The following is a 58531-nucleotide window of genomic DNA, read 5'->3' as shown; positions in this document are numbered from 1 at the left end:
GAGCAGTGTTTTGTCCGGGGCTGAGATTCCTCACTGCTGAGGCCAAACCCGTCAGTGTTTCCTACTTGATGGCCTGTTCCAGGACGGAGGGTAACCCCAGTCTCCGTTTCTTCTGACTAGAAGCAAAATTATGGACTCATTAACTTCCATTAAGTTTAAAATAATGAGAACCTAACCGGCTGTTGACAGCATCACAGGCAGAGCCTGGCCCGGCTTATCGTGCAGGAGCTCCTGCTCGGCTCTGCGGTGGACGCTGGTCTCTGGTGCAGGCAGGTGGGCTCCCGAGCCCAGTTCTGCTCCCACAACGTGGGCAGAGTTCACGTTACGCCGCTTCATTTTGATGAGGGTACAAACTCCGTGCGATTTAAATATTTTGAAGTTTCCTGAGATGTACTCTGTAGCCGAGGGTGTAGTCTATTTTGTTAACTGCTTCTTGTGCACTTGAAAGAGCAATTAAGTCAATTTGGTAAATGGGGTTCAAATTTTCTACATAATTATGTTTCTTTTCCTGCTGGCTCTATTGATTACCCAGAGAACTGTGTTAAAATCTCCACCTGTAGTTGCTGATTTGTTTATATCTCCTTTTAATTGTCAGTGCTTGTGAAATACACTTTACGCTGTGTCATCAGGTTCCTATACTCTGGGACTCTCTTGTCTTCCAGTGGAACGGAGCCGTCGGTGGTCGTGCGAGGGGATCCCCTCGTCTCTATGTTCATCAGTGGACGTCCTCATGGTCATGTTTGCATGTTGTGTATATGTCCCATTTAAAAATTTTTCAATAGGATTTTAAACAGCAGTATAGTTAGTTTTCTAAAAAAATTCAGTCTAGTAACTTACTAAGTTTTTTAGTCTCTATTTGGTGAAATTACTAGGATGGTTGGATTGAAATTTACTATGGGCTACTCATTTTCTGTGATGCCTGTCCTTTGTTGCTTTTTCTCACTTTCCTGCTTACTTTGGATACATTTTTTATTCTATTTTATTTTATTATTTTTTTAAAGATTTCATTTATTCATGAGAGAGAGAGAGAGAGAATGAGAGAGAGAGAGACAGGCAGAGCTCCAAGCAGGCTCCATGCAGGGAGCCCAATGTGGGACCGGATTCCTGGACTCTAGGATCACACCCTGAGCTGAAGGCAGATGGTCAATCGCTGAGCTACCCAGGCATCCCACTTTGGATAAATTATTACCTAAAAAATATCATATTTTGTTTCTTGTATTGGCTGCTTATTTCGATGTTGTGTTTTCTGTGGGGGGCTTTCTGCACCTGTCAGAGTCTCCTTCACATCCCCCGGACCTTGTGCAGAGCATCTCCATGTGTACGGTTCTCTGTTCCATGATGATGTTTCCTTTTTCTCTGGCTGCTTATAGGGCCGTCTCTTTAGAAGTGGCTCTCAGAGTTTGTGTTTTTATAATGTGCCTTGCCGTCTCTTCGTTATGGTTAATTTGCTTGTGGCTTATTGAGTTCTTGGATGTCTGAGTTTATAGATTTGTCCTGACCTTACCCTTTCTGGGGCCTGGTCATGTGTGAGGGACACAGAATCTCTCCTCCGGTCAAGTCTCCTTCCGGCCTGGGTTTCACCGGGACCACACACGGCCGTTTCCTTGTGGACACATTCCTCGAAGCGCCTGGTCTCTGGAGCCTGGTCTGGGGCAGGACGCACGGGCTGGAGGTCAGCCGCCTCTGCTTCCAGCCAGCCCAGCGCGTGCTGGAGGATGCTGGTTCCCGGGGCGCTGGAGGGGGGTGTGAGCTGAGGCTCACAGGTCACCACCGCAGGAGTGCCCCAGGCCGGGGGGTCACCCTGGGTCCCCCCTCGACAGAAGCAGGTCGGGGACGCAGCCCCCCGGGCGGTGCCGATCCCCGGGTGTTGGGATGATTATGCTGGATCCTCCCTCACCGAGGGGGGATGTGTCCTCGTTTTCATTTGCTCCTTCTAGAAATGGACTTGTCTCCCCTGCCCTCGGCAACTCTGCCAGCACCATCTGCAGACTTAATGAGGGGTTCCTTCCCCGCTGCCCGTCGTGCATGACACTGCGAAGGGCCGTGACAGGCATGCGCTGGAGTCGGCCGCTCTTAGCGAGCTCCCCCGGCCCCGGGGCGGCACCTGCGCGCGCGGCGTGTCCGAGGGTGGTGCCCGCTGCGGCAGGCTGGGCTTTGAGCTGTGCACCAACACGTGCGGGAGGTCCCACAGCGCAGCACACGTCTGACACGGGCTGGCTCTGCTGACACCCGGTAGTTACTGCCGGGCGGCCGGTGCTGCTGTCTTTAAAACGTTCCCTGGCTTCCGGGCGGTCCCTCCTCCGCAGGACACATCTCCCTGTCTGTTGAGCCCAGCTGCCCGCGGTCCCCTCGCTGAACCGGGAGCAGGGCTGCTGTTATTTCCGTGGACCCTCAGCCCCTAGCACGCGGTGTCACCACCCTCCCGGGGGGGGGGGAGGGCTGAGCTCTGGGGGCAGCGCCAAGAGGATGCCCTGGGTGGCGCGGCGAGGACCTGCCCCAGGTCGGCCTGCTGCCCCTGCATCTGAGCAACTCCCCCTCCTCATCAGGAGCCCATTTCTGCTTCTCTATGAAGCTTCGGGTTTTCCCACATTAAGTCATGACTCCCAAGGGTGGACCCTACCCATGTGGGGACACAACTGGCCCCTTGTTCTGAAGCCCTGATGGTCAGCGGCTATTTGGGACTGCCCCTGCTGCTGACCCACAGGACGTGGAGAGAAGGCGGGAAACAATGCTGTTCTCTTTGGAGCCTGGTGAGTCCCCCGGGCACTCCGTCACTAAGGTTGTGGCTCATAAAGGTCCAGACTCCTCGGAACGAAAATCCTCCACTAGGTGCAGAGCCCTCAGATCCCAGGGCCTGGCTGGAGCTGTGGACACCTGCAGCGGGGGACAGGGAGGGAAGTTGTACGGGTCCCAGGCCCATAGGCAGGTGTAAGGGGAGGCTGGTGACATGCATGGGATGGCTTCCTGGCTTGTGCATGTGGCGTCTGCACACGAGAGTGCACACATCAGCTGTCGACTGTTCACCCGCCTGCCCGCATCTTGCCTCCCCCTCATCCTGTGCAGGAATACCAGCAGGGGCCAGTGGTGACTGTGGCTTACTCTCCACGTTGGAGAACAGTCAGCAGGGTGTGTGGCCGTAGTGGCATTAACTCTGTCCAGGATGGATGCGAAGATCCATGGGACAGCATGTTCTTGGGGAGAGGGTGAAGCACATGTTTGGAGCAGGGTGGGAACCAGAGGGGATGGGCGGTGCCCTCGCTTGTCTGGGGCCCTGCTCAAGAGCCAAGGGTTAGGGACACGCTCCTACTGGGGCTCCTGGGTTGGATGAGCACAGGCAAGGGTGCAGCAGGGCCTGGTTGGGGGGGGGGGCGGTGGGCAGGGATGCCTCTTCCGCCTCCAGCCTCTGAGGGAATCCCAGGAGCACCTGGGGGGCCCTCCTCCTCCTCCCTGCACGTGTCCTATGCATGCCTGTTCCCACCCGGATGCAGGGGAGCTGAGCAGGCCCAGAAGCCACCGCCGCGGGCGTGGTAGGCACGTACCTCATACCTCGTTACTGCACAGTGTGGCTGCAGTCCCCACACCGCCCCAAGCCCGTGGCGGCCGCCACCGCCTCCAGCCCCACTGGGAAGCAGGTCCAGCTCTGAATGTCCCTGCGACCCCTGCAGAGGCGATGTCCATTTAGGGCATCAAACAGCCAATACAAGCACAAAGCAAGAAGTAAAAAACCGCTGTGACGGTGGAACGTCCTTTGGGGGGCACCCTCCTCTCCGAGCGGCCTCTGCTCTCCCCGTGCTCCCCGACCAGCCAGTGGTGCTCCATCCTTGGAGGGAGCAGCTATGTCACTGCTTTGTTTCCTTTAGTTTGGGGGATTGTAATACTTCAACTCTATTTCTTCTAATTCTGGGCCTTTTACTGTCCTGTTGAGAGAAGTGCATGCAAGATCCTGTCTCATCTCTGCTTCACAAAGTGTGTTAAGGTGTTTGATAGAGAAATTCTAGAAATCAGCCCACCAGGCAGGCAAACAGCCACACACGTCTGAGCTCCTTAATGTCAGCCACTGTCCTGATAATGCGGAACTGCTCTAGACCTTCCCTGAGATCAAGGAAGCCTTTTTTTTTTTTTAAGGAAGCCTTTTCTATAGAATTACAATTATTGTGTTTCCCAGACAAGCTGGACAAGTGCTGAAAACCGAATATATTTTTTTAAGATTTTATTTATTAATAAGAGACACAGAGAGAGGCAGAGACACAGGCAGAGGGAGAAGCAGGCTCCCTGTGGAGAGCCCGATGTTGGACTCGATCCCAGGACCTGGGATCATGACCTGTGCCGAAGGCAGACTGCTCAACCCCTGAGCCACCAGGGGCCCCCAAGAAACTCCATCCTGACTGGTTCTGTGTCACGGCCTAAGAGAGGTCTGCTGCGGTCTTCTTTCCTTTTCTTTTTGATTTTATTTGTATTTATTTTATTATTTACTTTGTATATTTATATTTTTTAAGGCCCCAACATGCGGCTGAACTCATGACCCTGAGATCTCAAGATTGGAGCTGAGACTGAGTCAGGTGCTTACCCGATTGAACCTCCCAGACGCGCTTGCTGTTGTCGTTCTAATAAAAAGCCACACGTAACAGAACACGCGTGTGAGACGGTAAGGTGTGTAAGACTATGTTTTATTCATTCCACTGAAAATCCAAAGCTGTTTCATGACGTGCAGCCTGGACCCTCAGTCCCCGTGGGGCCCTCCCGTCCCACCTCACACAAAGGGGACTGAACTCTAAGTCTATGTACATTCACAGTTCTGAGTGCCGCTGATGCTACGTCACGATGCAGAGAAGAGGGTCAGGAGGAACAAACATCCATTCCAAGTCTGCTTATCAGAGATTTTTTTTCCTGAAAATGCACAGCAGCATTTCATTCAAAAAGCCCTTCATCCACAGACACAGAGGGCGGGAGCCGTGTGCCCAGGACCCCTCCCTCAGAATATCTTAGTTTATTTACCTCCTTCATTGGTCACTTGTACGTTTTCTCTTTTAAATGAATCTTTAAAAAATGAATCTTTACGCATTCTGCAGTGAAGAGCCGATCACGGTGAGCTACAAGGCTGCGTCTGGGCTGCACGTCTGCCAACCCCGAGCCGAGAGGCCATTGGAATGGAGGCCATTGGAATGGAGGCCGGGGCTGGCCTTTACTACCGGCCATCGGCGGAGACGCACAGCAAGAACACCAGGAAGTCAGTAAACATTTTTTTCCCTGGACTTCTGGCCCTGGCGGTCACCTTTTATGGAGATGCCCAAGTATAAAATCAAATTCATTTCGAAATTCCCAGGAATTTCTTTCCCAAGCAAACCCGGAGGCCTTGCTTCAGGATGCATGAGAGCCTGTGCTTGTTGTGCTTTAGCAGCAGACAGACCTCTAACCATGTGGCAAGGACGCACTGATGCAGGCTGAGCTCGGGCCAGGGGGCAACAGCACAGTGTCCCTTTCCTGGGCTCGGAGGCCTGGATGCCTTCCCGGATGCCAGGCGGGTGCCATGCTTGTGCTGGAGCGCGGGGAGGCCACAGGGCCGGCGGGGGTCCACACACGTGGCCCCGGAGCCCTTCGCAGCCGTTCCCCGCTGTCTGCATGTGGGTCCGGGCTACCTGGTCCCGCGCCCCGCAGGTGCAGGTCAGAGAAGGGCTATGCCTGCCTCTCTGGGTGTCCGCCTCCTGGAGGCTCAGCACACCAGCCAGGGCCTCCCTGCTTCGAGCTCCTGCCTGACTTACCCACCTCACCTACACTCAGCGCTTCGGCTGGAGTTTGCGCTGCAGGGAAGGAGATCACGTCACGTTAAACAAATACCAAGCCGGTAACGTTTATAAAAGAGGGGGATTTGAAAAGGATTAATGAAGCAGAAAAGGCGCTCTGGGCCGGGTGCGTGTGGCGGACCCAGACGGAGGAATGTACCTGGTAGAGAGAGGCCGGGAAGAGATGTCGCTCAAAGCCCCAGACAGCCTCGGATTCTATCAAAAAAGGGCCTGTAAATAAATATCCTCTGGCCCTCAAAGGAAAGATGAAGTAGAAAAGAATTTTTTGTTTTTTTTAAAAAATGCTGAATGCTTCCTGGAGTATCTAAATGAAGTTTATAAAATACTCATGAGTTCCCACAAATATAGAAATGTTTAAAAATCAGACAGCGCTCTATCACGCCGTGACTCCACAGAGGTCAGCAGAGAATTTGTGCTGGAAATCAGAACACCCGTGACACATCTCAGTCTCACGCGTGTGTGGTGTGTGTGCGTGTGGAGGCTGGTCCACCGTGCGAGCCGCCGAGAGCAGACCCACAGAAGGGGACTCGGGGAAAGACCACGGGGGAAAGTGAGCCCAGGGCAGTGCAGGTGGCCCTGGCCCGAGCGCCATGGGAGGAACAGCCCCCACCCCCTGGCCATGCGGTGTGGGTGCAAGCGTCACCCCCCCCTACACACACACACACTGGGCTCTCCACAAAGGAACAGAGTGAAATGACCCCGGGTGTTCAGGACTCGGCCTGAGGCCGGTGCATGCACAGCACACGCAGGAGCGAGGCCCAGGAGCGCCACAGCAAACAGGCTCGCAGCCCCGTGGAGGTGGGTGGCAGCAAGGCCACAGGGAGGCTGCGTCTCTCCCGCACCGCCTGTCCTAGTCCAGTTTCTTACGAAACGGTTTCCTTCCAATGTCCGAGTTTTCAGGGCTGAAGTCGGCACAGAAGCCGTTGGGGGTCGGGGCAGGCGGCGTCTGTGCGCAGGTGTCCGGGTGTGTCTGCTTGGGGTACAGATACTCCTCTGCGAAGTTGGGGAACGCTTCTGCAAACCTGCAGAAGTCAGCTGGAAAGACAGAGGCACCTGGGTCACCAGGGGGCAGATGTCTGGAATGTGGGGGCTCCTGTCCCTGGGCCTGTGTGGGGGACCCTGGATACCACCTGGACAGAGGGAAGGAGAGGAGAGGAGAGGGGGAGGGGAGAAGGAAGAGAGAGGGATGGGAAGGGAGAGGTGGGGAGGAGGGGAGATGGGAAGGTGGCAGGGGGAGGGCAGAGAGGAGGGAGGGGAGGGGAGGGGGGAGAGAAGAGGGCAGCAGGGAGGAGGGGGAGAGGAGAGGGGGAGGGGAGAAGGAGGGAGGAGGGGAGAGTGATGGGGAGGAGGAGGGGAAGGGAAGGAGAAGGGAGAGTGAGCCTGGAGGGGAGAGAGAGAAGGGGGAGGGGAGGAAGGGGGAGGGGAGAGCTAGCCTGGAGGGCTGATGGGAGGGTGGTAGGGGGAGGTGGAAGGGAGAGGAGGAGGGGGAAGGGGAGAGTGACTTGGGAGGGTGAGAGGAGAGGGAGGAGGGATGAGGAGAGGGGGAGAGAAGGATGGGAGGGTGAGAGGTGGGGGCGGGCGAGGGGAGGAGGAAGGAGTAGGGGGAGGGGACAGTGAGCTTGGAGAAGAGATGGGAGGGGGAAGGGAGAGGCGGAGGGGAGAGGGTGGCAGGGGACAGGGGCCACCCTCCTGTGTTCTCTCTTGTGCATAAACCACTCGGCGGCGCACAAAGCTGAGCCTTCTCAGCTATCCTTGTTTTGGGGAAATCTACGGAAAACAGGATTCTGAATTCAGTGGTGCACTCTGGGTACACATCGTGTGGGAAGGAGATGCTGTTCATCAGGGGTCAAAGCCCCAGACAGCTTCGGATTCTGGTTTGGGGACGGGACAGAGTGTCCAGGTGGGGACCTGATGTCAGCCAGGCAGGTGCTGTCCAGGGATGCGCCCACGCTCTGGAGAGACCAGGTGTGCACACGGGAGGCAGGGCCACCCTCCGACTGGTCACAGGCCCTGAGTGGCTGCGAGCCCTGCATCTCCCAATGGCCCTGCGACCAGGTCCTGGGGTGGAGAGCGCCCTCCAAAAGCCCGGCAGCACCTATGGGCCGGGGTGCAGGAGGCCATGCTCCTCTGCGGTACACAGAGCAACCATGTGTGCAGCTGGTCCCTGCTCACCGTGAGCATCCCCGCCCTCCTGGACGCACAGTCTCCTCTGAGCGTGGGCGGACACACACACACACACATACACTAAACCAACACACACACTCGTGTCTGACATTTGGATGCAATTTTAAAAATACATCCAAACAAGACATGAACAATGACCTTTCCTGAGCAAATGTCTACTGTTTTTTAGCGATAATACATTCATTTCCCGATGTGCCCGCTGGCTGGCCCGCCGAGGGGGTTGGCCGTCCTGGGATCCCACTGCCCCAACCCCCTCACCTCAGCCTGCAGGGGCTGCAGGTCCGAGTCCCTGAGCATCGGGGCTGTCCCACACTGCCTGGAGGTGAGGAGCCACCCCCACCCTGCACCCCCAGGAGGACACACCCACGGAGGCCGGCCCTGGTGGGGCAGGTTTCACGTTTCCAGGGGCACCTGAATCATGGACCCCATGGAGTCCTGTCCAGCTGCAGCACACACTGCCCGCAGCCCCGGGGGACAGCGCTGAACTGGGGCTCCAAGGTCGGCTTGGGAACTGGCTTGACAAATTAATTCCCTGTTCAAATCAGGTTCAAAATCCCGTAACCTGTCCCTGCCCAGCCTGGGAAAGAATCTTCCTCCCGAGAACTTCATATTGTAGGAGACAACAGGGTGCCCTGGGGGTCATGGATGGCAGGGCTCCTGCTGGAGTCCCCGTGCCCATCTCCTGGGCACATCCCTGCTCACCGGGGCCCTCCATCCCCCTGCCCCAAGGCCACTCACCAAACGTGATCCTCCCTGTCCCCTCCTGGTCAATGGCCTGGAAGAGGCTGGTCACACTGAGCTCGGTCACCCCCAAGGCAGTCTTGAGGATGCTGGACAGGGTTCCCTCGTGGATGTAGCCGTCGTGTGACCCATACATCTGCAAGCAGAGGCCGGTGTCACCCCATGACCCCCTGGCTGTGCAGCCGTCCCCTCTCCTGCTCACCGGGTCCCGGGCGTCTGAGCATGCCCTGACCCCTCCGGTTTAGGACGGCCAGATCTCAGCTCACAAACCGACCCCTGAGGCCTACTGAAGTCTGAGCGCACACCCTGCTCTCCCACGGGAGGGGCTCCAGGCAGCAGAAGTGTGTCCCTACAACGTCAGGGAGGGAGCCCTTATCCTGGGCCTTGCCTGGCACATGGGGGTGCATCAATGAAACGATGAGCCACCACCTTGCTCGACCTTCAGGAGGTGGCTGACCCACTGACCCTCTTCCTAACAGCTTATGCTTAGGTTCTGGCAAGTGACTGAGTCACTGAAGAGTTGGTGAGTGCTGTTACCCTGTTATGTGGTGTGAGTCCACGTAAGGCACTGTGCACCAACAGGGGTTCCCATGGTTGCTATGGAGAGGGTCTGCTGGGGTCATAAACAAGAAAAGGGAGATTCTCCAAGCAGTGAGAGAAAAGCAGCTGACTGGCTTATCCATCACGTTCTCATGAGTCCAGCCAATGTGAGTTGCACCTGCAGGAAGGACCCCTCCTGAGACCCTGACAAAACTGTGTTTCTAGGTGAATAGAGCCAGCCCGGCTCTATCCTAGCTGAAATGTCATAGTGAGGCCGGCCAGGTGAATCTGCAGGTGAGTGAGGGTCCTATTATGGGCACCCTGGACCTCACAACGACCCTACTCTGTGCCCTTGTGAGTGTGGATCTGAACTACAGGCAGAAAGTGGTCCAAGGAGGTTCTGGAGCATTTATACAAATGATAGCTGATAGAAGCTTGTGAGGAGATAGGCACAAAGGAAGTCTGACCATATGATAATGTCCGACAGGCCTGATGTGACCCCATGCCTCCTGGATCCTACAGATTAAACTCCTGTAAATGCCACACTTGCCTTGAACGCCAGCTGGATGGTATCCAGAGTCTGGGACGGCCGGCAGACAACAGACAGGGCGACCACATACTCCCGAGGGTCCATCTTGCCGTCTCCACCCTGGGAAAGAGACAAGCCCTCAGGGGACTGCTCAGCCCCACAGACGGCAATGGGAGCTGGCTTTTAACGCCAATCGCTGGGTGGCATCTGCCTCCATGAAATGAGTATCGTAAAAGAACACTTGTAACCAACTGGCTTATGCAAGGGGACCACGCCACACCCCTTTGTAGGCCATTACGACCAATTTTCAAAGTCAACGAGAGCAGCGCAGCACAACACTTCTCAAGAAAGTTCATGCCCCGCGAGGGTGGTCACCGGCTACGGCCTTACTTCGAGAAAACCCCTGGCAAACGGCAAGGTTCACATTGTGCTGAGAACCTAGTCGGCCTGTGGCAGAGCAGCGTGCTCAGCACGGAGGTGCGTCCTGAGCTCCCATGTGGTGGGCACGCACGCCCAGCCCACTGCACCCTCCCCGCGGCATCTCCTCAGGGGTGCTGGGGTTCGCCACGGGGCAGGCTGCTGCTTCCAGCGAGCCGGGCACCACAGTGAGCGGGACAAGCCAGGGGGCCGACTGGGAGACGGGGAGATTTCTGGCACAGGGGGCGCCTGGGCATCGTCTGAGAGCAAGTGACAGGTGTCCCGCAGTTGTGCCTAGCCGGCCGTCGAGGTGTCCAGTGCACATGGTGGTTGGTCTCTGGAGGGAGGGTGAGCGCTGGGCAGGTGGGTTCTCATCAGGCCCCTGCACCTACGTGCTCCTGGCTCTGGGAGGGTGTGTGGCCTCGGGGTCCAAGGCTGTGTGTCTGAACGGGGAGTGTCTGCCTCATGTACTTAAAGTGGTAAACCGACCCTAACGACCCACGTGCGGCAGTGAGAGGTCTGGTGCCCGTGAGTACTGCCTGGTTATGCCCAGGCCATGCTCGCTGCTCCCCATCTCACACATGACACTTGTCAAAACACCTGTGTGAAGACACAGCGGCGCCAGGGCTCTGACAACAGGACCGTGCGGCCTAGACACAGGCTCAAGCAGCCTCTACAAAGGGCTTGTCTCCCGGTCAGCCCACCCGGTTTGAGCGGGAAGCACACGTGTCACTTGCGGAACACAAGATCCATGAGTCCACAAACGCACAGTCTCTCGTGTGTCTCAGTCACTTGGTTCTCCCTGGTTCTCCCACTCGCCAGACCACGACTACCCTGTTGCCACACACAACACGCCACACTGTCACAGGAAACATGAACATGCTATGTTCACGCACAACATTCATGTCTGACAGAGCCCTTTGAGCCGCAGCCTGCCAGGTGCACACAGGCGTCCACGCTGCTGCATGAACATCCAGGGAACGGCAGGTATGGCAGGTATGGCGCACAGTCTCCTGCCTCCCACGCCCCCCATAGGGCCGTCCATTTCCAGGCTGCCCAGGAGCAAACATGACCCCTTGTCCCGCCGTGGCGGGTGACCGATTCTAACGCATGGTTGGCGCTGCACGGGGAGAAGGCTGGTGGTGACCCTGCATGCCGACCGTCAGGAAAGAGGCCCCGGGTCAGGAATTCTGGATTTCACTGGTATCACTAGGCTCTTTAGTGATCCCATTTTAAAACCCTAAACTACAGCTACGTTTATTAGCAAATGTTAACTTAAATGTCAAATTTCTATGTGCATTTGAAAGCACGGGAGAAGGCACCCAAGAGATGAGGGGGGCGGGTTGGGGCTGTTTTCTGTCTCTCCTTCCCAAATCCCCAAACGATGCTTTTAATGAGAATATACACTGAAAAGCTGGAGGTTCTGCTGAGGAGGCCACACCTCATCAAACAGGGAGAACATGTCCTCCAGCGTGTCCGAGACGGGGACACCCAGGTACTCCGCGAACTCTGGGAGGCCCATCCTTCCTCCCCTCTGCATCCTGGCGCTCTCGGAGTACTTATCCAGATCTTTCTCAAGTGTTTCTGGCTTTAACCTACACAAAAAGAGGAAAAGATATTTTTCATTAAAATTACAGAAGGCTAGAAACCGGGTACCTGCTGTTTTAAGACTCAAGTTACTTACATAACATAACAAGGAGCAAGTTCATTTTCAAAAAAAGGTGTTCTAATAATTTGAAGGCACGCCATGTACTTTGCCTGAGCACCTACACAGGAGGAACGCGCTGTGTGCCCCTTGGGCTGGACCGACCCCTGGGGTGGCACCTACAGAGACTGCAGTGCTGAGCACTGAGGGTCATGAGACAGAGAACTGTGGACTCAGGCTGATACTTGCAAAAGTCTCAGAAAAACCTAAGAACAAGCACTCTGATTGGCCAGATAGCCCCCACTGGCCCTCGGCACCCATTGCCATCTCCAGCTTGGTCACTGACAACTGCGGGGGTGGGGGCCCTGGGAGGGCCTGACGGAAGTTTCCAGAAGCTCCCTATTTTAGAAGCAGCATCTCAGCAGTGCTCTTCGGAATTCCCTGTTCCTGAGCAGACCATTGGACTGCGAGAGGCCCCAGGAAGAAGCCTGGAACTCACCCCAGTGCCCTCACCAGCCTGGCAAATTCTAGAAGGCAGGTATCTGCGGGGAGGCGGAGCTGTCCTTCTGCCAGGGCCAGCTGGCAGTCCTCAAACGTATAGTCGGTGACAGAGATGCCCAAGGCCCTGCAAAGAGAGGAGGGTACCAGGTCAGTGTCCCTGGGGCAGCAGAGCGAGGAGGACGGCTCAGGATAACCAGGGAACGGCGAGGCCCCCTCACCCAGCCCCGCCCCTCGGAGTCCTGACCTGGCCCACACAGTGGTGGCACCAGCCCACCTACCCGCCCACGTCCCATGGAGACCCCATGCATCTGGGGGTTACAGGGGCCGTGTGCATGGTGACATGCACTGTGGTCGGCAAACCCCACCCCCACTGCCACCTCCGGGGTCCACAAGGCTCATCTCAAGTCATGCTGTTGCTGATGTGTCTGCATGTTCATTCTGTGCCCCCCGTAAAACGCATTTTAGTTAAAGAGGAAGAAGAAATCACTATGAATACAGGGGTGTCCAAGACAGAGGATGGCCGGCGGCAAAGTGGGACAGCCCCAGGGTGTGGCCAGAGCTCCAGGAAGCAAGGTGGACCGGACAGCACCAAGGGAACCCAATATTTAAAACCTTTAAAACTGGATGAAAGCCCATGAATCTGGGACAGGGTCTGCAGAGGAGACCCTTTTCGAGCCGGCGTTCAGGGGCTTGTCAGGAGATGCGGCCTGTCCCTTCGGCTCCCGTGGGCACAGCAAGGCCACCCCATCCATTCCAGCAGAGACAGCACCAGGTGATGGTACAGGCCCGCGCCGCAGCCCGTGTTCTGGGACGTGAAGCCAGGGAAGGCCCCGTGGGACAGACACGCTGAGAACATTGGTGTAAACCTGACTCCAAACTTCCCCTGGGTCCCAACATGAGGAGGACGGGCTTCATCTCCCCAGGCTGCCTACAGACAGGAAAAGCCCCGTCCACTCCCACGTGTCCCTCCTGCGTGGCCCGTGCAGGACAGAATGACTGCCAGGGACCCGGAGAATGGCGGGGGAGGCGATGGGGGTGGAAGCAGGGGTGGGGTGGCCCTTGCCCCGGGTGCTTGCCCAGCACCCTCCCACAAGCCCATAGGCACCCTGCTGCACAGAAGCCCGGAACCACAGCCACTGGATGGTGAGGCCTCTGAATGCAGATGTGCAGAGGAAGGCGACGTTTCAGATCCACTCTGGCACCAAACAGAAAGGCTTCCTAGTGGACCCCAAATCCCAGTGATGTGTAACCTGGGCTGCCCCAAGCTGGGCAGTTAGCTGAGCATTACAGAGGTTTGCAACCTGCGAGGATGTGAGGACGCAGCCTTGAGAACACCGCCTCACCGGGTGCCTCATCCACAAGCTCAACTTGTCCTACGGGGCCAGGGTGGCTTTCGTCAGGGTGGGCAGCGCCCTCGGATCCCACGGTCAGAGCTCAGCCGTGATGCAGAGCTGCATCACATTTCATGTAGGGTGACCTTCTTCTATTAAAGGAAACTCACATGTGACGGGCTGAGCACTGGCTGTTATACTACATGATGGACAACTGAATTTAAATTTAAAGAATGTAAAAAAAAAAAATAAGGAAACTTGGTAGAATTTGCCATATATTTCAAAGGAAGCCCTCTCCCCTCCCCACCCCCCATAACTGAAGGGAATTCCTTGTTGCCACGACGACATAGCATGCAAAGGTGGACAGGAAACAGGGGCTTCCGAGTCTGTCTCCCACAGCGATGACAATCCCCATGGCAAACATGGGCACAGTCGTGTGGGGACAGAGCGAGGCTGTCCCAGGAGTGCCCAGGGTTACCCCACAGGGAGGCGGGAGGAGGCGTGCTCAGGGGCGTGGGTGACACTCTCCGTGGGTCCAAGGACCCACGTCCACGGTTCTGGGCTCTCCTGTGGCTGCTGGGGCAGGGGCTGCCCAAGGATCTATCTGTCGTTTTCTGTTTGGGGTGTGATGCTTCTCCTCCACTAACAGGAAGTTCACAATATGTATGTTCTTAAATGTTATTAGCTAATTTATTTGACCGTGCACTAAAAAAACCCCTTACACCTAACCTGTTAAGCCCTTGATTCTGTGATTGTTCTGTATGGAAAGGTTGAACAAGGAGTCACTGAACACCTCGACTTCCCCAAAATTAGGAGTCAGCCACGTCCTGATGGCCGAGTGCGGGATGCCGAGGGCAAGCAGGTGCCCTAGGAGGTGGCAGTGACCCACTGGACTGTGTCCCTAGTGCCTCCTTGCCTAAGGGCCATGTGTGCACGGTGTGAACACCTTGCAGGCTTCTAACTGACGTACTGAGGTTATGGTTTTGCTTAGTTTGGTCTCCCAGAGGACACGAATGTGGGGGGTCTGATCCGCCATGGCCAGGGGATGGGGTCTGTGTCACATCTTGGTCATGTGAGCCCTGCCACAGCGCCTGGGAAAACCGCTCCGAAGCCACACGAGCTGCCCACAGGGGGTGCCTCAGAGCCACAGGGCTGCCCAGACCCCTCCCACCACAGCAGCCACAGCCCCTGCTGCCTGGGAGCAGAAGACAGGAGAGAAGACGGGACACAGCGGGTGAGGGCACGGGCTGACATCACCGCATCCAAGACAGCCGACACACCACCCAAGTGCTCCCATGCTTGTCATGGAGTCGTGCCCATTATCTTAGAAGATCAGGTGTGTGGTTCCCACAGTGAACTGGAAAGAGGACAGAAACGCTAGCAAACACCACACAAGCACTCAAACAGGGTGAGGAAGATGAGCAAATGGTCCGCTAGCTGGATCCCATGGGTGGCCCGGCACAGCTGCCCCACCAGTGGCCCACGTCCCACACCGTGGTTACTGGTTCCTACCTACACGTGGGCGATGTATAAAGTGAAGCAGTGATGAAGCAGGTCCAGAAGTACGACCCAATAGAGACAGCGCATGCAGAGCACGTGGCCACACACAATCCTGCCCACATGCTGTCAACACTTACTCATCACTTCCACAAAGCCCTGTTTCCTGAATGCTGGTGACTATGTTTTGTGTGATGCTAAGAAGGAACCAGCAGGTGCACAGGAGCCCTGAGTAACACTCGCGGGATCACAGAGGGTCGGGAGTCCCAGCAGATGCCTCTGACTCCCTTATGGCAAGACGAAGGGTACTCACTCTGCCATGACGCGCCGTACGTTGCTGGCGTACAACGCAGGGTCCTTCTTCTCCTCTTCCGAAGGGCTGTACACGGGGAGGAACTGAGAGTAGAGAAAGAGCTGCGTTACTTCCACATATATTACCAGGCCCCATAGTGACAGCGACACGTCTGACACAATTAACAACTGTCAGAGCACTTTCCGTTAGAACCACCTTCGATGTCGCAGCACACATGCACACGCACATACACGTCCGTGTGTGACTAGAACCCACGATGCCCGGCGAGAATAACCACTCCCCTGACACAGAGCTCCTGCTGCAAGTGCATCGTATTTCCCACAGACGCTTACTCTTTGGATACTTCCCTTTCTAAAGGTCTCAGCCTGCATTGGGGATAATACATCACTTCCACATGACGGAAAGGCTGCTAGATGTGACACTCACTGCTGTGAGATCATAAGTTGTCCTGTGACCGTGTGTCTTTGCATGTGCGACACTTATGCAGCATTTTAAGTCCTGCAAGTCCCACACCCTGCTGCCAACTTGGCTGTGCAGACGAGGTAAAGACCGCTGAGCTTTCTCTCAGTACAGACACGTAATACACAGGCACACCCTGGAGCCGTATGAGTGCCCATCATGTGCTTTCACTCACCCACTACCCTATTCTGAACACTACGGAAACCACAGTGACGGTTTACTCTACCACCGGCACCTGTTGGCACAGCACATGCAAAGACGTTCCGAGTGACTTCAAAAAGTCAGGGTTTCTTTTCAACCCTTACAATGGGGAACGAGGCCCGAGATAGAGCAGTGCAGCCTGGAGGCGTCCTCCTCCTAAGCCCCACTGCACAACTGCTTCCTGGCTGCCCGCAGGCGAGCCACATGCAACATTGTGCGTGGACAGCCTGCCACCCTTGGACCCCGGCCAGGGACCTCTTGGCTCAGTGTGTTGTAATTAAGCAGCTTATGTTCTACTGAAGTGAAAAACCTGGAACCTGGCTGATGGCCAGGCTCATTTGTAAATTCAGTGCAACTCGGCAACTTTCATCGGAAGGTAGCGAATTGCCTCATTAAACGCTTTGTATGTTGTGTCTGGGCTCACTCTACTTTTCAGGTGCCGGACCAGCCAATGATTCCCTTTTTTAAGGAAAGAAACTCTATTCCTCGTCCACTTGGATAAAATGTACACGCTGCACGAATGTGGATGATCCAGCTGAGAGAATGGGTGTCCTGACTTTGACACGTCCAGGGGGCCAAGCTGGAGGCCGGTTATGTGATCTGACCACAGATTAAACAGAAAGTCAGGATGACAGATCTGCCATCCAATTTCAGCAGCACTGGTACCATGGAAAGATGCCAAAAACGAATTCACTGCATAGGTGCCAATTATAAATGCCTTTAAGCTACGCTGACCCTAATAAAAGAAAGGTTTAACTTCCCTGTAGATTTCTAAAAACCCATCTGAATCTTGCAAAATCACTCAAGACACGCATGCCTGGTGAAAAACCATGGGGAGGAACCTCTAAAGAGCAGAGGAGGAGAAAAGACTTCAAAGCAAGGCAGATGACCTATTGTATCTGCAGACACCAATGTGACATTGTACGACAGGTGCCTGCGGACAGCAGCGTGACACTGTGGAGGTCATGTGTGCAGATACCAACATGGCATCTCTATGGACACCAACTACCTAACGACGCACCTGCAGACACCAGTACCATATCATGTCTGCACAGATAACATCATGCTGCACTCATACAGTGCATCCTGGGGACAAGGCAACACCGCATCCTGCTTGGTGTAGACACCAGCACAATATCCTATAACGTGTCTGTGCAGACCCCAGGGAAGGCAGCCTAACACTGTGCTGCTCAGTCCATAACACACTAGGTCACATCATATCTACAGAGACCCCTATATGACCTGCATCACACTGAAACCCCCAGATGACCTGCATCACACTGAGACCCCTGATGACCTGCATCACACCGAGACCCCTGATGACCTGCATCACACTGAAACCCCCAGATGACCTGCATCACACTGAGACCCCGGATGACCTGCATCACACTGAAACCCCCAGATGACCTGCATCACACTGAGACCCCTGATGACCTGCATCACACTGAGACCCCTGATGACCTGCATCACACTGAAACCCCCAGATGACCTGCATCACACTGAGACCCCTGATGACCTGCATCACACTGAGACCCCTGATGACCTGCATCACACCGAGACCCCTGATGACCTGAATCACACCGAGACCCCTGATGACCTGCAATGACCTGCATCACACTGAGACCCCTGATGACCTGCATCACACGGAGACCCCCAGTGACCTGCATCACACCAAGACCCCCGATGACCTGCATCACACTGAGACCCCCAGTGACCTGCATCACACCGAGACCCCCAGTGACCTGCATCACATCGACCCCCATATGACCTGCATCACATTGAGACCCCTGGATGACCTGCATCACACCGAGACCCCTGATGACCTGCATCACGAGACCCCATATGACCTGCATCACATCAAGACCCCAGTAGGACTCCGCAGCACGTGGCATCTATGCACTCACACCACACCCGCACACTCGGATAGGACACTGTAACGCTGCATCCATACAAACCTCAATTTCCACTCGGTTGTGAAACTGACACAGCGTGAGCCACAAAATTTTCAACCTTAAAAACGAAAAAAACCGAACAGATTTAAAACATTTAGGTTAAAAGATTCTCAATGTCTTTAATTAAATGACTTCTAATTTGGGAGCCAACACTGCAGACGCCCTTCCCCTGCAGAGGGCACTACAGGCAGTTATTTCTCACGGGGATGCTGTGCCTCCCTCAACCTACAGCGGAACCCAACACCACAGTGATGAGGACAGGGCTACCTTTACCACATGGGGTTCTTCACTGTCCCTCCCCTGCTCCCACAGCCTTCCTCTGTCCTGTGGGTGCCCCTACTTCCTCATTGTATCCTCCACGCCGGAAACCTCACCCACGGGACACTGCCTGTGACCCAGCCGTCCCCAGTGATGCAGACTCAACAGACCCTAAGTCATGCCAACCCCAAGGCCGGCCCCAGCACTCCTGACCTCAGAACCAGCATCACCACCCTTCTATTTACAGAAGTTGGAGATAGGGTGCCACCTAGAGTCCCTGGTCCTTGGTCCATCGCTCCTCTCGGCCAGGGATAACTGCCTGCTTAACTGTATACTGAACACTGCTTAACTGTACCTGGCTTCTGCTCCGTGACAGCCACCCCGAGCCTAGCCACCATGCCCTACAGGCTCCAGCCTCCGCCACGCTAACACCACACCCACACATGCTGCCCTCAGGGCCCCTCCCCAGCATCCACTCCCTATGCCTGGCCCAGGGGCCTTGGGAAGGCCGTCCAGCCCCACCAGCCACCCTCTGCTGTGAACGCCAGGTGCCCGGAGCCCCCGAGCCATCCCCACAGCCCTTTCTCTCCCGGGAGCTGTGGCTGCGGATGTGACAGTGGTCACTGAGCTGGCAACAGCTCCAGGTCACCCTCCCACTGGAGCTGACGATAACTGACTTAGTCCTGGAATCCGGGAGCATGAGAACAGGCTGGGTTTGTACACGCGGTTCTCAAAGGGGGTGGAACTTGACTATGGGAGGAATCAGTGTGTAGGGCAGTCACCCAAGTGGCCCCTGAGCTTTCCAGGAGGATGGGACACACAAGACAGCGCAGTGTATGACTTACGCCCCTGGTCCTTGCCATGTCCATGTGATAGTGTCCTGGGGACAGAAAAGGAGCAAAATGAGTCACAACCAGATGTGGGGCGTCCTTCCCTCCACAGCTGTGCCCACCCTCAGGCTGGCCCTGGACCTGGTCCACCTCCGACCCCAGACATGCCAGTACCACCCCAAGTCCACTGTGGGACAAGGAGGCAGGTGGGTGCCTGCTGCCTACAGGCCATCCAGACACACTCACCCCCTCCCTCTGCTCCAAGTCAGCAATTCTGGCACTGCCTGAGAGGACACCCCAGGCCCATTTCCTGCCCCACCTCCACCCCCAACCCCATTCAAGGGGCCACTGGCAACTTCAGTCTACAACACAGGAGCCTGCTCAGTGCAGGCGTTGTGAGCAGTCCCGTGACACCAGCCCTGCTGTCAGCATCACTTGCACGTGAGGCTTGTCCCCACCCATATCCGCCTGCACCCCTGGGGCTCTGGCCTCAACGCCTGGCCACAGATGCCCAGCAGATGAGCCCAGGCTAGGGAGGGGGCAGCAGGACCCCTGGAGGCCGTGTGTGTGCCCCGAGCCCTGAGCGCAGGGGACGCTCCCGTTCGCAGTTCTGGCAGCTGCGTCAGCCCCCCAGGTGTGGACGCCAGAGGACACATGACCTGTTTCTGCCCTGAGCCGGTCCCCCGAGGGAGTTTCTTTCTTCTGTACCCACCTGCTCGCTTCCCACGGGCCCCTGGGAGCCCCCCCCCACCTGGCCCCACCCACTCCTCCTCCGCACAGGCCTGCACGCGGAGCCGTCAGTGGCAGTTCTTCCTGGAACGAGGCAGCCGACGGCTGCAACAGACCCGGGAAGAGAGCCCAGAGCAGCCGCTCTGCTTCTCTGACAATGAAGCTGAACGCTTCTGGAACCCACTAAGGGCAACTTGATCAAGGTAAGTTGACGAGTCAAATTTAAAAAATGGAGAAGCTAGAATGCCACAGATGACAGACTCTCTCATCCCCAGACACTGGCTAACGAACGCACGTCTTCAGATGGACTTATGTGCTGAGAGGATAATTCCACCCGTCAGTTTGTGTGGCTACTGGTTCTGACTGACGTTCGTTTCCTGACTGTCCTGAGGGGTCTGCACCTGTAGGTACCGGGTCCGGTGTGTGGGCCCGGCCCAGAAACGGGGCCAGCCCCTCAGGACCACAGACATCACACAGAATCTGCTGCGTCTATATGAGCAACTCCAGACCCACTGTGTGTGACCATGGAGCTTCTGTCTTGCCGTCACAGACACACTGTGACAGGGAGAAAACTCAGCGCAACGAGCAAATCCAACCCGTGTCCTGACCAAGGAACAGTGCGGTGCACCCAGTGCCCACGGACACGAGTGCCTGGACCAGTCTCGGCTGCGCAAGCCCAACACCCGTCAAGGTGCAAGGACATCCACCCCAGGTGGCTTCCAGCAGAAATGAGATGCAGCCGGCACCGAAGAGCACCCATGGGAGCTTGGTGTGGCCCCGAGGAAGGCGGCCGACCACGGCTGCTTCTACAGACACATATGCAGAGGCCACAGCAGGGCTCCGACCAGACCCCGCAGTGTCTTCATCCGGGCTTCCTGCCTCTCCCGCACGGGGGTCTGTCAAGATCGCCCAGGTGCTCGGGCCCCAAATGCCCTTCCCTACTTTGCTTGGTTACCACAGGTGAAGAGCCCTGCGCAGAGCAGGTGTACAGTGAAGGCACATTAAACACAGTCACCCAATACCTCTCACTGCCTCCAGCCTCAGACCCTCAACACTCTTGACATCTCCCAGGTAGATGGGTGGCTGAGGACACGGGGGACGTCTCGCGTCGACACGTCAGGACTGATCGGCCAGGAAGAAGGGCCGATGCTCCATGACCCATGATGATGGGACTTTGTGCACAAACACTGAGCTGTTCTGAACAGTGGGACTGACCAGAAGCTGCCCGCTGAAACAAGTGGAAATCCTCATGCCCAGGCAATTCGCAGAATCCCAGGAAAACACTCTTACCAGTTTATTTGGGTATCGTAAAACCACAGGCTGGACGGGAACCCCGGGGATGAAGGCGCCTGCACGGAAAGGGGCATCAGGTTATTTTAGGGCCACGGGTCATCCACTGGCAGTTCCCACACTGGCCCTAGGGCAGGACAAGCTTTCCTGCCATGCCCTCCAGGCCCAGGGTCACTGGGTACCTGGGAGGCTTCCTCACATGGATGCTGGCTGTACCATCTCAGGGAAACCACAGGCCCCGCCTGCCCCGCAGTAGACAGACCAGGACCATCTCTAGCCTGAGTGGCACTTGTGTGGGAATCCGGCCTTGCCACTGGAGCAATGGTCTCCACCGCTTGCTCATGGAGAAAAAACAAAGAATTTAAGAAAAGCACATACCGGGCTTGAAGGTAATTAGGCAGGTCCTGTTGGTACATGTTCCTTCTGGAAAAATCATCATCTTGGAATGAAAAGAAAAAAAAAAGTTAGCCTTAAACAAACGAAATCCTGAATAAGTCTATTTTCTGCACTGCTGACGTGCTTAAAATGCTTTAATGACATTCAATTGAAACAGTTACGGTGCCTGATGGAAGCATGAACAGATTTCCTCTCTAACTACAGGTTCTATCAAATTCTGGAAGCAACGCAAAGATGCAAACAGCACGCATCTCAGAGAGTGCAAGGGGTGCCCACGGCCCCACAAGGCCAGCCACAGCTGCATGGGCGCAGCATTAGCTCAGGGCAGCCACCACGGGGGCAGAGTGGAGGGGACAGTGGATGCCCCTCACTGAAGGCATCGGGACCAGGGCTAGAGCCTGGCACAGATGCGCCAGCAGCCAGAAACACCACAGGACCTGTGGAGAAATGCTCCCCTGGAACTTCCAAACTGCTCTGACTCACACTGACCTCCAGCAACATAATGTAAAATGAACATTCCCTCACGTGTTGGAAAATACAGCCCACGCTTTTGCTCCCAGCTGTGGGGCAGCAGCCAGGGTACTGTAGACGTCCCAGCTGCCAAGGGGCTGCCCACAGGCAGGGTGCCTGGGACTCAGGCCTTACACTGTCCCTGAACCAGAACGGATGGTCCATGGGTCTCCTCTTTTCAATGTTGCCTCAAAAGAAACAGAGCTGACGTTGGCTGAGGGGTCCTGGCAATCCCTCAGGAGCTAGACAGTCGTGGGCGATGCCCATCCAGGGCTCTCAGGAGCAAATGGCTACACTGTAGGCACTGGCATGCGATTCAGGTGGGACACTGTGCCAACCCCAAGGGCAGCTTAGCCAACTTCTGCCCGGGGAGAACTCGAGATACATAGGAGGATACTTTCCTCATCTCTTTCCATTTTAGAACTTTAGGGCCAGATGTACCTGACACTTAGTGTAATCCTGAATTCATGCTCATCATAGAATGAAGGAAAAGGACCCAGCCCTCAGGGAAGGAAAGCCAGCTCTGGCCCCATGGGTCCCTGCGGCCCGGCCCCCACCTCTAGGTCCCCACCACGGCTCCCGGCATCAGTCTGCTCAGAGTGCAAGCAGGACTGCATTACCTGTGGCCACTTCCCATTTGACTGTGCCCGCCTTCTGATCTGCTCCACGGTCTTCCTGCGGGAATCCTGGTCCGACCGCGACACAAACACTGGCCGTATGTACTTTATCAGCGCTGGAAAGGAAGGAGAGGCATTTGCGTGGGGCAGCAGGACGAGGGGCTGCCCCTGGCACAGGGCGGAGGGGAGCCCCCTGAGATGCTCCAAGGGCAGCACCGTCATGAAGGGCAGGTGGTGGGTCAGTGATCATCAAAGCTCCCTCCCACGACAGCACAAAGCCACGCGATCTGCAAGGCCTGAAGTACCAACATCGGTGCCCCTAGCCTGTAAACCAGGAGAGAGGGAAAAGAGTAAGGCTGACCCCGTGCCCCCTGTGCTGACAGAGGAAGGGCTGGGGGGTCAAATGCTCAGAGTCAGAGAGTTCAAGGTACGTGGCCTAAACCTCAGCAGCCTGTCCCGGGCAGCCTGTGTCCCCCAAAGACACCGGTGGATGGTCTGACCCCAGATACCCAGGACCATGACTTTATTTGGAAATATGGTGCTTGGAGGTGTGAGTGATTTAGGATGATGTGGTGGTGGACTAGGGAGGGCCTGACCATGTGCCCAGCATCCTCTCCGGGGGCGGGAGACAGGACACACATGCCGGGAGGAGGCCCCGGGATGACAGAGGCCGAGATTGCAGTGCTGTGCCCACAGCCTGGGGACACGTCCTCTCCAGGAGTTGGGGACCCGCCAGAGGCTGCGGTCGCCTGCACTGACTCCCTCTGAGCCTGCCCTGCTCACACCTCGATCCCAACGTCCGGCCCCAGCAGAGTGAGAGAATCAGCATCTGTGGTCTTCAGCCACCCAGGTCGCGGCCTTCAGTCACAGGCGCCCCAGGACACACACGGCGGTAGTCCCAACCAGCACGGCACACATGCCACGCACGGCACATGGCACATGCCCCTGAGACCAAAGCTGATGGCAACAGCAGCCTGGTTCTCTCGCAAGAGCATCTAAAGGTGGGAAAGTACTTCTTAGAGGAGAAACCCCAAACTGACACGACGACTGTCCTCTCCTGGGGAGGATGTGTGGGGGACCGAGACAGCCGGGCACATCCCTGCGGGGTCCAGGTTCAGCTCCAGGCTTCTCTTCTGAGTGTTTTTATCACTCATAAGGAATAATATGTCGTGACTTTTCTTTCTGTGAGGTCTTCCAAAAGGGAAAAGAAAATTCACTTAAAAGAACAGAACAAAATTCTATGCAGTCAGGTCCATGGGGGCTCATAAAATCTAAGCCGCATGTGGCTTCAGTGATGTTTTTTTCCCCAGCATGTGGAAACTTCTCTCCCTGTTCCCTCATTCCTCGCCAACTCCTCCTGACTCTGCTGTGATGATGCACGGCGGGGAAGGACGAGGGGGTCACCCGCAGGCCCCCCGCAGTGAAGCTGGCAGGCCCCATGTCTGCAGCAGCCCTGCCATCTTCTCAGGGCTGGGAGGGAAGACTGGTGTCACAGAGCACAGTCGGGCTCACAGGTCCCTCTTCTGGTGACAATGGACGAGGATGGCTCTTCACGACGTCGGGATGAACCTGACACAGAAGCTGGGGGGAAGCTCCCCAGACTCCGAGGATGACAGGGCTTCGTCCTCTGCGTGAAATCTCAGACCCCACCTCCTCCGGGGGACCTCCAGGTGAACCCCACAGTGGAGACCTCAGAACTGAACAGCCCACTCTCGAGGACACAGGAGACATGGCTGTGTGTCTAGCGAGCCCGGTGCGAGGTTTGCAAAAAGGCCCGGGCTGCCCATCCCGCCAGAATGTGAGAAGGCCCTGTCCTCTCGTAGTCCATGCAGGTTCATAAACGCCCAGGTGTCCACATCAAGGATGCAGAATGTAAACCGACAATGTAAGAATGAAGAATCACTGGGCTCATCACCCCCACTGGTGTTTGTAAATCCAAAGGTGAAAATATTTTGAATATTTTTAACAATCATCTCTTCACCAAAGCTGTGAGCTGTCAAAGGGTCCAAAGGCATCGTGTTTTAAACCACACATATGAGAGGAGCCAGAAGTCACGGCCAGCGACAGCCCACTGGCCACGTGCTGCTCTCGGGAATCCAGATTTACCTTCAAAATCAGGGAGTAGGGGATGCAATTTGGGATGTGCCATGTTTGAGTTTTAATTAAAATCTGTAATAAATTAATTAAAATCTGTAATAAAATCTGTAAGGTCCATCATCCCCCCACATGTATCTCTGTAAGGCATCTCTGACATGACTGCGAATGTACAGTCTATGTGAAGGCGCCTGCACACGGAGGGCATGTTGGTGGTCCTCCCTCCGACACCCCGAGGTGGAGGTCAGGGGGGAGGGTACGGTATGGGGCTCAGCTCCCTGACCTTGGGAGGTGGATGAGCAGATGCAACCATGAGCTTCTACAACTGACTTGTGATGTGAGCCATAATTGAAGGCAAGACTTGGAGAGGCGGCTTCATGTAATTTGTGCGTGAATGAGGGGAGATGACATGCCCCCAACCCCAGAACTTCCCCAGAATGCTGACATTCCACAGCCTGAGGCTTAAAAGTGAAAAGAAGAAATCAGAACATGTGACATTTCCACAAAACTGAAAGTTTCCTGCACCCTTCACCAGGGACCACACCGCCTCACGCTCAGGAGCCTGTGAGGACCCTTCGGCATTACTAAAGTGGAATCCATATCTGCTAATTACCAGTCTCTGCCTGGGCTTCAGAAAATACTCAGTTTAACTCCACTCTCCAGACAGGACGTATAGTCCTTTATTTGGACGAGGCTCACAGTTACTAGCCCAATGTGCCCAGGGCCGGCTTCCCCAAGCACCTGCACGCCTTCCTGCAGGAAGTTCCTGTAAGAGGAGGGTTGTCCTGCTTCCTCTGGAGGAGCTGTGCCTTCATTTCCTTTTTGTTCTGTAACCACCTTGGATGACACGGTTCTGTCTTCACAGAGGACCTGCGTCACCGTTCCCAAGGGCAAGACCACGGAGGGTCCTAACCAACAGCTCAGCACCTCTCTCGGCTTTGTACCGTGTGAGCATACAGCGAGCAGGTGGCTGTCTGCAATCCAGCAGATGCCCTTGCCGGGACCCTGGCCTGCTGGTACCCTGATCCCAGACTTCTAGCTTCCAGGGGTGTGAGAAATACACGTGTTGTTTAAAAGTCTGTGGTGCTTTGTGGCAGCGGCCTAAGCAGACGCCATCTGATCCGCAATCAAGTAAATGCCAGTTAGCAGCTATTTTGCCAAAGCACACAACATGCTAGACCCTCTCAAAATGCCCCACTTGCTAGAGAAACGACATAACACGTACACAATGTTCTCTCATCAGCATCACCTGAACACTAACACTCATTCATGAGGATTCAAAGAATTCTCTAGAATTCAGAGAAGTCAGGTGGAGTGAGGACCCTGGGGCCCCAGCACCATGCACCTCCCGCCAGACCAGCCCTGCTCCATCCACCACAGACATGCTCAGCACGACACACACGTGGTCTGAACACTGAGGCGGGCAGAGCGCAGCAGGAACGGTGGGGCGGAGCAACGTGAGGAGGAGCAGAGCCGGGCTGTGGTCCCTAGAGAAGACACCAGGGGAACAAGAGGCAGGAACGGGTGGGCTGGCCCTGCAGGGCCCCCCTGGCAGCTCCAGGCTGGACCGGGCATAGGAAGGCGCCTTCCTCTATAAAGGGAAAGCCCCCGCATTCCCATTCCCTAAGATTCCCACAGGAATGGTACAGAGCCCCCAAAAGATGTACCCCTAGAACCTGCGGACAAAACCCTCTTTGGGAAAAGTCTTTGCACATATAATTAGTTAGGGATCTGGAAACGACCCTAGAGTATCCAAGGACCAGGGTCCTTGTAAAAAAACCCATAGAGACACATGGGGGAGGCCTGAGATGAGGGAGGCAGAGGTTGGAGGGACAAGGCCATGAGCCCAGGATGACCTGGCATCAGGAATAGGAAGGGGCAGGAAGGAGCTTCCCTGAAGGACCCTCAGAGGACCACGGCCCCGGACGCTCTGGCTTGGCCTTGGAGCTCCAGAACCGTGTCAGAACACGTTCCTGCTCTTTGAAGCCGCCTGCCTGGGAATCTGACACAAGGCCTCAGGACACCTGGGCGCTGGGGCTTTGGGTCCAGTAAGCAGCGTACTGAGCTATCCCTGGACTTGGAGGATGCTGTTGTAATACAGGCCCTGCATCCTGGACGGACAAACACAAGGAAGCACTTCAGCACCTCAGGACGTCTGGAGCACGTGTGCGTGAGCCAAAAATAAAACCCACAGCGATTAACATTCCAGAAGAAACCACAACAAAGGATACAGAACAGACTCCAGGACAAGTGTATATTTCACGTGGGTGTGACCTGAACTGACCCACAGGATAGGGGTCTCATCCACACCTGGGGGGGATGTGGAAGGGGGATGTGGGTGTGACCTGCACTGACCTGCAGGATAGGGTCTCGTCCACACCTGGGGGGGATGTGGAGGTGGGGGACATGGGTATGACCTGCACTGATCCGCAGGATGAGGTCTGGTCCACGCACAGGAGGGGGACAGTGGTGGGGAGCTCCTTGCTTACTCCTGGGATGGGGAGAAATCTCATTCACTCCCTGGGTGGGGGGGCTCACTCCCTCTCAGGGGAGGTGCTCACTCACTTCCCCATATTGGGATATCTCTGCTCTCTGCCTTCATCACGATGGACGACATCGTCAGGGTGACAGCAATGGCATCGAAGTAGGAAGAGTGTGGCGCCAGGGTGAGGATGGCTGCCTCTGGTGGCGAGGCCTGCTGCCCCTTCACAACAACCCAGTGGAAGCCGCCGGCAAACCACATGGTGCGCATGATGGCCTTGAGCAGGATGTCCACAACCCTGCAAAAGAAAGTGCTGCAGTCAAACGGGGCACAAGCAGGGGCATCAAGGGCTCTGTGCTGGCGCAACTCACTGGCACCAGGCTGACCGCTGGGAGAGGGTGCCGGAAGCTCAGTGCTGACCTCTGGGGGTCATCCAGGCCACACTCCAGGCCCTTCCAAACCCTGCAAGAGCCGCGACTGTGTCATCCGGAAGAGAGGAGGCAAAAACCATGCTGTGCCCCCCGAAGCCCCATATTAAGCGTGGACCGAGATGCCTTTTTGTTAATTTATTCAAGAAAACAGAAGTGTGGTCTCTGCTCCATGATGCAGCAGCACAAACACTGACTCCTGAGTGCAGTAAGTAGAGCAAGGACACAGGCGCTGTTGAAGACACAGGTACCTTATGTGCTAGAAGGTGGTTTAGTAGCATTCTAAATATGTAGATTTTAAACGAATAAAAAAACACCAACTCACTAAAATATCTAAATGCAATTAATATTGGAAGTGAAGTCAGGCTGAGACCAGAGCAGAGACCAATGGAGATGGTCTCCCATCTCATGGCCCTCAGGCTGCCGAGCTCCCAGAATCAGAAGTCACGCTATTAACACAAGCCTCTTCTGGATGAAACTAGATGGACGATAAATTTGGAAAAGAAAGTAATAATCAGCTGAATTGGTTTCCTATTTGTTTTTTAAACATACGGGAGTTTGGACATTTAAATTTGCACATCCCCTCCAGTGTTGCCCGTGACCAGCTGCAGCTAGATGAAGACCTGTATCGCTGAAACTGCTTGGGAGTGGAGGGCTCAGCATGCAAGTGGCCAAGGGCTGCATGCACCGTGGTCCACGGGGAGAAGGTGTCACCTCTCACTTGGTTGCAGATGATCAGACTACATACAGCCTGAAACCTCACTGGACAGATCCCTAAGGGGGTTGGAAACCCCTCAAGAGAATTCTGGAAGGTGAGGCCCAGAGCTCCGAGTGGCAGCCAGTCCCTGGGAGAGAACTGGGCCTCCTGGAGCCACCCTGAGAAGACCCTTGCTGGATGGTGAACATCAGCACGTGGCTGCATACCAAGGTGCTGGGGGCCGGGCCACCACGGAACCGAGTGGGCAAGATGGGCACCTGTCCTTACTTGTCCAACTGTGTGCTTTAAATGCACTTGTCTGCATGTGTGCCACGTATCATCAGGACACATGCACATACGTGAGGAGATGGATCAAATCGAGGCTTGGGGGAGGCTGCCGTGGGAGCAGGAGCCAGCCCCAGGAAGTGGGGACCAAACCCCCACCACCCCTCAGGTCAAAGGGCCAAACATCTCTAAGCAGAAACGGTGGGAGTGGATGCGCCACAGCTAAGGATTCCCTCAAGATCCCGGACAGATTCCCGCCCCAGCAAGGCCGCCCACAGGGAAGAGCCAGCCTGTGGGGTGGATGCGGTCTCTCAGCAAAGCCCTGCATGTGCATCGCAGCCCTGTGCAACCCTAAGGCCTTTCACCCTTGGACAGGCCACCCGCGATGAGCCTGAGGTGCCTATGGAGCGCCTCCCGGGAGCGCTGAGCTGGGCGCCAGGACAGGGATGCCCTCCTTTGCCGTGTCCTGGCATTCAGTGCCCAGGTGGGAACCCAAGAACCTAGGTCATGAGCAGAAGCAGCCACTTGGTAGAGAAGGGACTCTGACCCCAGGACACACACAGCGTGGGTGTCAGAGTCCCCGCAGGCAGGGAGTCTGCACTCGTCAGGCTGCCCTGGGACAAGGCAGGGTGCTGTGAAGGCAGCAAGAGGGAGTGTGCGCCCTCGGAAATCCTGGCTCTCCCGGCACAGACAGCTGGTTCCCTGGGACGCAGGAGGAGGAGAGGTGTGTCCCGAGCACACACTACATGCGGGAGGAGACTCGTTTCTCAGGGTGGCAGGAAGACCTAGATCTTCAGAACCAGGGCACGGGGCACAGTGAATGTAAGTAAGACTCCTACAATTTCTTTCTAGAATTTTTAAATTCCTGAGGACACAGAGAAGAGCCCACAAGTCAGAGAAGCACATGCAGGCTCCTTGAGCTCCGAGGCTGAAGTGCTAGGGCTATAGATCTGAGGCCTGTGGCTCCGAGCCCCCAACTGCTAGCCATCAACGGTGAGGGCAGAACCAAGGCACTTTCAGACGTGAAATGCACCCGTTTTCTTTTTGAGAAAAAAACCTACACGCCAGAAAATCTGGGAGGAAAAAATAAGGAAAAAGAAAAACCCCAAAACCAGGCCCAGGAGACAGATCGTGCCCAGAAGATTTGCAGAAGAGCACTGTACCCAGCAGATGAGCCACTCGTTGTGGGGACCAGGGGCTCTGGGACCCTCTGGGAAGCATAAACCCAGTAGGCAGCGAGACCATGAGAGAGCAGAATCGGAAGGCTATGCTCAGGGCTCATTCTTCTTTTAGTAACAGGCAACATTAGAGTCTGGCTGTGACTCGAAATAAGGTTAAACGAAATCATGAGGGCAGGGCTGTGATGTGACGGGACTGGTGTCCTGGCAGGAGAGAGACCAGAGCTCTCCACTGGGGAGCACAGCAGAGGGCACTGTCTGCAGGCCCGGAACCCAATCAGCTGGTGCGCTGATTCCCGACTTCCAGCTTCCGGAACTTTCTGTGTTTAAGCCCCCAGGTGCACGTGGTTACAGCAGTCGGAGCCAACTACGACACCCTGTCTAACCAGGTGAGCTGGCCGAGGGTAGGCCCCTGAGGACCAACCATCACTGTTAGCCTGCCCGGAGGTTTCGCAAAAAGATGCTTCAGTTTTTACATTACTTTGTGGTTTGAAAGTAACTTTAAGTAAAATGTCTTCTGTGAAATTCTGTCCTTCCTCTTTTCATTGAAAACCCAAGGCTTTTATTTTATGAAGTTTCAAGGACACTAATGTATATTTAGCAAAAATCCTCCCTGACGAAACATCCATTTACTGGAATCCGCACAGTTCTCCACAGTGTGGAACTCTGCACCTGCCAGCTGACTCTTGAGCCCTCAATCAGGCACTTTGTCACCGTGCTCTCCTGTAGGGAGCTGAGTGGTGACTGTTCTTAGTCTCCCCCTGAGCACCAGACCCAGCTCAGGGCTGTGCACGGAGTTCCTGAAAAATACTGCTGCGTGGAGACCCTGAGGGCTGTGTATGGCTCGTACACACACATGCGTGCACACATGCACATGTGCGTGCATGCATATACATGCACACACAAATACGTGCATACTCATGCACATGCTCACACATGCCCATACTCATACACATGCACACATGTGCATATGCTCACATAGACACAGACACATGCCCCCACAGACATATGTGCATATACGTGGTTGTATAGACACAGTGCACATATATATGCATGCAATGCTCACATACACATGCCTGCACACATGCATATATACATGCACATATTTAGACACACATCCTTGCCCACATGTACACACATACATATGTGCATGCTCACAGTGCATATATATGTATACACACGCATTACACACGTGCACACGCTCACACATATTCATACACATACATATGTGCATGCTCACACTATGCACATATACTCACATATGCACATTCATCTACACATATACACATAAGCACATGCTTGGACACAAATACACACATGTACACATGCACATGTCTGCACACCCTCATAGGCACATATACATGATTGCACAACATACACACGTACACACTCATACAGATATGCACACAGTGATGTGCAGTCTCCATGGACACAGACACCCAGAGCTCTCACGAAACCTCAGACATCTACATCTTGCCGCCGAGGGCCACTTCTCAGACACGCTACAGACACACGAGGCACCTGGGAGCAGTGCTGCTGGGGCCAGGCTGCTGTGGCCCATGTGTCATCCAACGAGCCAAGCAGAGTTGCATGGAGCTGGCACGGGGAAACGCAGAACAGCCCAGAGTCCTGCACTTTGGAAAGATGGAATCTGCAGTTGGGTGAGTGAACAGAAGAGGGGAGCCCAGCTCAAGAAGAGAGCAGAAGAAATAAGGAATTAAGAGAAAAAGTGCCAGGAGGCAGTGCTACCCTATGGCTAAACCCCAAACTTTTAATCAAATCACTTGCCACTTGTTAAAAACTGTAAAATCTGCTTTTATAGCTATGGATTCTCAACCTAACAAAATTGAAATTCTGATTCCTATCTGCTCTAGATTTAATTTTGTATGACTATATATTTGATATTAAATTCGTATTTTAAGGCTAAAACATTAAAAAAAAACGCTTACAGTAAAACATGCTCTTCAAAGAGAGTTAAGATAAGAAATTCATAAAGGCAGAAGGAGGACTGGAACACCAGTGATGACCTCAGTGCCTGCAGGTGACCACGGCTGACAGGATGCCAAGCAGCCTTCCCCGGGTGCTCCTACACTCACTCCCTCACAGCCCCCGCCTCCCAGGGCCTATGTCCTAGCACCCCCAGGCCATGCACTGTGCTGGGGACAGAACGGGAACAGATCATGGCCTGTCTTCGGGTCTTGGGAGGAAGAGGACTATGGTTCCTCTGACACTGAAGTGGTCTAGGAACGTGAACACTGTAAACAGCACACATGGAGACCTCACGTGAGGGGTCCCTGGTTACCTGGACTGTCCCCAAGCATGGCCACATCACACTCCCATGGGCTCAGCAAACCCATGAATGGACATGCCCTGCATACCTGTCATGTATGCCTGTGGCAGGCACACATCGGGAGATTCCCACCTGTCTCTCATGGGCATTGTGTTCCTGCAGGTCAGGGACTTCCTAGGGGAAGGAGGACTGAGCTGGTCTGCTAAACCCATAAAGGGCCAGGAGCAAATATTTTAGGCTTTGTGGGCCACACAGCCTCCGCCATAAACTACCCCACCCTCCGTGAAAGCCGTCCTGGATGGTACCTAAATGAGTGGGTGTAGCTCAGTTCCAGTAAAACTATTTATAAAAACAGGTAGTGGCTGGATTTGGCCTGGGTTTAGCAGACCCCCCTGCACTAGCCTGACGATATTTCTGCTGCTGCATCAACTGTCCAAGGACCCTGTGGTTGAGGACAGGTGTTAAGGTGTGGACAACCACAGAACTCTTGGTTTACAACAGAAACGACAGCTTCGAGATGCTGCAAGTACTTCTCAAAGTCCTCACGGTATCTCGGCATTCTCGTTTACTAATGGTACATACTTTAAGAACAGCTTTCGGAAGAAACAAGAAACTATTCTGATTTAACTTTTTGAGGTCCACGTTGGGTCTCTAGTTAAGATATATTCGTAACTTGGGGCACCTGAGTGACTCTGGATTCGGGCTCAGGTCATGATCTCTGGATCCTGGGATTGAGCCCATATCCGGCTCTGGGCTCTGAGGGAAGTCTGCTTGGGATTCTTTCTCTCCCCCTCACTCCTCCCTCCCCCCTCCCCCTGCTTGTGTGCAATCACGTGTTCTCTCTCTTTCTCAAATAAATTTTCAGAAAAACATATTCAAAACACATCTGTCTGTAGATGGCTATGCTTTATGAATATTCAACAAGTAGATGCAAGGGAATTTCTAGATCTATGAAGCAAGGAGAGACATTCGACCCTGCAGAGAGTAGACCGGCAAACAGAACAGATGCTGGCTGATACTCAGCCTTGCAGGGCCGGGGTGGTGCAAACATGTGGGGAGCCTCTGTGCTGAGGTCATGCTCACAGTGGCCCCATGGCTTGCAGGACCAGGACAGAAGTGTGCAGGGAATGGAAGCAACCATCCCAGTGTCCTGGCCAGGGGAGGACACCTTGGGGTGCTCTGGGCCCAGGAAGGGGAAGATGGACGGGACAAGCCATGGGCATGAGCAAGAGCAAGGGGCTCCATGACCCTGCATGTCAGAGCACCTGCACACAGGGACTTACTTCCGCCACATGGCCGGGGGCTGTTCGGGTTCCCTCTCTGAGGATCCCAGCGTAGCGAAGAACGTGAAGGGCCACGCAAGCAGCATCATCGTAACAGCGAGCAGCAGCCGGATGGGGAAGAGCGTCAGAGTCATGAAGGCAATCTGGGAAGAAAGAGGTGAGGTCGTCGTTAGATCAGTCTCCAGGGCACCAGTCCTCTGGACTCTGCATGCAAGGCCAGCCCCAGGTCCTTGTGTGGAACGCCGTGCCCACCCCAGGTCCAGGGCACTGCCCTCCCACGATGGTGGGGTGAGTGGCCAGGATGTCCCACTGAGGGTCTGAGGCCGTGATGCTGGGACCCTTCCTTCCCACTCAGCCTCAAGTCCCCTGTGTGGGGATGGCAAACGGATGGTGGAACTTGCCCTGATCCCGGCGCCTGCTTCCCATACCCGAGCTCCTCTGGCACGAGCTCCCTGCTCCTGGCTTCTGAGTCTCCACAGAGCACAGGGCTGCCATGCAGTGAGATAGCACGTACAGAGCTGGTGAGATGGACTTTGGACCCCAGGGATGACCAGGGACTCCAGGTGACTCCGCAGCCCCAGGAAGTCATGGGCAGGAGCCCAGCAGAGAAGATGATACAGCCCCCACGGGTCTGGTTGGGATGGGGCCATGGGAGGGCCATGTGAGGGCCTCTGTGGGGATTGGGTGGGCCCACGGTGAGGGTGGCGGCTCCAAACATGGGGTGGGGGCAGGATAGACATGTGGGTCTACCAGAGGGGCCATGGCAGGGAGCGTCATGGGGTACAGATGGCTGAGTCTTATGCACAAAGCCACGTTCTGGCCCTGACCTGGGGGCACATGCTCAGGAACGGTGCTTCTCAGATGAACTCAATCTCGGGTAGTCAATAAGGAAATGCGGCAGGGGGCGGACGACAAAACTTAAAATTTACAAGGGATTTATGAACAACAGATGCAATTTATAACTATTTGCAGTAATACATACTTCAAATATGCAGGTTTTGGTGCAGAGAAGACAGAAAAGATAGGCTGGGAGATGGTGCACGGTGAGTCTCCCAGTGGCTTGGCTGACCAGGCCATGGCACCCCATGGCCGCTCACCTGGCTGGGTCCCTGTTACCCACACCTGAGCCATGCTGACTGGCCCCACAGAGCCTCTGCAGCTTCTCCTGTTCCTCTACCAAGACCAGCACTGCCCAAGAGGTACACGATGAGAGCCATGGACCTAATTTTAAGCTAACGGCCACATTTAAAACATAGAAAGCTGATTAAATTAATGTAAGATCATTTGTGTACCTGAAATACTACCATTTCAGCATGACTCAATACAAAAATGATGAATGAACATGCCACACTTTTTCCCAACATCTTGTAAACCTGGCGTTCACCTTGCGCTCCAGCTCATCCCAAGTCCCAACCGCTCCCCACAGCGGGCAGCTGCCCAGGGCCCCTCGCAGCTCTGCATAACCACAGGTCCTGCGGGCGACGGCATACAGAGCAGCCCTGGTGCCGGCCTTGTCCTCCCAGCCCCCATCCCAGGCATTGCCCTGGCCAGAACCTGCAGGCAGAGCAGGAACAGCCTCATCAGATCTGCATGTGGTGGCTGACGCTGGTCACGGTGTTTCTTAATAGGAGCCTACTCACTAGAGGTCGTAGCAAATATTCTCTGACGGCAACGTCCCTTCCCGCCCCTGGGGTTCTGAGAGCTGCATGCGTCCAAGTCACAGATGTGCCAAATCTCACCGCCATCCTTCCTGCACCAAGGGGGGAGATGAGGGAGATAACGTGTTTTGCTCACTCAGCCCACGTATGCGATGCACTGCTCCCATGGCCTTTCCAACACGAAAACCTCAGTGCCCATGCTGGGTGGCCTTTGCTGGCGTTTGTTTTCTCTGGAGCGGCGGAGTCTGCTGGCTGGCATGTGTCTGGGGCTGGGCTGGGGCGTCCTGACCCACAGCTTCCGGGCACGCCCCGTGCTCACGTCCACACACCAGCCAGCAGCTCTTTAGGGGAATTGCAACTAAAATAAACATCTCTTCATTGTTTGAAATATACATATATACACACACACACATATATGTATATATATGTATATTTTTAATTAAAAAAATGTTAATGCATATATATATTTTTAAATATATATATTTTTTACTGTTTATCTAGATTCTCTACTTTTGCTTGAACTCACTTCAGGGGTTTCATCAGAGAAAATCTCTGAAAGTCCCCAGCAGATTTGTTTCTCTCCCAAATACTTCCCCAGCATGTGTGTGTTTACAGGATGAATGAAGCCGCCTCTGCACACGTAATGCGGTTTGTGCTTCTGCAAGTCTTCAGCCTGTTGACAGATGTTCTTCTAGCTCATGCCTCTGTTTACTGAGCCCAGTCTGGGTGTGTTTACAATTCCTACTGTGACCACTCAGTCACGTTCATTTCAGCTCCTACAGACTTCTCTCTCTCTCTCTGAAAACTCCGTTACCGTTAACCTCCTGAGGTCAAAACCCCACAGTTATCTTCAGGTATGTTGTCTTTCTCAATATTCACACCTAAAACACAGCTTTGTCTACGTGACATTTTAACCCCACAGTGAAGTCACCAGATGGTTCGCTGCTTATGGCCATGGACGGCTAGTAGGGCCTTGGGCCCACGCCCTCAGAGAACATGGACAGGTGGCAAATATGCTAACAGAGCATCTCAGAAAGCCCATCATGTGCAGCAGGTGTGGCCACGAGGCTGCTCACCATGTGTTGTGACCCCACACACCCGCTTTGCAGCCGACTTCACTCCCAGGCAGTTCCTATGACACAGAACATATCTCCAGGGTTCCAGGGGAGCACATGATGTCCAGCCCGACCCCACGTATCGGAGAACCACAGATGGTGATGGGGCTCAAGGGGTCCCAGAGGGGGGGCAGCGCCAGAAGTGCTGATGGGCCACACAGTGTGACCCGGCCCTGCCCAGTGCCCTGAGTGCCACTCTTTACGCTGCTTACTTAGCAGCATGGGTTCCTGCGGCTGGCCACCAGCTGCGGGGTTCGCTTGGCCACTCCACATGGGACACAGCAGGCAACGCATTCACACACCTGCTCATCTCTACTCCTGGGAGAGCACACTCTGGTTTCTGAGCCTCACAGTAAGTGGGGAAAGGACCTGTGAGCGACCAACACAGCCTTCCACCCTCTGCAAATGGACAAGCCTCCCAGGATGTGATGAGCAGGCAGGTGGAGACAACGTGGACGTGGCTGGAGAGGGAGCCACAGAGCTGCAGTGACTCGGCCTGGCATGCAGGCACACACCCACGGAGTGCTGTGTGAACTGCTGGGGGGAGGCAAGCGTGCCCAGGAGCCCACAGAGGATGGGAGGGACCGGCTGCCAGGGCTAAGACCCCATGTGTTTCAGGGCTGCTCCCTGGGACCCCAGGACTTTGCCCTCACCTTGCCCAGCCAGGGGGCCTGCGTGCTTTCCACCAGGCTCGGCCCCACCCTGGAGCGGAGAGAAACTGTCCCTAGGAGGACAGGACTTGGAAGGCTTCTTGCAGCTCCTTCCAGAACCTTCTTGGGTTCTGGCCCCTTGTCCTGGGCTCTAGGCTGCTCCCCACTCAGACCCTCCTGTTCTCCTCACCTTCTGGCCCACTTGTCTTCACGGGCTCTGTTGCCTGTGTCCACCCCTGCCAGGCCTCTGGCCTTCCGGCATCCACACTTCCACCACGCTCTGTGCAAACCGGCCCAAGTGCCTCAGCCTGTCCGAGAAGACTCAGTGCTTCCAGCCACAGGACAACAACCAGGGCAGCCGGGTCAGCTGCATGGGCGTTCTCATGTGTGCTGGGACCACAGGAAAGACCACGATCACCGAAGAGATGTTTGTACAAAGTCTTGGCTGGACTGGAAAACAAAGCAGACGAAAGGGAGTGTTGTGCTGTCTCTAGGCCACTGTGGCTGGGAGCTCGGAAGGCATGGTAACCGGCGGCAAGGCTGGACATGCTGTCTTTTGTCCCTCTGGGAAGCTCCGATGGCTGCAGCTTGATGGTCCCTGTCAGGAACCCCATCTCCCTCAAAAGCATCAGGTCACATAAACTGTGTGGCTGCCCCTCCTGTGAGCCGAAGGTTTATAACCCGCTTCCAGGAGAACCTGTATCTCACCCAGCTGAGTGAGGTTTCATGCTCCTTGAAGTTGGCTACGACACACTGTCCCTCAGGAAGGGGTTACCGTGAACAGATGTGGACACACAACCTCACGGTTCCTGAGTTGTGGAGCAGACCTCCTAACCTGGCACATGCCATCTAGGGTCTCTGGTGCAGCAGGCCGAGTGGTGAACCACCTAAGTGCAGGGGGAACGTCACAACTGCCCAGTGTCTCTAAACGTTGTTTCCTGCCTGAAGGAACCAGGGCTCTTGAGCAAAACCAATACCAGGCAGGTGGCAGAAAATGGGGAAGAGAGCCTGGGACAGTTGTGGTACAGCTAAGCCCAGGAAAAGGCAGCAGAGGCCCCTGGGCTCAGGAGCCCCCACGGTGGACAGCGATCTGAGTGCCAACAAGAACAATGAATGCACAGGTGGGAACTTCACATGAGCTCCCACCATGCGTCCACCATCCCGACCACACATCCAGCATCCCAACCACGTGTCCATCATCCTGACCATGTGTCCATCATCTCAGGCAAACCACGCATCCATCATCCCGACCATGCGTCCATCATCCTGGGCACACAATGTGTCTACCATCCCAGCCATGCGTCTTTCATCCCGACAATGCATCCGTCAACTTAACCATGTGTCCCATGTCCTCATCATTCCAATGATGAGTCCATCATCCCAGGCACACCACGTGTCCATCATCCCAACCATGTGTCCACCATCTCAGGCACATGCACACATCTGCACGCACCCACCTCACTGGTCACCTTTGGAGGGATGTAGGCTCCTGAGTGTGACTCTGGCCAATGGGGAAATCAGGTATCATGCTGTCCTATGAGACTGTCCTTGGGGCAGCCAAGGGGTGGACATAGGAGCGTTCCCACAGGCCCCCAGAACCTCACCACTCACGCACACCCACATGATGAGGGGCCTGTGCACTTGGGAACACACACACATGCTGGAACCTGTATGGAGGTGCTGCACGACAACCCAACAAATGGAAGCTCTTGAGTTCTGGGTCAAGGACCACTTTCCAGAAAACATGGAAGACAGTGGGGGGTGGGGAGCAATTAGCAAAATGCAGACCAGAAGCCTCTCCAGGACAAACACCCCAAATACAGTGTAAGGAAAAGTAAATAATCAAGAGCTGGAAGGGGCCCTGCAGCGGAGCATGTGAGGGTGTGTGGCTCGCTGGGATCGATGCAGATGCACATGGCTAAGAGCCCGTGTAGAGGCTCCAGCGGGTGTGGGGCAAGCATGATCCGTCCTCCACCTTGGGATGCAGACACCCTCTGGAGCGTTTCAGTGTGAAATGGTGAAGCTTGGGCTTCACTTCCACATGACCGGGGGTGGGAGGGGCATGGGTGTCTATGAGACGAGGGTGGCCTCGCCAAAGCCGGTGACTGCTGCGGCGGTGGGGGGCAGGCACAGTCATTACAGCTTCTCTGCTTTGGTATTAGGAGCCAACCTGTGTGTCCCCCAGGACTTCAGAATGTGGCTGTATTTGAAGACAGGCCCTTTAAAAGGTGATTAAGGTAAAGTAAGTCTGTAGAGTGGACCCTAATTCCCCACAGCAGGTGTCTTCTTAAGAAGAGATTAGGTTGCAGACACACGGGGGGGGGGGGGGGGGGGGGGGGGGGGTAGATATGCATGTGTGAAGGCTCAGGGAAGGATTCCCCACACCGAAGTGGGAGGACTGGGTAGAGGGAGGCGCCTGGGTCTCCAATGTCCAGCCTCGGGGTCCGGGAGAAATAAATGCCTGTGGCTAAAGCTGCTGCCTGTGGTATCAGTAAGCCCATCAGATACACGGTGTGTCTCCGCTCTGCCATGACAAGATGTGTGAAAGACAATTCCGGTTCTTGTGAGAAACATTCACCGACTTGCAGGTGTGCACATGGGCCCTAATTCACCATCTGCAACTCTCCACAGAAGGCACCTCTGGTCACAGTGCCCCAGCCTACGCTCACCTGGCAGCTGCTCCTCTCCACCAAGGCCACTGACATCATCATCACACAAGCTGGTCCAGGACCTTGTTTCACAACAACACACAACTGCCGACATGCCATTTAAGAGACAAAGGACCTAAGTGCACTTGCACTCATGCTGTCCCCGAGCCTAGCTAGTCACTGTGTGGAACGTGGCCTTGCTGGGAGTAGACGGGCTGGCCATGAGCTGAGATGCCCTGCATGCCAGGATGCACACTGGAAAGGTGACGTGCAAGGGACCCCAGGCAGCCATATGAGCTGCTGACACAGCACCTGCAGGCAGGAGATGCACACAGGAAGCTTGAGGGGGTCAGTGTGATAGCTCTGAAAGAAAAGGTGTCCATGGCCTGAAGGACACAGGGGCTGAGTGACAGCACACAGTGAGCAATGGGCTGCGCAGTGGGTGCTGTCATCACTGCATGGGGCACAGTGGCGGGCAGGCTGCAGGGACAATGCTCCCGAGGCTGGGTTCCAATGCCAGTGCGCTTTAATTGTGGAAAAGAATAATTATCACGATTCCAAAGGCTATGGAAACACTGACAGACACATTGAAGAGAAATGCACTCCCCATGCAACTAGAGAAAACAGGAGCGCATAGGGAGCACCTTCTGCCGTGGATGCAGGTGCATAAAGCCCAGGCCAGCCTCTGAAAACCACGCTCACAGGAACAGAGACACATCATGCTCACATATGTGGAGTGCCCAGTCGACCCTCAGTCTGCAAACCACTCCTGGCGCTCGGGGAGGAGACAGTGGACGGCCAGAGGCACCAGCCCTGTGTGTCTGTGGCCAGTGCTTGGCCCCATTGCCACAAGGAGGCAGAAAGCCAAGCCCAGGATCCCCCCGGTTCTGGCAGAGGCCAGGTCTCCCAAGACTCTGGGAGCCACTGCAGCTCGGGGCTGGCCCCACAAAGCTGTGTGACAACACTGCTATACGCTACGCACTGTGGTGACACCTCAATTTTGGCCTGTGTGCGCCTGGCCAGCTGGCAGGCCCAGGTCCAGCTCCCCGGGGAGCTGCTTGCGCGGGCGTTGCTGGTAGCAGCCAAGCTGGATATCACCCAGGGGTGGCACCAGGGAACAGTGAGCCAAAGGTCGCCTGTGTGACAGGTGCCAGCAGCCAGCCAGAGGGAGAAGCCTTCAGGGCCTCGGGGCATGGAGACAGATTCCCAAGGTGACCATCACTCACAGAGAGAAGACACAAAACAAGACAAAACTCTTATCTTCCCGTCAGTTAGATTTCTATGTTGTAAAGGAACAATTTTCAAGGATGGCTGGCCTGACCGCGTGTATGCAAGGTTGACAGTCATTCACGGGTGTGGGGCCGGGGGCGAGTGGACCCTGGTTAACGGGGGGCTGTGGAGGGAGCACAGGCACCAAGTGTGAGGACAAGCGTCTGCACGCTGGCCTGCAGGTCTGCCCGCTGCCACCAGGACGGGTTCTCAGGGCCGAGGAGCACAAGTGCCAGACCTGGCGGTGCTCCCAGCCTGACACCCAAAGCAGCTGAAGGGACGCCCCAGGATCGCAGTCCTCCAGGGCTGTTGTTCTGGGGGAGACATGACAAGGGAATCCATGTGTCCCAATCAGCACGCAGACCCTGTGGGAGCCCCATGGCAGGCCCAGCCGAGCAAGATGCAGATGGGGCTGTAGTAGGGCCTCGTCTCCTGAGACCAGCCTACACTGCAGCTCAGGGGTGGATGGAGGGCACCCTGTTTCCAGGGCTGGGTGATTTCCTCCAACAGTACCCTAGAAGGCTGGTCTGGTCCTCCCTGGATCCCCCCATGAGGAGAGGAGAGATGGGATGCACAGGTCCTGCAGAAAGATGGCCAGGGCAACGAGGGGTAAACGGACGAAAACCTGACCTGGGGAATCCTCTCTTCTCTTGCAACTTATTTTAAAAACCTAAAGCAAATTCCTTTGGAGAATCCTGATTTAGAACAGGTAGAAATATCCTGAAGCTGGGAAGTGAAGGCCCCTGACCCTCAGCCTGGCTCGAGCGAGATGCGGCCACATGGTGCAGATTCAAGCTACTGGGGCCACTTCCTGACATGGCGACAAAATAGGTACGTGCACTTGTTTCCTTTCTAGAGAACTTAGAAAATGAACAGCAGCTGTCCCAGGAGTGCTGTCGGCTAGCACAGACCCTGGCCTCAGAGCCTGGGAAGGGCCCCGGGAGCACCTGCGCTGGACCCAACACTTCTCAGGTGCAAACCCCACCAACCAACCCGTGAACACGTCCCCACTGCTCCCCCCAACCTGTGCTAAACATGGAGCACATAGAGACCCAAACCACACGCCGCCTGGGACGTGGGACATAGGAGAGCCGTGTTCTGAACTGTGGTGGTCACACGCGGCCGCTCCGCAACAAGATGGAGCAGAGCGAGGCTAGAGCTCTGGTGCAGGTGGCGCGGGGAGGGATAAGCACAGTCGTGTCCCCGGGGCAGCCCCACCTTCACTGGTACCAGCCTTCCTCTGTGTGATCTGTCCTTCTAATTGATCCTGTGCCAAATCCACACCAGGCTCCCTTGTCTTTCTCTCACTCACAGGTGAACATCGAGGGGCATCCTGCTCCTGGGTTGCCAGCATTCCCCGCGTTCCCCGCTCTGAAGTCACATGTGCCCCTGTGCCCTGTGGGACTGAGGACCCTGTCCTGCTAGGACCAGGCTCACTGCAACATACCGGCTATTTCTTCTTGGCTCTCTCCTCAAATCTAAAATTAAATACAGCGTTGCTAAAACAGCTATTTTTTCTTTCAACCCACAAGCGGCCCACCTTCCCCAGCACCCTGGGCCCCTCTGCTAAGGAGCTCTCAGACCCCACCTCGGCTCACCCGGCCCGGGCTCTTGTGCAGAAGGAGAACGTCTTTCAGTAACTCGCTCTGAATTTACGAATCTGCCGTGCAGTCCAACAGCAGTTGTTCCAGACATCCGCACTTAGTGTTTGTCACACGCCTGGTGGCACAGTCTGGTTGGGCAGCCACCAACACCTACACAGCTCCATCTGGGGTCAGAACTGCCCGGTCAGAGGCAGCCCAATGCCAGCACCCTACATCCAAGGATCCCCAGTGACAGCCCTTCCTGCCTGCTAGCTGGCCAGCATCTGAGCGTCCTCTGGCTCGGGCCCAAGTCCAGGCCTGTCTTCCAGCCCCTAGGCTTTCATGGGCCCCACAGGCACATGGTCACAAGCACACACAGGGGTCAGTGTGGAGGGCAGCTCAGGACCCCAGGTGAATCTAACAGAGATCTTGGCCCTGGGGACCTGGGGCTGGGCAGGGCCCTCCGTCAATGCTTACAGGCATCGTCAGACAAGTGAAGGAGCCTCCGCGTGGGGGCCAGGGAAGTGCAACACCTGCCATATAGACTCTGGGTCTCCAGGCAGGACCGCAGGTAGCATACTGACCACCAGAGGCTGGGCCCCAAGGCAGGGAAGGGGCAGGGGTGTGAGGCTGCTGGCAGGTGCTGTGGGCCAGGCATAGAAAAGGCTCAGGGAAGCACTGGGCCTAGCGAACACCGAGTCCCTGCTGCTCAGACAAGTGCATGAGGGAGTGGACAGGCCTGGGGGCAGAGAGGAGGCTTCCCGAATGCCTGCTGCATCCATCCCTGTCACCACTGCAACCCTTCAGCCATCCCGGCTCCGCTGTAGGAGCTCAGCCCTAGCACATGGCCAGCCAGGGCAGGGTGGGGGACACGATGCTCTGTCCACTGAACACCTTGCTCCACCCGAGCACCTCGGCTTCCAGGGCCACCCCAGAGCCCTGTGCTCCTAGGACAAGAACGCAGGTCCCCCAGCAGCTGGCCTGTGCTTCCCCAACCTGCCATGTTAGGGTCTCAGGCTTCTGCATCATGGGAAACAGTTCTGGGCTCATGCAGGGCTGTCTGTAAGCAGCTGAACAAAACCCGCAGGATAGAAAACAAGTTTACTAGGTCAGCGAACGCGTGCCAAGTGCCTATCACCAGCCAAGGCCGGCACTGCTCCAGATGTGGGGACAGGACACCATGGACCCATGGGGACCTGCAGCCCTGTCTGGCTCAGGGCCCCGGAGGGCAGGGCTGTGGGATAGGAGGCGGCCTGTCTGAGGCCGGGGTGGGGGTGGGGGGGCATCCTTCCTCCAGGGAGCTGAGAAAGATCCCTGCTACCTGCTGGGATTTTAGCAAAGATAAGGACATGCCCATGGGGTGCTGTAGGAGGCGTTGAGGGCGCCCACAGCTGATGCCCTTCTCAGCTAGCGGCCAGCACACACCAGCCCACCCAGGGTCTCTCCTCACCCCTCCTGCCCACTCAGTTTCACACAAAATCGCACTTCCTCAGGGTTTTCAGGACCCTCTGGCGGGAGACTAGAGCTCTGTCCCGTGGTCTCTGTGATTCCAGGCGGCCACTCCTGCAGCCTCCAGAAGTGGAATCCACAGTAAAGCAAACCGCAGGCCAGAGGCCCTTCCGTGGCTGCCCACTCACCCCTGAGAGCTTAGAGCCCAGCAGGGCAGGTGCTGAGAACGGGCGGATAGGCAGAAACACTGCAGAGTGAGTTCTGGCCTGGATGTTCCACTCCAGGGACGAGGCTTAGATCCAAAGCAGGAGCTGCCTCCAAACCCTCATTCACAGGCTGCAGAAACTCAGCAACCCCAGACCCGTTCCTCCAGGCATCTCACCTGTGAGCCAGGAGATCCAGGAATTACAGCTGCCCAGAAAGGGAGCTTTCCAGGCACAGACCTCCCACATGCAGAGACCCAGGAGCCGGAGGGCCCCACAGACAGGAAGAGAAGCTTGGGTGCTGAGCAAGGCCAGAGGGCAGCTCTGGGGCGGGGTGGGGGGGCAGGTACAGGGCTCACAGCATAAGCACCCAGCTGAGGGGCTGGGACAGGAGGCACTGACTTTTTCTTGAGAACATCCCCACCCCAGGGGGTAAGAAATGGAAGAAGTGAGAGCAGGGAAAGGTCACAGACCATGCAGACGCCGCACCATCCTGGTCCACTGAGCAAATCATGCCCAGTCGCAGCACCAGGCTCAGAAGGCCAGGGGTGCCAGCTCTGCACGTGGAGGGACCCACACCTGGACGTGGAGGGACCTGGACCTGGAGGGACCCACACCTGGAGGGATGCCTGGAGTCGCTGTGCTCAGGGGAGCACCAGAGGGCTGTGAGCTCCTCTGTTTGCTCCTGGGCTGCTAGGAGTCCCTGGCCACGGCCCAGGACAGAGCAGGTCCCTGCCCCTGGGGCTCAGGGCTTGCTCCCTCCTCCAATGGCATATTGCTTCACATTTTAATCGTCTCAGGTTGGGCTGCGTTCTAGCACAGAAAGTGGGCACAGGGTAGCGGGCAGCAGTTTACTTTCATTGGCCTCTTCGGCAGGGGATTAGGAGAACCCCAACAAGAACTTCCTCCCCTCCTCAGACAGACCTGAGAAGCATGGGCCCTCCCCCACCCCCCTGCTTTGTGGCCCTAGGAAATCCCTTAACTCCAGGGCCTTTGGCTGCAGAGTAGAAGAATCTTGAAATTCAAGTGCTTTAGCATTTCCAGCTGTGTCCATTTGTTGAGCAAATACAGCAAAGCGCCTGTGGGGTCCAGCGGGGTGGGGGAGGGGGGCTCTCCAGCTGCAGACACTCCCACCTGCACACCTCCTACTCCACTCTGCTCTCAGATGGAGCACCTCTGGAGCATCCTGGCCCAACCCCACCAACTGCTGGCTTCACTAAAACTCTGGCTCCAGACCCCCACCTGTGGGAAGCTCCAGGGAACATCCAGGTCCTGCCCCCCAACTATAGGGAGCCCCCTAACCATTTCCTGTCTCTAGCACCCATCTGAGAGTCCCCTCCAGCTGCAGGAGGATCCAAAAGTATATTCTGTACTTCCCCAGGTGCAGGGGGCTCCCCGGAGCATCCTGGCTCCATCCCCCCAGGTGCAGGGGGCTCCCTGGAGCATCCTTCCTACTGGTAGAAAAGACCTACCACTCCAGGGAGGCGTTCTGCTCAGCTGTTGGCCCTGTATGCAGCACCATTCAGGGCCTGACCCAAACCAGACCCTCAGCCATGGCCTCCTGGCTGTCGTCAGCACCAAGGTCGCTCCTGGATGTGCTCTGCATGAAGCAGCAGGGCCCCACCTCCAGACCTCAGGAACCCCGTGTGAGCCACCTCTGCGTCCCCTTCCTCAGGGTTTACAATAGTGAAAGATGTTTTTAAAAAAGATTTCACATCACAAGTAGTTTTTTTTAGAGAAAAATCAATCAAAATATGACTGAGAGTAAAGTACAGGCATCTGCAGCACATCCCTGACATAAGCATGGAGGATGCCAGGGGTTCCACCCAGGACCCTCTGTGGCAGCTTTGGGGAGCGTCAGCAAATCCAAGAGGCTGGCGGTGTAGCGCCTGGCCTGAGAGCCGCTGGGAGCGTTGCCGTGTGCATATTTAGGGACAGCATTTAACAAGCTTGAAAACGCCTAAGCTTGTGAGGCTGGAGCGTGGGGCAAACACCAGGAACAAGCCAATTAGTTATAATACTGCAAAACGTGGCACACAGGGCTGCAGCATGGAGACCGGGCTTGAGAAGGACAACACTGCAATCACACGTAGACACACGCTCTACTCTGGGCTCATCTTCAAAATATTCACAACTTTCCTCCAGGTTTATCAAACACTAGAAATGTGAGAAACAAGAACCCAAGAAGGGTCAGGGTCACCCTGACACATCATGGTAAACCCATGAGACCTGGCATTTTGTCCTCCTGGGCTGGGTGAAGGCCCCAGGGCAGGAAGGTGACAGCAAAGTGGTCAGTAAGGCACGGGTCTCTGGTCGGGCGGGCGTGAGGCTCTGTGAATCATGATGTGTGGGAGCCTTGATCAGATCCATAGGAGCAGAAAGAGCGCAGGGTGCCTCCGTGGACTTTCTCCAACATGTGTGCCGTGCCCGCAGTGCATGGATGCCTGTGAGGACAAGAGCAGGGCAAATGCCCGGCTCCTGCAACAGGGCTCCTGAGTGGCCACTTCCAGGGACAAAATCCTGATTTTGTAAAATAAGACTGGCAGTGCTTTGCTCCATACCAAGAGAAATCAAAAGAAATAAAACACAAGAATGTGTGTATAGACACACGTACACCAGACCTGTGTAGAGACGTACCCATTAAAAATCCATATTCCAGGACGTAAGAGCACAGAGTATGTAAAGTCAAGTCTTTCCAACCCTGACCCCCCTTCCCTACTCCTTGACATCAGCCACATGTAAGTTTTATGTGTGTACCTGAACACAGGATGTTCTTGGTGTGTTAGAGGAAAAAGCTAGTCCCCTGAAGTCTCACCTGCCCTGAGCCTGCCTGGGCGCCTGGGCTCACCTGCCCCGAGCCCACCCAGGGACCTGAGCTCACCTGCCTTGAGCCTGCCCAGGGACCTGGGGGCTGCAGAGTCCCTGGACCTAAGTCTCCTCACCTCATGACACATGACCTTGAACCCACTGGGCTACAGGCGCACCAACAGAAGTGGTACCAGCAGGCTCCCAGGTTGTCTTGTTGAAAGGTGGCCCTGCTGCAGCCAGCCCTGTCTTTCCGTGGGACACATGATCTCCTGGAAATCCTCCCCACATCCCCCACCCCCGGTTTCTACTGCCACCAGACCCTTCCAGTCATCTCCCCATGTACCCCTCCCTCCCACCCCTTGGCAGCGTGCCGGGCTTGATCATCATGCATGAAGTACCTGATCCAAGGAGCAGTAGGAGGGTCGGAGTGGGAGCCCAGGAGCTGGCAGGTCAGAGGAGTGGGGGCGGCGGGGAGGGGTGGGTGGGTGGAAGTATGTAGGTGTGGGAGTCCCAGTTCTAGAAGGGCCACACCTGACTCAGCATCCAGGCTGAAACTGGGGGCGCCCTCACTTTTTTTTTTTTTTTTTTTCCAATCAAAACTCACACATTTGGACAGGAACTCAGAGAAAAAGATCATTCATTTCTGGGTGATTACACCGCACAGAGGCCACTTTGCAGGTCTGCTGGGCTGGAGCCTGTCCCTGCATTCAACCTTCACAGTAATCCTCTCTGTGGGCTTAACCAGGAAAGGGGAGCACTTAGCAGTGTCTCCCACAGAGGACTCACTTCCAACGTGTGCAGGAAGCTAGACTACTTTCCAGGAAGGAAATTCTCTCTGGCACTAGTCACTGGGAGTTCAGGAATGGGGAACTATCTGAGCTGCAAGTGGGATGTATTCATACCCGGGGTTCCAACCGAAGTACCCAAAAAGCCCCGGTGACAGGAACCACTTTATGACTCCAAGAACAGCAAACTACCACATGACTACCCAATGTTATATTCTTCCGTTTTTCAGATCTTCACAAGTTATCTTCTGGCCAAAGAGATGCTTAAGCTCCTTGCTAAATCTGCAGTTAAAAGACAGATGGACTGGTCATTAATCTGTGGACACAAGGCAGCTCCTCCCCAGCAGCAGAAGCTAACAGGTGAACGTAGGCACCCTCACTGGTGTATCCCAACTCGGAATTCAGGTGAGCTTCTGCACAGCCCTTGGGAGTCTCAGTCATCGCTGGACCCGTTTGTAGATCTGGGGAAGAAGGCGAGCTCCCTCAGTGGAAACCTTAACGGAGTGTAGTAAAGAGCTTCACAGAGGACTGCTTGTGAAAAGCCAAACTTTCCTGCAGAGCGGAACTTGGAACTTGGAACTTAGCGTTTACAAGCTACATATCCCGGACCACACACTGCAGGTTTCTGAGCAGAAACCACAGGTCCGTTAGGAGCATATAAATACATCACAATTAGTCTGATGAGTATCTGACAGGCCTCTGAAAGAGGCGACAACGTGTACACAAAGTATCCTTCCCCTTCTGAGAGGCTAAAACATTCCACCCACCTGTCCTTTTCCTGAATGTCTTCCAGAAGCTGCCCTCAAACATCTAAAACCAGAATCTCCGCCTCCCGCTGAAGAACAGTCCACAGGAGCTGCTCCCTAATCTATAACCCTGTGTCCCCTGCCCGAGGAGGTGCTGGGGATTTCTGGCTCTGCTCGGACATCTGTCCCTTTTGCATGTTTATTCACTCAACAACTAGCTAAGTCTCTACAGTGGACCCCACTCGGACAATGAGCACACAGTTTGGGGCAGGACAGATCTGGCCTCCATCCATCCACAGTAATGCGGCAGGGGAGCTGCAAATGTGACAGGGATGCAGAGGTGGCCCTCCAGGGAGGAGGAGGCTTCCTCCTGGAGGCGATAATTCACCCAAGACCTGAATGAGGGGTAGAGAGGCCAAGAGCAAGAAGGCAGAGGCAGGAAGACAGCACTGCAGCAGCCAGTGCCAAGGGTGACAAGCCTGGAGGTGGGGTGGGGCCTTGGAAGCCGCCTGGAAGAGTCGGGGCTCGGCCACAGGATCAGCCTCAGAGGGTTCAGAGCAGTGAGTAGACCACAGGAGTGACGGGGTGGGGGCTGGTGGGGGCCCATTCAGGAGCCCAGAGGCAGTGCTCTTAGCCCCTCACAAGCTGGATACAGCACCTGGCAGGAACACAGCAGGGGGAGGTGCCGGCCAACCACACAGGTGGGCACATGGTGTCTGTCTCCAGACAGGGATGGGGACAACACTCTTCCCCTCTCTCCCTCCATCCTCAGTCTGGTGCCCGCCCTTTCCCACAGTGACAACCAAGCCAACCTACAAGATGCTTCAAGAAAAAGCACAAAACCCAGGACAACAACATCAGATTTCAAGAACTTTTCACTGTAATATTATTTCAGAAAGATAACTTTATGCATTAAAGAAAAATCTCAGTGTCACCCCAAAATGTTTTGTCACACTTGGAAATATGTTCTCCACCAACTGGACAACTGTTAAAGTCCTAAAATTGTACCTGCTTTTATTACAGTTCTGGAGTTAAAAGAAAGGCTGTGTTGTGAGCAATCATACAGAAATGCAAACACAATGTACAACCAGAGAGCAGGAATATCCCCAGCACTGCTGGGGATTTACTCGAACGCCAGGGAATGGATCCCACCAGGCCAGGGAATGGGTCCCACCGGCTCAGGGAATGGGTCCCATCAGCTCAGGGAACAGGTCCCACCAGGCCAGGGAGTGGGTCCCACCAGCTCAGGGAATGGATCCCACCAGGCCAGGGAATGGCTCCCACCAGCTCAGGGAATGGATCCTACTAGGCCAGGGAATGGGTCCCACCAGCTCAGGGAATGGATCCCACCAGGCCAGGGAATGGGTCCCACCAGCTCAGGGAATGGATCCCACCAGGCCAGGGAATGGGTCCCACCAGCTCAGGGAATGGATCCCACCAGGCCAGGGAATGGGTCCCACCAGCTCAGGGAATGGATCCCACCAGGCCAGGGAATGGGTCCCACCAGCTCAGGGAATGGATCCCACCAGGCCAGGGGACGGATCCCACCAGCTCAGGGAATGGATCCCACCAGGCCAGGGAATGGATCCTACCAGGCCAGGGAATGGCTCCCACCAGCTCAGGGAATGGATCCTACTAGGCCAGGGAATGGGTCCCACCAGCTCAGGGAATGGATCCCACCAGGCCAGGGAATGGATCCCACCAGCTCAGAGAATGGATCCTACTAGGCCAGGGAATGTATCCCACCAGCTCAGGGATTGGGTCCCACCAGCTCAGGGAATGGATCCCACCAGGCCAGGGAACGGATCCCACCAGCTCAGGGAATAGATCCCTTCAGCTCAGGGAATGGATCCCACCAGGCCAGGGAATGGCTCCCACCAGCTCAGAGAATGGATCCTACTAGGCCAGGGAATGTATCCCACCAGCTCAGGGATTGGGTCCCACCAGCTCAGGGAATGGATCCTACTAAGCCAGGAAATGGATCCCCCCTGGAAGCACTAGAAGCTGTGTAAAGAGAAAGGACGAGCGTGGGGCCCCGCTGCTTCCCGCAGGCGTCCATCCCTCAGCCAGGACCAGGGGACTCCACAGATAAAACGTGATGGAAACCAACTGCACACCGTCGCCTCTCTCGCTGGAACCAGGGATGCGTAAAATCGATTCCGTTACAGACTGACCCCGAGGGAGCTTCCCCTGCTCGCTCCCCAGAACACAACTTGCAAACAGAGGCGGAAATCCTGCCGCCACCTTCAGAGGACCTCGCAGGGCTCGCCCCGCCGCCGCCGGCCCTGCCTCAAGTGCCCAACGAGGTCCCCACGCAGGAAGCTCCAGGGTCCCGGTCACATCCAGGGCGGCCGCGCCGGCACCTCGCGGCGGGAACGGGGAAGCGGGCGCGGAGATCCGGGGATCGGGGCGGGAACCAGGGGGCGGGGCGGGGCGGGGCGGGACGGGGCGGCGGGGGTCGCAGGGCGCGGGGGGCAGCCGGGCGGCCGCGGGGCCGGGCCCGCGAGGTCCCTCCCCGGACGCGCATCCCCCCCGCCCCCCGGCGGCCCGGGCTCGGGCGGGCACCCACCTGGGCCTTCCGCAGGGCGCTGAGGCGCAGCTCGTGCACGAAGGGGTTCCGCCCCGGGGGCGCCCGTCGCCGCGCGTCGCCGGCCCCCACGCTGGCCGCGGCGCTGGAGGCGGGGAAGGCCCGGGGACCGCGCGCCCGCAGCCTCATGGCCGCCGCCCGCCGCAGGAAGCGCGGCGCGGGGCGCAGAGCGGTGCGGAGCGGGGCGCGGAGCCGGCGCGGGGCGCGGGGCGCGGGCCGAGGATGCGCGGCGGCCGGGCGGGGGGCGGGCGGGGGGGGCCGGGCGGGCGGGCGGGCGCGCAGGCGCGGGAGGCCGGCGGCGTGACGCGAGGGGCGGGGCGGGGCGGCCGGGCGGGGGGCGCCGCGGGGCGAGGCCGGGGCGGCCGGGGGCGGGGCTCTCGGGGGCGGGGCTCCCGGGGGCGGGGCGTCGGCAGAGCCCGCCCCCCGCAGCCCGCGCGGCTGGCCCCGCCCCCGCGCCCCCCGCGGCTAGCCCCGCCCCCCGCCCCGCGCCCGGCGCCTGACCTCGGCCCCCCGGGGGCGCCGGCCACGGGCCCGCAGTGGCGGGAGCGCGGGGACCCTCGGGCGGGGGCCGGTCCGCGGCGCAGCGAGGCCGCCAGGCCGCCCCCTCCAGCTCAGAGGGCCGGGATCCCGAGGGACACGAGCGGGGGCTCCCCCCGAAATGCCGCGTTCGCGCGGTGCCTGTTCCGGCTGGGACCTCACCTCGGGCGCGCGGAGGGCAGGGCGGAAGGGGAAGGAGGTGCTCCCTGGGCGCGGCTGGGCTGGCTGCGAGCTCCGGGCCGGGGTCCACCGCGATGCGATTCCCGGGGCCGCCCAGATGCTGGGGCCGGCGGGAGGGGGTGCACCGAGCCAGCTGCGCCCGGGACCCGGTGTTCTCGCCCGGCGGGAGTCGGAGGATTCCCGGGGCCGTTACTCCGGCTCATGGACTTCCTCCCCTGCATCAAGGGGAGACATTTGAGGATGGCTAATGTGTGGCGCAGTATTAACTTGGACAAAAGTGAAATAGGACCCTTATCCAAATTTATGAATTTCAAACATTTGCCACCAGCTGTATGTAGCGAGAACAGCTAGATTTTGTGGCCCTGACAGGCAGGAAGTGGGGCCACCAGTAGGCAGTGGGCATGGGTGAGGAAGGACGGCTTGGACACAACCCAGCAGGCCCTTGGCTCACCCGCGGTTGCCTGAAATCATGAGGAAGTAGCCCAAACTCTTTGTGCATCGCTCTGGGGTTAGGGGAAGGCCAGACGGTGCTGTGGGACTGCCTGGTCCTGGGGTCCTGAGGACATCCGTGCCCTGTGAGGCTCCTCTGCCTTGTCCCTGCTCGGGCAGCTGGTCAGGAGGTGGTCGACCCTCTGATAACCTGGCTGATGTGAAGTGTCACCTTGCTGAGGGCCCTTCTGTGTTTTGATGGGAAGGGAAAGGCTGGGGAACCAGAGGGGGGGCCGGTGTTTCAGCAGGGGTCCACATCATCTTACACAGCCTCATCGATACAGAAAGGGAAAGAGCAGGGTTTGGTCCCAAAGCCCTTTCTAAGCCTCATGGTGGCCTGGGGCGGGGACGTCTCCTCTGAACCGGGGTTATGAAATCTAGAAGGCAACTAGCCCAGTGCCTACACTCAGCTGTGCGTGATGACAAGATAGACCTTGGGGACTACCGTGGATCTTATTTGCTGGCAGACAGAGGTGGGGGCTGCCTCCATTGCCTGCGTGGCCATCAATACACTGCTGATCTGTGAACATTCAGTTGCCAATTGCTCTGAAGAACCCAGCTAGGACAGTGGGACAGTGTGAAGAGCTATTCAGGGTGAGAGCAAAGAAGGATGGGCTGCAAGGGGAGGGGTTCCCCACTCCTTCTCAACAAGCAGATCTGTGGAGAACCCAAAAGACCGACAAAGGCAGAGAGCAGCCAGGAGAGCAGGAGTGAGGAGTGGAGGGCCCAGAAGGGTGGGTCCCCCTGGAGAGTAGAAGTGACGAGTGGAGGGCCTGGACAGTGGATCCAGGGGAAGTTGGTTGGCTTGCACTGCTTCATACTTTCTTCACTTCAATTTTAGTGCTGTGATGGAATATTCTAGAAGTCATAGAGTGTTCTGGAAGCTTCCCTAGGAGAAGTTGGTCTTGGGCAAGGAGTTATAAGCAGTTGTCTTTCAGCAACAGGAAGAAGACTTTCATTGTCTCTAGGAGTTAGTGCCTTGCTTTAGAGAAAGTACCAGCTGGGCCCTTAAACCTCTAAGGCAAACCCCCATGGTTCTCCAGGAATCTTCTGGAATGCAGACCCTGGTGCACAGCGTGGCTGGCCAGGCTCTGGGAAGCACTTCTGCATGGCTCCTTGTTCTCACTCCGGACGGCGGAGTGTCCGCTTTTCCAGGGGGGCTGAGAACACAAGGTGCCTGCTTGCTGGTGTGGGGCTGTGTGTTTTGGTGTTTGTTGAATTTTAGCTATCTACAGATTCACAAAGAAGGCGAGGGCTCCATTTTTCTCCTAATCCTTATTTTTCCTCCTGCCTTACCTGTTGTATTTAATCTGTGCAGTTTTCTTCTCTACACTGTGACCCCGTATTCTCAACACCATCTATCGCCCCCTCCCCAGCTTGTGGCTTTGCTTCAGGCATGAGCACAAGGATTTATGAAGCTATTTCTGGATGCTCTATTTTATCCCATTGGTTTATTTCTTCCTGCTGGCCCTGCACTGTTCTAACTGCTGTACCTTTGGAATCATGTGCCTTAGTAAGCAGTGGGGCGAATTCCTGTTGCTGCTTCTCTTTAAGAATTGTCTTCATGAGGGACACCTGGGTGGCTCAGCGGTTGAGCATCTGCCTTTGGCTCAGGGTGTGGTCCTGGAGTCCCACATCGGGCTCCCTGCATGGAGCCTGCCTCTCCCTCTGCCTATGTCTCTGCCTCTCTCTCTCTCTCTCTGTGTCTCTCATGAATAAATAAATAAAATGTTTTAAAAAAAGAGAATCGTCTTCGTGATTCATGGAAGTTTACTTGCCCGTCAGAACTATGGAATGAGTTTTTTCTATTGCTAAAAATTCCAGTGGGAGTTTTGCTTTGGAGTGTGTTAAGTGTACACTTTCCTACGAGTGTGTTGTAAGGGTGCCTGGAATTAGTTTTCACGTGGTGCAGTAAGCACATACACATGTGGACATGTCACAAAGGATGCAATTTTGCTCACAGTTCCCTAGGAACAGGAGGCATGTGCGCCGTGGGCTTGGGGGTGTACATGGGAACAACTAGGGTCTGTCAGGAGGCAGCAGGACCGGGTGGAAAATGTGGCAAGACCCTTTACTGTGGTTTCCACGGGAGGAGCAGAGGAAGCAGGTGAGCAGGCTTAGAATTGGCTAATGTGAGTAATTTCAGTGGCTGGTGGGTGTGGGGCTGTCCCTGGTTGTCTGGTACCCGCCGGGGTGCTTAGGGCTGGAGAGTAGTGGCTGTAGAGAAGAGGGGTGGGCGTGGGCTCTGGATGGGGTGCTTTGCACGGGAGAGGTGAGTTAGCTAGCTCGGGGGCGGTGGGAGGCATCGCTGCAGGATTAGCAAGCCCCAGTGTGAAAGCTAGAATAAAATGACTTGCTTAAGGTGGGCCTTCAGAGCCTTGCAGCCAGGGGGTCCCTCCCCCAGGTCACCAGGCTGGACCAGGCCCCTGGCTCTCTGGCAACACCCACCCCATCAAAGAGAAAGCTGGAGCCCTTCCAGCACCCCTCCCCAAGCGGCCTTCCAACCTGTGGGCAGGTGGCCTCAGGTCTCTGGCATCTGCTGTTCCCTCTGCCTGGACATCTGCATTTCTGCCTCCTCGTCTTCTTCAGTTTTGACCCAAAAGTCAGGGTGGTAAGGCCTGGGGTATCCCGTTACCCTCACCCCTGGCACGTGCATGGTTCTCAGGGTGCTGTGTGTTCTGTATGCATTCTGTGTGAAGTTTAATTTGTCAGGAACTTCACCCTACGTGATTGAAATAGGGCCGTTTTATAGATAGGGACATCAAGGCACAAGACACTGACTGAATGACCCAGATCATCTCTGGGGCCGGTGAAGGCTTTGACCTCCTTGCAGAGAGTCTTTCTTTCTGCATCAGTTCGGGACTGATGGACGTTGCCCCATGACCATCCACTTCTGCAGGCTGCCTTCCCCACAGAGGTCCTATTTTTATAGCACTTGGGTTCCAGATAAAACCACTTCCTTCAAATACGCAGACATTTGACATCAAATAAGGATCTGAATACCTGATGGCATTTTATAGAGATTTTATGTAGATTTTGACTACCCTGGAAGTACAGGTTGGAAAGGCCCTGGACATGGAAAGCCTCAGCACCCAGCACGTCTCTCAGCTATGTTGTCTGTTCCATCCTCCTCGACATCAAAAAAATGATCCTCAGTCAAGAATGAGCTCTGAGATGGTGACCTCTTCCATGGGTCTTTATCAAAATTTAAGAGAATTTTGAAGTTCAGAGGTGTGGAAGCACAATTTTAGTATGTCAGCACATCTTTCTTCACACTTTGGGGTTGCAGAACAAATGTTTACGTGTAATTTTGCTTCCCAAAATATCGAAACCCCCAAAATATGAAAACAATGATTTTCAAAGGAGTGATCTTTTATGAAAAACAATTGCTTACCGTTGTTCTTTCTGGTTGGCTTTGAAAAATGCTGTGTCAAATTATTTCTGCCAATTTGCAAAGGCAGAGATCTTGCTTAGTCGGGAGGCGGGCAAGTTCCTAAAGCAGGAGAGTCCCTGTGAGGAGGGCACGGTGGCCAGGCCGTGCAAGCCTCCTGCAACGTCACCTCCTGACGGGTAGAGAAACACATGGCTCCCCAAGTAAAGACAGCCTTCCCAGCCTGCCTGGCAGGCTTCCATACCCCCTAGCTGTGGCCATGGGACGGTGTCCGGGGGGGCATGTCTCACCAGCCCAGAGCCAGACCCATCTGGGTTTGCAGGAAGTGGTGCACACATGGAGGTCGATGGAGGCTACTCCCTGCCCCCTGTCCCTGTGCCCTCCCCTGGTGCCCTTCCTTCCCCACCCCTCCTGGTGTGGTAGGCTGCAGGCTCCTGGGCAGAGCCTCTCACACAGCCAGGGGGTATCACATGCCTCACCCTCAGAGGTGAGTGGGCACAGCAGGTGTGGATTGGGTGGGCTGTGGAGCACTGGATGCTTGGCTTTCGCCTGCACACTCAACTGTCCGTGAGTGCAGAACCGCACCGGTGCGCTTACCTGCTCCCCCATCGCACCTGAACCCACACACGCGGACTCGTACCTCTTAGCATCACGTCACGTGTGCTCTGATGCCCCAGCTGCGGTGGCCCAGGACCCAAGGGGGATCTGCTTTGCACAAGTGGTTCTTGCTTTTGCAAACACGGAAGCCATTCTGAACAAGAGTACTTGGTCTCTCCCAACAGACGCTGGAAATCACCTGATTTGGCTTCTTCACTTCAGGGTGTTGGTCATGAGAGGATCCTTGTACATATTTTCAACACTTAAATGGATGAGACCAAGAACTCTTACTGGATCAGAGGCCTTTTATCAGCTCCTTGACCAGAGCCTCGGTGGAGAGGGTGTGTCCCTAGAGCAAGGAGGGGAAGGCTAGCATCTGTGTTTGGGGAAGGACACGACCGGATGAGCGGTCCTTGACCCCTGCAGTGTTTGGTTAAAACGGAAATGGTATATATTTTGTTCATCATGAGTTTTTAGAATGATCCCTATTTAGAACATGGGTTGATAACCCCAAATGAGCCTCATTTCTTGTGCAGCAGCATTCTTGGTGAGCTGTTCGGTTGTGCAATCCCATCCCACTGGCAAACATGTCTCACCACAGCATGGCTCCGTTGGCCTTTTAGACAAAACTTCACATAGGTGATGTTTTCTGACCATGTTTATTTTCCTTTCCTCTTTGCTCCGAATTTACAGGATTACCCTAGAAAGCTACTGTGACCAGCACCGTCCCCACAGCTGGGACAAGCTGGCCCAGGCCACGAATTTTCTTCACCGCATGACTTCCATCCCATGACACGAAGGGCAGTAGACCGGCGCCGTGGAAAAGAGGCTTTGCTCTGAGCCTGAAGGGGCTCTGCTCCTCTGCCTCCTGTCCCCTCCTTGGCTGTAAAGTGGGGTGGGACCTGTCAGGAGGGTCCTCACGAGGTTGGGAGAGTGAACGCAGGTGGAGCACCCAGGATGGCATTGGGCACATGACGGCACCTCGCTGAGCACTAGCTGCCTTAGCAAGGGCATGGCATTTGTTTCCGGAACCAGCAGCCTTCCTGCCAACAGGGGGGCTGGGGCGGGCAAGTGCACCTCCCTAGTTCTCTGCAGTCTGACCTTGACGTGGATGGTGAATACGAAGGTTAGGGAGTTGGCTTCACTGCTTGGAGAACTGTACCCTCGGTTGCAAATGGGATTTTGTGAAATGCTGGCAGTGGTTTCAGCTACAGGTCACGGGGAGGAGGGAGGGGAACTGCTGATGTTGTGTCCTCCACAGGGCGTCCAGGTGCAGGTACTTCCCCAGGACAGAGGGAGCACCCTGTTGGGCAGTTTGCCCCCTCTCTTTGAACCAATGGCTTCTTCCACATTCACAGATAGTAATGTGGGTCCAACTGGGATGGCATGTCCTCCGGGCATCATTGTGACTGTGAGTTTGCTACTACGTGAAACACACTGCGCTTCTCTGGATGCACATCTGTGGTGTGTGTGCACAGGGACATGACTTCAGTGCACGAAGTTAGTGGGGAGGTGGGCAAGTTCCCAAAGTGGGAGAGTCCCTGTGAGGAGGAGTTCCGGGGTGGCCTGTGTGTTGGGGGTGGGGCACAGGCACCCTCATCTCCCAAAACAGGAACTCTGGACAAGGTCTTTCCCCTTCTCAGCCTGGGTTTGTTGTCTGGATAAAGGGGTTAATGAGACAGTCTGCCTGGAGAGCCACCGTGAACGGCATCCTGATGACGGGTCTTGGCCAGAGCTGGGCTGGAGAGGCTGCGGGTAGGGTGGTGGCAGTGCCTGCGTGGGAAGGGCGAACCCTTTCACTCCCCTGAACATGACATCTGGGCATCGCTCATGCACGGTGCCTGCAGAGCGGCCTCCTCCGTCTTCCTTGGGTGTGACTCATGGCCTTTGTTTGGTTTGGGAGACTTCTCAGGGTCTGTTGCTGGGGCTTGCAGGGTGGTGCACGCCCACCCCACTGGGCTCTTCATGGTGCTGTTATTCTGTCAGAGGATGTCTTCGTGGTCCATTTCATGTCTCTAAAGGTGAGACTTACCCTCCTTAGTACACGTGAGCTCACATATCTCACAGCCGCAGGGATGCTGTGCTTCTGTGGACGGGGAGCCCGGCAGCCCGGAGCCAATTCAGTTCTGAGTCCAAATTCATCCCTTGCTCCCTGGAGTCTATGGGAGGGCTTACTCCAGGCCTTGTTCCTTCTTTCATTGTAGTCAGAAGGGATTTATGGAGAAAATGACGGAGTGAGTGGTCCTGGGCTTGTATCTTGAGTAAATAAGTGGGGGCGGGCGGGGACGTGATGCAGACTGTGGGGACACAGGGTCCCCCCGGCAGACCAGCTGACCCCAAGTCAGACTTCAGGAGGCA

General features: G+C 55.8%; 1 protein-coding gene across 3 annotated transcripts; it reads right to left on the bottom strand.

Annotated features, from left to right (window-relative positions):
* Window positions 1-4650: 4650 nt before the first annotated feature.
* LPCAT1 (lysophosphatidylcholine acyltransferase 1) lies at window positions 4651-51124 on the bottom strand. Of its 3 annotated transcripts, none has more exons than XM_072807394.1 (14): window positions 50962-51124; window positions 33479-33621; window positions 27401-27615; window positions 22745-22857; window positions 21597-21657; window positions 21219-21277; window positions 19215-19249; window positions 18115-18169; window positions 15500-15582; window positions 12357-12482; window positions 11654-11807; window positions 9817-9915; window positions 8724-8862; window positions 4651-6836 (listed from the first exon to the last, which is right to left on the bottom strand). In XM_072807394.1, exons 1-14 carry the CDS (start codon window positions 51106-51108, stop codon window positions 6652-6654), a joined length of 1614 nt encoding a protein of 537 aa, XP_072663495.1. In that variant the 5' UTR covers window positions 51109-51124; the 3' UTR covers window positions 4651-6651. The 3 variants fall into 3 exon arrangements, with proteins under 3 accessions (XP_072663495.1, XP_072663497.1, XP_072663496.1); XM_072807396.1 differs by lacking the exon at window positions 50962-51124 and adding an exon at window positions 37092-37297; XM_072807395.1 differs by lacking the exon at window positions 50962-51124 and adding an exon at window positions 35119-35228.
* Between the last annotated feature and the right edge of the window lie 7407 nt (window positions 51125-58531).

This window comes from Canis lupus, chromosome 31 (genome assembly GCF_048164855.1).
Source record: "Canis lupus baileyi chromosome 31, mCanLup2.hap1, whole genome shotgun sequence".
Lineage (NCBI taxonomy): Eukaryota > Metazoa > Chordata > Mammalia > Carnivora > Canidae > Canis > Canis lupus.
This window is presented reverse-complemented; position numbering and strand designations above follow the sequence as displayed.

Bases quoted from the DNA above. Each gene is read 5' to 3' on its own strand.
- LPCAT1 (XM_072807394.1), bottom strand. From the start codon at position 51,108: ATGAGGCTGCGGGCGCGCGGTCCCCGGGCCTTCCCCGCCTCCAGCGCC. The intron at 22,858-27,400 runs GTGAGTGAGCAC...CTTCCTTTCCAG, and splicing joins AGATATCCCAATATGGGGAA to CGCTGATAAAGTACATACGG. The intron at 8,863-9,816 runs GCAAGTGTGGCA...CTCTGCTTGCAG, and splicing joins CCATCCAGCTGGCGTTCAAG to ATGTATGGGTCACACGACGG.